Below are 60,948 nucleotides of genomic sequence, written 5' to 3'. Positions count from 1 at the left end.
TTCACAGATTTCTCTCCTCTACTGTACCCAGACAGAGGACCCTGCTTTCTGCAGCTTCCTGTCTCATAAAAGGCTCTACTGTTTCCCCCCTCTGTTTCCTCTGCTGCCACCCTGCCCCCTCCCTCAACACCCCAGTGGTACATTCCCTCCCTCTCCACCGGTGCATTCCTCACTGACTTCGCCCTCGTCGGGAGTCCCTCTGTCCGCCGGCTCCATGACTTTGGAGCCCGTCTTCTAGTGAACCTGAGAAATAAGTCGATATGTTTTCTGACCATATTAGACTTCACATCTGTAGATGTGACTTAACTGCTTATACTAAGGATCAGAAAATTTCCTCAGAAATTATTTATTTTTTAAATAAATGTAAGGAGTTATTCCATGGCACATTGTCACCTTTATTAATCCCCAACATTTGGTAAACAATAATGTTGTTCCACCTGGAAGGTTTAATTAAAATTTTACTCAGAAATATAGTTGTGATTGTTTAGGTTGCTCATGATGAAATAGATGCATCTCAGTTTAACACAAATGATGCTCAAACAAAATGTGAGCATCATTTCCAACACTTTCATATTTACAGTTTTTCTGCTAAGAACCAAACGTAATCCTAATCTGTTTAACATTTTTAAAAGTTGTACCAGTTTGGATCTCGGTTGGTCATGTTTTACTGTACTGCTCCAGGTGTGACGTTCAGGTAGGTCACCCTTGTTTACTTTGCAGTAAAGCTTTTCATGCGTACAGGATATGACTTGTGTTTCTGAAATATGCGAACCCTCAAAAAAGATGTTATCACACTGAAAGGCTGCATGGTTTACTCAAAAGCTCCAGTTATGGTTCATAATCAGTGGTGCATTCACAGACGTGTAAATTAACAGTCAGTGAAAGCAGCGACCACCCAACAGTGGTTTTCATAGTTTCATGTTTTCCTTTTTCGCCCAAAATCCAGAGATTTATCCAGAAACTGAACAAAACTGAGCATCTCATAGAGACCTATTTCCAAGTTTTTGTGTTTTATGTTTATTTTTGTGTTGGTTTTTCCTTTAATATTAGTTGTTTTTTCTCTTCTTTCAGATATGAATATATATCCAAAGATCTGAAAAGAGCTGGTACGTTACATCTGATTCTGTTTTTACTTTTTATTTTTTCATTGCTCAAATGTCACTATGACAGATTTTATTGAATGTTTTTGTCTAAATTGAATAGATTTTGATTTACACTAGAAGGTAGTGACAATTAGTTGTAGATAATAACATTACCTCTATAAAATTATTGTTTCCCCAACATTTAGCTGTAATTATTTAAACATTTTATAGTCAAAATCTTTACCTTTTATCAATTTGAAGAGCTCAGTTCAGCAGCTGGCATGAAGAAAGCCTCTCAAACTTCACTGCCTGCTTTGCTTCCTCCATGGTTTCTATGTAATCATCAGGTTCACTGATGTGTCACTTCAACACCAAACGGACTCACCTGACCTTCACCTCGACCCCACAGTGTCTGCTAACGAGTCTGGGTTACAGCCGGGCTTCGCTGCCCTTTGTTCCTTCACCGTTCAACCAACCAAATATTTGTGATGCTTCACATTCTTGGTGTGTCTCCTTTTTCATCCCTTACAATTATAAAAACCACTAAAAAAAAAGCCTGATTCTCATTCTGAGTCAAGTCGTTTAGTAGATGTGCTTGTAGTTTAGTGAAATCTGTCTCACTTTTATTCCCACACAGCTTGTGTTCAGATTAAAACTCCAGTAAATTCCCTTTAGACCTGCATGTTTAGTGCTGTTTTTATGGTGATAATTTTATATAACTTTGTACAGTGATTGTAAAAATGGAATGTGGATTTTGAATATATAATTTTAGACTGGATTTTCAACTAACCTGCTCAGGGACTGCAGACAAAAACTAGTTTAAGCTAAATCTGATGCCAGCAATCTATTATTAATGGATTTTTGCGGGGGGGGTTGCAAATTGTCCCTGTTGAATAAACTAATAAACTAAACTAAACTTATTTTTGCAACATTTTTGTTTCATTTGAAAAAGAAACAACAAGTCCTGAACTTTGGTAGCTCCATGGATTAAGATCTTAGTCTGATTAAATTAAGATTATGTCTCATTAGCACTGTTTGCTTACATGTCCTGCTTTTCTAGCACTGGATTTTCTTTTCAGATCAGTAAAACATTTATTCTTTTCACCTCCAACACAAACCTAATTACGTACTAAAAAGTAGCTTATACTATAACCAACGATTAACTCACCAAACAAGCATAAAACATATTTTTACTTATAATATGGGAAAACATCTTGTTATAGTTGAAAAAACTGCCAGCTGAACATTTTTAAAATCATTAATAAGGAAGCATTGACTTAAATAAAGCTCCTATATCTCACTTAAAAGTTACTTCTAAGTTAGTTTTATCTTATTTCAAATGTGCTGAGACATTTGCACTAGAAACTAAAGAAAAAACTTGTTTAGATTTTGTGTTTTTGCAGTGTACATGTTGAGTTGAGTTGCTCTAGAAAAGCTGAAACATTTTGATTCTCCTGTTTTCATCCTTTTTAAGTGACGTTTCTGCTGAGGTCAGGAATTCTGTGGTGTCACCAAGTCAACGGGTTCCACCTTATGTTTTAGTTAGCAGGTCATCCATCCATCCATCCATCCATCCATCCATCCATCCATCCACCTTCTGCCCCCACACCTGTTTTATTCTGGAATCTCCATGTGTAAACACCTTTTGGCCCCTCCCCCATCCTCCCAGCTCCCGTCAGCCCTTTGCTTCAGTCCAAGCTCTCCTTCTTCATCAATGGCCCTCATTCATTCCCTCTCACCCTCTGCATGCCTGTGCGCCCCCCTACCACCAACTCCCTGCCCCCCCTCCTACAACCCCGTCTCTCTATTCATTCCTGTGATTTTTCCTGCCTGTACCTTTCCACGGCCCTGGAAGTCCCCCCCTCCCAGGCTGCAGTTTCCCCATGTGAGTCCTATCTCTCCTCCATCTCGTTTCTTTTCAGAGATTTGAGTGTTCAGATGCAGATATCTGGGTGGTTCCAACATCTCTGCCAAAATGTACTGACATCAAGAAAAAAAGAGCCATCTGTCAGCTCCTTGTTTTTAGATTTTCATCTTTTGTGTCTCAAGCTTCAGGTGAAACCCAGACCTGCTGTATGTGCTGGAAAATTTCACTCTCTGGCTCTGTGCAGCACTAAGTCCTTCTAACTGCCTTTTATTATCCCAGCCATTATTATAAGCCACCTGGGTAAATTACCTTCTAGAACTGGGTAATTGTGCTAAATTGAGCGAGTCTTGGAGTTCACCTACTGCTATATTTAAGGTGAAGGAAGCTGCCTGGACTCCAGAAAAAGAACAGCATTTGTGTAGAAAGCCAGAGATCAAATAAAAGCTGTATGAGGGACACAGATGGCATTCAGGGCATCCAACATTCAAACTGCTAGTTTACTTAAACAAAATATATGTTGTGCTATATATATACATATATGTATATAAAGCCAATTCTTTCTGCCTCATACATTTTGTTGTGCAGCTGACGGACACTCACCCCACTCAGGAAAACACACCCACTTGCTCTACCTCCCTCTGCCCAGTTGTCGCCCCCTCTCCTCCCTCCTCCTGTCTATTTGGAGGTATGTGGTTAGCAGGGTGTGTGCGCAGCTCACTTTTAAAATCACTGACCCTTTCTCTGCCTAAATTCCCGTCTTTATCTCCCTCAGCACACCTTCTGCATCTTTACCACTCTGAGCGCTGTGTGTATTCATCACACAGGGACATGCACACTCTTTGGCCACTCTGTCTGCACCGACTGTATCAGTCCACTCCCTTTGCGCTCCGTTTCCTCCCAGGCGAGCCCCAGCTCTGATCTATTTCAGTGTGTTGTGGCTAGCAGGGTGTGTGTGCGTTTGTGGCCCTGCCCTGTAAAATACAGACTTTTCAAGGAAGTCAGCTGTATAATATGGTTGCTTTATTGTAATTATAAGGTTCTTCTTTTGGAAATAGCACACAGAGAGAGAGCTGCCCACAGGCACTTGCTGAGTCCATCTTGCCGAGATGATACCATCTCTCTGCAGACACTCTGCTCTCGCTCTCGTCCATCCTTGAGGAGTCTCCTGCTCCCAGTGACCCAGATGTTGCCCCACCGGGGCGCTCTGCCAGCTGCACACTAATCACCCTTTGATATTACATCGTGTGATGCATCGGGTCGGTCTGGATGTCTGTGAGAATTCGTTTTAATGGGAGGCTTCGTCTGATGCAGGTTTTCTTCAAGGAAACTCTGTGGTCTCTGGGTTCTCCCAGCCTTTAAATATCATCCTGACTAATTAAAAGGCTTCATTAATTTGCACGCAGCTGACATTGAAACTTAATTTTACAGCTGAAGCCAGAATCTGTAGCCCAGATTTAACAAATGAGGACACCTGTATTTTGAAACCAAGCAGCTCCAGCTTTTAAAACATCCCACAAGACTGTTTTCAGATGATGAAGTCATGCCACAGTGGAGATTAACGTGTTTTCCTCATTTTCTGGAGTTTATGATGGTTCCATAATGTTGGTGGTCAGCAGTTTTTATGCAGATGCTAAACTGTTGCGAAGGACATTCTGCTTTATGCAGGATATGGTAAAGGGTGGAAACATGTTGGAGGAAAGAGACTGAATCAGAACTGACAAAGCCTTTAAGGCTAATTGTTTTTATTCTGCTGACTGTGACAGTAAAAACACTGTAACACCTTAATATTGAGATAAAGTAAATAAATTCAGTGATCAATCAAAAGACATTTTATTACCACCCAGAACCTAAAGCAACAACCTGTCAGACAATGACGTTCATTATTTACACAACTCTGTGATTTGACTGGGATACACTGGAATTAACTGGATTTTTTTTAGTTACTGGAGATGACCTGGACCAGTTTGTCTTGTAAAGTTTCTTCAAATTACAGCTTTTGTGAACTGACATCACAGAAAATTGTGTGTTCCATGTGTTTTAGTGCCAGATCTTAGACTTTCTACCGTTAAGTTAAGTAAAGTAACAATATGCAAGTTGGAATGTGGAACCACATGCACTTGGCTAATGGTAAACTTCCTTTTAACAGAGTTCGTCAGAGTAAGAAATTCACTGGAAGAATAAGATCAGAGGAAATCTTTACTTCCTGCCACATTTCACTTTCTATTTTCACCCAAAGTATTCCTACCCAATCTGCATCAAGCAACACTCAGTCTACAGCACGATTTAATCAAATAGGATTTTTTTGTGATATCACTTCAATCAACCTCACAATGGCGCTTTTATTTCCTGTCTGAAAAGACTAGAGGAATTTTTAATCTGCAGCATTTGTTGATTCTTGACTTCCTGGTCAGTAAACAAAGTTTCTACCATGTTCTCGGTTAAACTGCAGCTGATCTAAAGTACCGTTTTGATGGCAAATTTACTGCCAGAGACTGCACACACACACACACACACGCACACACACACACACACACGCACACACACTTAACATGCGAAATCCAGAACAAGCATAAACCACAGATGTCTCCTGGGGTGTCTCCTTTTACAGCTTGTGGTGTCTTCTTTCAGAGCAAATTGAGGCTAGAACCAAACAGGCTGTCCTCAAAAAGAAACACTCAGTCCAGTGTGTCCAGAAAACCAAAAAAACAAAACTGTCACTTGGGGGGAGGGACTGCAGGTCTTCTGATTTCTTGTAAATACTGTTAAAAAGAAAATAGCATCTGATTAAGAATGCTCTGTCTGTGAAAGAAAAACAACTCTTACCCCTGGAAACAATGCTAAAAGGCATTTTTTGGCTCTGCAATTTTTATTTCTATACATTTCTGGTGCATTAGGTGCACAAATATTTGATTTACAGCAGAAAAAATCTGAAGACTTTAGTGTAGTCCACATTTCTGTTTATTTGCTCAAATTCAAACCACCCTGTCCAGTTCAGTGCAGCAACAAAATGAAGAATTGTGTTAAATTTTCAACCATTTTTTTCTCTTTATTTCAGTTCTTCATCTTGTGCATGGAAGAGGCACCGGATAATGAAAACACCCTGTTGACAGGAAGAGTTCTCCAGCAGAACCACAGTCATTAAATGCAGTGATCTATGACCAAATATTTAACAAACTACATCCAACACTTTCTACAAATCCATAAATTATGACTGCAGCTTCCCTGACCTCATAAAAACAATCCAACACTCCTCTTGGTTTCTTCCATTAGCAGAAAGAAATTTTAATTGTTTTATATTATAATGTAACCAGAATAATGCTTCTGCAGAGAGGATTTTCTGATTTGGTTTTTGTGCCCTTTTTACTCTCCCACTGTTAAGTCCAGTTTATACTCATTCTGTTTCGGTCTTTACAGTTTTTCTATTGTTGCTAAGCCCCCAGACTGAATTATAGTCAGGGAGTTATCTTGGAAAGTACCACAGATTGCAAACACACCCCTCAGAAAATAAAAAGCAAATGGGGAAAGAAATGAGAAGGTGGTGAGAAGGAGTGAGTGGTATAGAGCATCAAGGCATAATTATGGTTAATTACGGCTTTCTGGATGTGAAGTCTGCAGTCAAAGAAAGTGACTAAACATGGGCTTTGTGGAGGCAGAGACGTTTAAAAGCCAGACATCAGGGCACGGAGAGGGACTTTGAACATACATGGTTCTTTTAAGTGTTTACAGCAGGTATAGATTTAAAAGACACTTTTAAAGGAATGTGTCTTTAGATTGAAGTTTACAGCGCAATAGTCTGATACTTATAACAATCAGTTACCTGGCAGCTTGTTATTTCTGCTCATTTATCTTTCAATTTATTTCCATGTATGACTGCTGCACACATTCTGCACACAGAGGGAATATTGTCGGCATGAGAGCAAATCAGATCCAGTGCAATAACATTAGATTTATTTTCCTAAAGCAGTCGTGTCCAGGTGTTATTTCTGAAAAAAATGCTTTTTGTTGAGCAATTTATTACTAGAAAACACAAAAATCACCCTGAGGGAAACAATCAGCTGCCGTTGTGTTGTCTTCTGCAGTCAGAAGAGATTGTGTTATCTGTTCTGCAGGAACACAAAGAGATGGTTCACAATATTTATCTGAGCTATCAACCAAACCTGGTACAAGGATGTAGCTCCTCCATCTGCTTATCCACTGTTTAAATACTCTTTAGGAAAGATATGCATTACTGCTTATAGGTGAGATTATAAATATAATCTATTGCCTACTAACGCTACGAATAATGATCATTATTATTATTATTGTTATTATTATTATGCATTTGTTTAGATGGTCTTATCATAATAATAATAAGAATTACAGAAAACACATTAAAAATCCAAATTAAAAAATTGCTTAAAACAAAACTTAAAAACAACATTTGAGGAAAAGAAAGAAAAGTATCAGAATTGCATATAAATTCTGACAGTCGATTAAATGTCCTGTGTTACAATGAACATTTTTATTAGAATCTAAATAAAACATTTCGCCAAGATAACAGCATTGTTTATGTCATAAAATTAATTAGATGATGAACTAGATCTATAAGATATCAGGACTGCAGCTATGATTTCTAATCATTCTCCTCATTTTTTTAATCCCTAAACCTGAGCTGATATTTTATTACAATGTCCAGTAGATATTTTGTGGTTTTGATGGAAGGGGCGTGGCTAATTGTGCGGACAGACGTCTGATTGGTTGGCTCACCACTCAGTCAAATCTGCTCCTCATGTCGCTCCAGCTAACAGCAGAAGTTTATCCTGTTGGTTTAAGCTGGAAAAAAAACGAAGTTAAGGAGAATTAAAATAAATTTCACAATATGTTTTAATACATAAAGTTGTTCCACTGTCTGTTTTAACTTCTTGTCATCATTAAACTCCGAATCCGCATAAGAAATACAGCATAATTGTGCTGGTCAGCTGAATATTTGTACGTCTCATTGATACTTTCTTATATCTACATGCGCCTCGCGCGCATTTACGCACGCCCTCTCTCACCTTCCTCTGCTTCTGTACCATTCTCTCTCTCTCTCTCTCCTATTCCATTTGAGCACACGCACGCACACGCACTTTCACTCTTCTTGTGAGAAAGTAAAGAAGGGGCGAGGGAAGGAGAGAGAAGGGGGAGAGAGAGAGTGATTCCAGGTCTCTCTCGTCTACTCTCTCCACTTTGGGTACTCGTACCCAATCTGACTCAATGGGGTTTTAGCACTAAGGGGTTAAACATTACAATTATATTTATTAACCCCAAACCCCGTTCTGTGTTTAGGTTTTTTTATGCATTAACTTGAACATTGGTATCTCATCGAGGAAAGTCTCCTGGAGAAAGGTGAAGACGTCTCCAGAGGCGTGCCTTTTTGTCTGCTGCCTCACGGAAGGTTCAGTCGGGCTCCGCTCCACGGCTGGCTTTCTGTGACAGGATAACATCCACCTCATCCTGCATTTACAGCTCAGTCAGGCCGCCAAACCCCCGCAACGCTATGGATATTCGAGACTGTCCCTTCCGGAAGAAGCGGAGACCGTGGCGCATCGGCTTCCCATCCTTCGCCCTGCTGACTGTGGCGCTCACCCTGTGCCAGACCACCGTGGCTCGGGCAGGTAAGACAGAGACTCTTAATATTGTCAGTGATGTATGTCGCGCTTTTCATCAAAACCTGAGCGTGTCCCTCAGTCACATCTTTCTACATTTCAACCCCTGAACTTCATTCTTGTCATATTTCACTGGATTAACTGCGTAATGAATACCCGCTTCATCCATTATCGGATACTGGCGCACCTGACATGCAGCTCTGCGGACCCCCTAAAGAATGTGGTAAACAATACCCCGTTACGGTGGGCCCCACAGTATCCAAATATGTAAACCTCTTTGGTATTTGTTGCGCAGAGTCCGACAGTTTTAAGTCGTGAAGTTTATGCTTTGTGTACGAACAGGTCAAATTCCCAAATCCTCCCAGGGAGATTCCTGTTCTGCTGCTGCGCTCATGATTGGACCAGGCTCCTGTTTATTTGTTAAATTTAATAGTTTTATGAACAAATCCTGTAAAATTAGTCAGTTTTCAGGATAGATTTTATGTAACATTTAAAATATTGGAAAACTAAAAAAGGCACAAATACTGTTTTCTGGTTACTGTGCGAAGTTTTTTTCCCTAATATACTGAAGATGTCAGCTTTAAATATTTGAACAGTTATTATACATGTAAGGATTATTAATAATGTTTAGGAAATTATTATTATGTGGTGTCTAAGGTATATTTAATTGAAAGTCAGATAAATCATATAAAATTTGTATACATCAATAAAACTTTAATTTAATTTGATTATTCCTGACATAATTTCCTCAAGTTTCTCAGTCAGAGTGAGTTTGTAGCCTGATGCTGGCAGGTGTTGTCCCCCTGAATCCTGCGGACACTTTGTTCAAATATCTCCCAAGCAAGAGTTTTAAATTGTTTCAAACTTTTTATCTGGATTTATTTTCCTATCTTATCTTCTTATTGCATTTCTTAATTATCGGGACGCATTTTCTTACAGGGAGACGTTTACTTTACTGTTGCACGTCTTCCACAAAAGAGCTTCGGTCAGAATGGTGCAAACAGAGGATTGCTTCCTGAACTTTATGTTCAGAAATTATTTTTGTAATGCAAGTAAATATGTTGATTCTGTGTCATGATGAAGGCTGCCAACTGGACCCTGCCTTGTTGGCTGGACGTTGCCAGTTCAGCCTGTTCACCAGTCCTTCCATTACTGCCTGTGGTTGTTTAAGGAGGAGGGATTTCATTCCCACAGGCTCAGATAATTTTGGTTTTGATTACATTGAAACATCAGTAAATATTTGATCAATATAGAAGCTATGTATTTATTTTATACAAACTAGCCGGATCCATTAGAAGTTTGCAGTTTAGGATCTTGTGTTATGAGTTAATTTTTGTGCAGATTTCAGATTCTCTCCTGTCTCTTCATTCCTGATAGATTACAGATTAGTTGGTCCTGGAATGATCTGTATGCAGAGCAGTTCCCTGATTCACCACTAGTCGTCTTTGGGTTCTTTTTTAGACAGAGAACCCAGTTATTCACCTGAGTCTGCATCCAATCTAAGAGCTCATTTTAATCCATTTCAGCAGATCGTTTGGCTGAATCTGTAGACTATTTAGTACAAAAAGTAGATTTTAAACCTCAAAGTGGGGTTTGTTTTCACCTCTTGCTATTTTTAGAAAGCTCAGATTCAGTGATTAAATAGGTCTTGTTATTGTTTAGGTAGTTTGGAAAGTTTTTTTTTAAACCTGCTTTCTTTGGCCGGGTTTTCAGTCAGAGATCGCAAGATTGGCCCTTCTGGTCTCCCTTGTGTGTTTTGGAGGCAGAAGCCTGAGACATTTTTACTTTTTATGAATAGCTTGCTATGCTGCGGAGCACCTCGGTGGCAGGGGTTTGGGACTGAAAGCTTATAGTGTCTGCAGGTCTATGTGTGCTTTGTACAGTTCTGTTTGTGCATATGTAAGCTATGGATGTTTTCTCTCAGCTCAGGGTGTGGAAATGTATGCTTCATGAGTGAATGTGCCTCTGTGTGCCTCCGAGTCACGCTGGCTGCGTTTTTCATCTTAAAGGCTCCTTGTAGAAGGGAAGGAATAAAGGAGTATTTAAGGTATTTAGACCTTCCTGCTACCTGTTAGAGTGTTTTTGATCCTGGACAAAAGCTCACATGTTGTGTGAGCTCATTGTGGTGCAGCAGCAGATGTGGGTGTAAATTATGACAGCGCCCCACCCAGGCAGTGAAAGCCCTTTTTAGAGAAAAAAAAAAGTGGTCAGAAACTCACATGTTTATTCATTCTTCTCTGGGAGAAAGAAGAAAATGAGGAGGAGGGACGGACCAGTTACAACCATCATCCAGAGAGCAGCGGAACCAGAGAGCTATGAAAGCCGGGTTTTGTTCTAATGAGGAGAAATTCGGAGGGCAATATTTGCTTGACATGGATGTTCCTCAGCCTCATTTCAAAGCAGAAGGCTCCTCAAAGGGCAGCCTGTCTCAGTCTGACTAAACATAACGCAACTCAGCCCTCCTCTCCTTCGTATTCTCTGTGCCGCTGCTGATGAATGGAGCTACTATATCTGGAGGCAGAGCGGGGCTTTGACAGCTCATTCTGGGACTGTGTGGAAGTGTCCGGTATTCTAGGTTTCTCCTGGTGACATGTGACCAAAACTGACATTTTAACCTTGTCCCTTTCATTTTCCACTGCTTCATCATCATTTCCCATGGAATCCTGCTCCTTTCATGGTTCACATCGGCCCATCCTTCAGTTTCCTTAACCATGACCTGGATGTTAACTGGCTTGTTCCAATTTGCAAGCCCTAATTTTGTTCCCTGAGTCACAGTTTCTGACCTTTTGGCAATGTGGCACTTCAAATGGTCGTCTGGCAGTCAGAAAGGACTCATGCATTCCCACAGGTTTAATCTAAACCCTGGCTAGACCCAATAAACATTTGACTGCTTGCAACACAAACTTAATTAGGATTAAAGGGGTTTTCTTTTATAATCCTAAACAGTCACTTATTCATCCTTGACAAATATTTGCAATAGATATTATTTTTATACAGAAATTGTAATAATCACAGTACAATGGAAGCCAGTAGTTTATTTAATGCCAAATGATAAAGTGTGATTTATTTCAGAGAGCCTAGAGGATTACATCTAGTACTTTGCAGAAATCTCTTAACAGAGCAAATATGTGGCAACAGTGGAAGCTACATTTGGTTAGATTGTTAAAAATAAAGTAATAAACCAACATCTGTAGCCTACAGATGTTGACACAACAAGTCTGTTTTTGCCTGTTTTTGCCTGTTTTAAGACTCCAAACAGCCCATTTCTAAAACCTTTTCCAACCCAGATTTTATTAAAACACTTTGCCCTGGATTTAGTTTTCCAGACACTCATTTTCCTTTCTTTTCTTCAGATTTTACCAGGACTGAAAAACATCCACTTTACCTAAACTATACATTTATAATAAAGGTTGTATTTTGGTTGGTGGGTTAAAACAGGGTTGGAAGTTCATGGCAAACAGCCTGTTTTAATGTGATAATTAGTGTCAAGGAGTCTACGCACTTTATCAAAAATATAACATGTAATCATTTGCATGTCTGAACTCTGGTTAAGTTCATTTATCATAATAATTTATTTTCACATTGGATAGCTTTTTCTAATTTATTTTAAGACATAATAAAAGTTTCTTACTTTCTGTACTCTTTAAACATGTTTTTGGTTACAGAACCACCACTTTGCTCTCCATCATTTTCTCAATAATTCAGCAGACTCAGATAGTATCTGTAGCTAAAGCTGAGATATGATTTAACACCTCTCAGGCCTCAGCTGTAAACCATGACATCGCCTCAAAATGTAAACTTTTAAAGGCATCTTTTAGACAAAACCGCATTAAAAACACAGACTTGAAGGAAGACAGGGAGCAGAAGATAGCTGTTCTGTGTTCCTTTGGTTTTATAGGTGATGATTTGGTGGTTTGTCTGACTGGATTCCTCCAAGACGTTGTGTTTCAGCAGAAGATGTACAACGACGGCAGGCGAGCGTGCCAACTTTATAATGACAGACTGTCTGCATAAGTTGCTATTCCCAGTCGCTGCTATTTTTCTGTTTCAAGGAAGTCAATGTAGGAGGGCGCAGAGCCCAGCTGCACTTTTACATCAAATCTTAATGTACATCGTTTTTCCAGACATCTCCTCAGTCTGCTGTGTTTTCAGACTTTCACAGAAAGAGCTGCTCTTCATGATGCAGAGCTGCAGGGAAGCACTTGAAATTAATTACCTACTTCTGGTGTTCAAATACAGAAACTTTTGACTATAAACTAACATTTAGAGGAAACAACATTTCTCTGAGTTTCTCTTGAAAGGATTATGTGTTGGTCTCAGTTTGCTTCCAGTGGGAACTGTGTGAGAAACGAACTCCGTGTACCAAACAGTTGGTTCAAACTTGTTTAAAATAAACCTAAAGTCAAAAAAACACTTTATATTAGTGCTAACTTGTGTTGTTTCTTTTTAACTTTAAGATTTAGAGATAAACTGTGATGATATTTTGTTTGTCAGAACAAGATCTTTGGAATAAAACAGAAAGTATTTATGGCTTTCCGTATCTGTTTTCCAGTTCGATCCACAATTTACACATTACATTTTTACTCCATATGCCATTGTTTTAGATTAAATTATTCTGAAATAATGTGGCGTCTACAAGTAAACAGGTGCATCATCGTGTTAACACAACATGTCCCAACTGCTGAAGCTCAGGTCTCTTGTTGTGGTGAATAAAACCTCAGAAAGGTCACAGTACTGCTGATGTGGAAAACATCTAACTGTGAGCATGATCACCATAAAGTGAAGCCTTTTCATGTATTCTAATTGTATTTCATAAAAGTCAGGATTTGTCTTAAACTGGCAGCTCATGTGAACATATCAGTTGCTTCACTAATTAATTTTTAGAGCATTGGATGAGAGAGAATCAGACCTATAAATGTTAATTGCTTCCAAACTTTGGGAACTTTTAGTTTCTGCTTTGATTCAAAACATTTTTTTTTCTTTTTTGTAATTTTTATCAGAAATGACAGATTTTTGTCATATTTATTTAATAAAAACCTGTGTCTTTGTTTCTAACTTCTTCTAAGGTGAAATAGTTCAACCTTTCTCTGTATCATAAACAGTTTCATTGTGTTTGACACTTAAACTAAGAGTTTCACGTATTTGCAGTAAATGCAGACATAACTGAGCTGCTTTTTCTGCTTATCATTTATCATAATCACCATCATCAGTGTAGTTTCTAATTTGGGTCTTTGCTAAATATGCGGTCCATATGATGGTACAGTGCAGGGAACCAGTCATTCTCTCCCCTGGTCAGGGCATCCTGGTCCCATCCTGGCATTGTGGTGTCAGGATCCACCCTCAGATCCAAACTGAGCCTGCGGCCTGCAGTCCAGAAACCACACAAGAGTCCAGCATGGCATCATCAGTGGAGCAAATGCAAACTGGCAGAAGCCACATAAAGGCTGCCAGAAAACTGCAGTACAGTATAAATTGGCTCTTCAGGGGCAGATTTATCATTTAATATATGAGGAAGAGGCAAGAGCTTAAAAATATAGAATAAACAGCAAGAAGAGGAGCAAAAGATAAACCCTAAATATGAATCTGGGCTGAAAGATGGAAAACATGACCGGCTAATTTTAGATGTCATGGATGCTTCAATGTTTCTTTTTAATTTGTCCATTTTACAAGAAACATTTTCACACATTTTTATGTAATAAACACATAAAAAAGGCAGATGCATTGCCTTTGCAGCTGAGTTTGTTTTCAGTTCATTAGTTGTTCTGTAACATTTACTGTCATTTATCTGCTTTCTGGTTTGCACATTTCCCCTAATTTCCTCCTTTTTTGATCAGAGCCACATCAATTTTACACAAATCCAAAGTACATTAGGGTTTTTAGTGGATTTCCTTAGTTTTTTTTTTCTGTTTGAATGTTTTTCTCTTCCCACTCTGCAGAAAACATTGTTTAAAGTCTGCAAATCCACACGACAAACCCAAACCTCGACTTTAAACCAATAACCTAAATTTTAAAAGTTTTCTCTTTGTCTTGCATGGAAACTCATTATACATGTTACTGTCTTGGTACTCAAGACATTATAAATAAATCATAACTACAGAGGCTCATGTTGAAAATTATAACCTGCAGTTTGAGCGCTGCATACTTCCTAGCGTTGTGGTTTTCTGGGTGGACGGAGGGGCAGCTGGTGCCTCAGGAACAAGTGGAATTGAATTTAAAATTATTCCTTAAATTTTGTCTTCAACATGAGAATCTTTATCCCTGCTTTTTAACTTTACAGTCTGAATTTACTCCCTTTTCTCATATGAGCGTCTGTGAAGCTGAGAAGTGCTGAGACAGAGAGCAAAGATACATTTGCTTGTGTGTGTTGATGTGTTGTAAATATAACACATTTCACTTGCTCAGGGTGTCTAACAAAGCGGTTGTTGTGTAAAGGTGAGAGGTTAGGGGTCAGTGTGTCGGCTGGAGTGTGTGTCTGGTATTTGTCAAAGCTGTGCAAGGAAAGGAAAAGGAACACACACACACACACACACACACACACCAACACACCCACACAAGTAGAGAGGTATGCCAGTACACAGTGATCACACATAAAACCTGCAGAGCGTCCGAGTCCCATTGGGGGTGAAGACATTGTCCCTTTGGGTTAGCTTTCAGCATTTCCCTGATAATTTAGGTTTTGTTCTAGTAAATGTGTTCAGCTGGAAGCGACACGTTCACCATGTCAGTTTCTAATTTCTGATGTTGTTGAGGATCTTGCGTGCTTCACAAGGGCAAGTCTAATTGTGTAACTTTCTTTCAGAAACAAAGCTCTTCGACATTATGTTCATACAAGATCAAATCTACACAGCACCTGCTTTGTATTGTAAAAATAAGAGCTCTATGTTTTCTAAAATACTGAACATATCCAGATAGTTTCTAAACCTTTTGCTTTAGTGCTGATTATTTGATTATTTGTCTCTGCAGTCAGCTGCTTTCTGTGAATATGTAAACACTTTTGATGAGTAATTGCAGGATTCTGCTCAGTTTCCACAGGCTTGGATTGTCGTCTCTAATTGTCTACTCTGTTAATTATATTTATTTCAGCTCCATCTAGTGGCGGTTAGCAGTAACTACAGCTCTCTGAACATCAAGAACATTTTAGAGTATGTGTGTTTCTTCTGTTGGTTGTAATTGAGCTTAATTTGGGCTCTGAGTGTTGAGTTGTTTCAGGTTCTGCGTCACTGACAGGATTACAGTGTTGAAGAGAAACGACTGTTTCATTCTGGGTCACATGTTGAGAGATTAAACCACCCTATAACACAGGTTCTACTGTACACATACTACATGTGAGTTTACTACACTTTAAGTGTGTTGGTAATTATGTCCACAAGACCTCTGAGGAGCAAATGGCCATTAGTAGCTATATGAGCTTTATCTGATGTGGAGTTGTGATTTATGTTCTTCTGTGACTCTGCTGTGTGGGACCTTGTATGTTCAACCATGTCAAAAAGGATGAGGGGAAAAGTCATAACTAGAAGGGACACCCTGGTCTTCCAGTTTGATGGTCCTGAATTATTTTTACATCCCACCTGAAAACTTCTTAACAGTCAACTTAAAACTTAATGAAGTTTATGGAATAGCCATTTGTTCTCCAACTGAATGTGTATTTTTAAATCCTAGATTTTCCACCTTTTACTTTGCCTTGGGAAAACAAGCTTAGCTGACATTTACACTGTTATGTGAATTACTGGGTGTGTACCAGACAAGAAAGTCCTGCGAATGTTTTAAAACTAAATAATGACATGTGAATGCAGCGCTTTGTAATTTGAAAGTGCTTTTAATGTCAAGGGGTTAGCGTTAAATGAGAACAGTGTGATTCAGGTGTCCCGTTTTGTAATTTTCTTGGCGAAAATAGTTGCTTCTGTTAATCCTCAGGAAAATCCCTTGTCGGTTGGTGTACCTACAAGCTACTGTAATCTTCACATCCAGTTCTGGTTATATGACTGTTCTCATGCGCCTGAGTCCTGTTTCCTGTCTTAATGACAGCAGCGTAATTGGGTCACACCTGCTGATGGTCGAAGCCATCTGTGAGTCTTCATGCTAAAAGATACTAAAGGATCAGAAAGAGGGAGAAAACAGAAAGCGGTGAAGGAAAGTTTGTGCCCTTCATGTGTTTTCCCAGCTTGTCTAGTTTCGTTTGTGCCACCCCTCATGTCGTGAGGTGTGTGTGTGCAGCGCGGTTCGCCGCCTGCACTGTGAGCACCTCTGCTGCTTTGTGTGTTATTCTTTTTTCAGGGTGTGTTTTTGTCATGATTGTGGTCCTTCGGGCAGGAAGGGCCCCCGGCTGCAGACTTGAGCTGGGCTGGGAACGGGGGAACAGAGCGCCGCATTGTACTGGACGTACTGGGGGAGCTCAGGGTGCAATCTGATCCAGTATCCTGCCATCACAGAACCACACTGTCTACTGTCACTGACTGACCCCCCCAAAACACACACTGCCTTGGCATGAGCTTTCCTTCCCAACCACTTCCTCTTTTTGCTTTCCCTACTTTTATTTCAGCAAAGTGTTCCCTGATAATAATAATTATTATTTTTATCTTTAAAGTTTGAGAATAAATTGTGGCTTAATGGACTCAGAAGCTTAAATTTCTGGTTATGAAGGAGTTCTCAGATCATAGATCTCATTATTATTATTATTATTATTATTATTATTATTATTATTATTATTATTATTATTATTATTATTATTATTATTATTATTATTATTATTATTATTATTATTATTATTATTATTATTATTATTATTATTATTATTGTTGTTGTTGTTGTTGTTGTTGTTGTTGTTGTTGTTGTTGTTGTTGTTGTTGTTGTTGTTGTCAGAAATCCAAGAAGAAAGTTTATTTAAACTTCTCTCATGTTTTGCAATGGTCTCTAGTATTAATTTAATTTCTGTTTTAAATTCTTGGACCTTCTGTTGCCTCCCTCCTCCAAAGATCTGCCACCAAGCTGATTTTCTGAGAAGGTTTCTGTGTAGGACAGCACAGCCTCATCCAGTACCTCTTATCCACCCCTCTGCCTTCACCTGCTGCTCCTCCCTGTTGCTTCCTGTTACTCTCCTCATTTTCCCTTCTCTCTCTGATGAACAGTGACATTAATAGGCTGTGGTCTGGACACCCAGATGTAATATGAATGCAACGTTTGGCCAGTCTGAATAAACATGACCTTCTGTGGGATTATATGACAAACTGTTAACTCTGGGTGTCACCACTGCTAGGAACAAAAACAACAAAATGTCACATTTGGTACCAGGGGATGGTTTTGAAAGTACTGGACTAAGGCATTAACAGACTCTTTAAAAGTATTTTTATCCTAGTATTTATTTCTGTTACTGATGTGTTTGAAGATCCATTTTGTTAAAAGATCATTGAATTTGTGCCAATTTGAGATGTTTTCTTAAAAAATCAGCTGTTATTTGTTGTTGGAGCTTTCAAACTTTGATTACCAGAAGAATTTACTGAACTGAACATATTTTACTTTCAGTTTAGAAGATTTATTTTGTCTTTCTTTGGGTTTGTTCATTTACTTTTCACCAAATATAACAAAGTAAAAGTTTTTCACCTGACTGGCACACGGGGCTCGTTAAACGTGGCTTCTCTGCAGTTTGACTTTGCTCGATGTATTCAGCATCGGTGTTTCTCGTTATCGTTACGCTGTTAAACGCTTCATTATGCTTTTCAAACACTCCAAACTGGGTACTTTTACATGATCTAAACATAGATATTTTTGCTTTTTAAATTCTCCCAAAGCATGGTTCACTGACTTTACAAGTTTCTTATGGAAAACACTAAATTACAGCCGCCTATAAATTATTTTTTATTGTCTGTGAACAATAAAACTGACTCACTGGTCACTGGAACACAAGTTGAGGGAGCCTGATGACTAAATCTGGGAAAATGTGAAGCACTAGTTCCAGCTGCAAAGCTGCATCACCAAAGAACTTAACAAATGACTTATTTTTTTTATTTTAGGCATTCTTAAGGTTTTTGTTTTGTTTTGGAACCACAGCAAAAAAACAATAAAACAAAAAAAACATTGGTCTGCATGTTTGCATTGTTAAAGAAATTAATAGTGAATACTATTTTGAATGAACAAATAAAAAACTACCTTTGATTTTTAATATGCAACATAATCTACACACAGGGTCATGCAGTCTCACACACACACACACCCACACACACACACACACACACTCATGTCTAAGAACAACTTATAGAGATCTATAGCTGAATGTTTTTGGAGTCCGTTTGTTTCTTTTAATCTCAGTTTTGCATAATGTCAAAGTGCTTTTCAGCAAAATGAGAAAGTCAACAAAATAAACCAAAGTGTGGAGAAACCAGCAGGCTGCGCTTGGTGTCTGAAAGTGATGACAGGATGTTAGATTGACTGTTCACTCTGTTTCTTACATCTGAATGAATATAATATATTAAAATGTTTTCTGCTTATGTTGAATGTGTATGAATCTCCCCATTAGGTGTGAAGTTAAAACTGTTAGATGTCAGATGAATATTCATCTGACTCTACAGTGTCACATCAGCAGCCGCTTGTTCCAGTTGCTTGAAGAATGTGAGCAGAAAAGAGTTCTGTCTGGTTCTACTGTAAACTGAGCTTTGCTAACCCAACCAGCGCTGGTTCATATGTATATATACATCTTGGCCTGCTGCCCTCCTGCTCCAACAGAGCAGCCCTTTCTTTTTACAGTACATATACAGTAGTAGACATGTTGAGGGCCTTCTCAACCTTATCTGATATCATAATTGTGCTGCAAGAACATTTAAGATCACTTTCAAGCAAGGGTGTAACTTTGTGTTGCAAGCTGGTGGGAACGAGGAGTTCTGATGGACCCAGTTACTGGAAGACCTTTTATTTTCTACAGCTAAGAATGAAGCCAAAACTCACAAGTGAATGCCAGACAGTCTTATTCAATAAAATGATATTGAATCAGGCTTGTCAGATTAATACCTGCTAAAACAACTTTTTAGCAGGTATTAAACATAGCTACTACGAAATATAAAAATGTTAAAATGGACGTAATCTAATTAATCTATATAATGTCTTTCACTTGGTGATGGAATTACTAACAAAGAAACTTTTCAGTCATATTCTAATTTATGGAATTAGTCTGTATTTACTGAATATATTTACTTTAATATAGCAAATAATAAAGGGGAAAAAATTTATTTGGGACTGGTTGGGGCATCTGGTGAGGATAGTGACCATCAACGTTACTGGATTCTATAAAATGTAGCTTAAAGCTGAGATGCTGATGTTTGGATGTAATTATATATATTCTCTGTGCATATAAACCTATAAATAGTTTATTTTCTGTCAGTTCTGAAACTGACAGAAACTTTATCTCTTTAAGCTTTATGAAATATTTCATCCTATTTGATGATTAATCTGAATATCGCCACGTTCTACGAATGTATGTATAGTTGGCGATTTATATATATTCTCACGATGGTTGATTAGTTAACTGCTCTTCTGATCATCTGTCAGGATGTGTTAGTTGAACTCTGAACTGTGCAGCAACAGCACATGTTAAGATCTTTGTGTGGACATGTCCACACCGGTCCTTCGGGAAGTTAAGCTTATGCTTTCAAGATCAGTTTGACTCAAACCTAAATCAGTAGAACTACAAAAATAATCTGTTTTAGACGATAGAGGTACAATTAGTGGCTTGATAAACAACTTGCAGTATCATTTTAATAAACACACTTCTGTCCCTGACTATGGCTATAGAGAGATATTATTTCTGCTGCTTAAGAAAATCCCTCAGCAATCCCAAAGCGATAAATTGAACGTCTTTCTTTATTTCTCTTCCTCGTTAGATCCAGTGGACGTGTTGCGTGCTCTGCAGGTTCCCTCTCTCCCTGAGGGTGTGAAGAAAGTCCCAGGCTTCTGCACAACCCGTCGCTCCAGCAGCCCTGATCATGCTTACCGTATCACCAAGAAGGCCCAGATCTCAGCCCCCACTAAGCAGCTCTTCTCAGGTAAGCTTTGGGTTGACAGGATGTTTAATTTTATAAAAAAGGAACCACTGTAATAATTTCCCCTAAACCCTATAAATAATCAAAATGTAAATATTCAGAGACATGGTTAATGTTTTGCACATTTCTTAATGTAGCAGGAATAAAGGCTTGACTGGGACACCTCTGCTAATCAAACATTAATTGTTTAACTTATTTGTTGGTAATTTGTCACTGTTTTGTCAGAAACATTGAGTCACTGATCTATGTACATTATCCTGGCCATATATTTTGAAAAAATTATAAGAAAAAATTAATTAAATTAAAATATAAACAAGTAAAACACACTTTTTTATCAAAGTTAACTAAACTTATTTTCAGTTGTTATTGGAACCTCAGTAAATGCATTTTTTTAATTGTTTGGGATAAAATAGGAAATAGCCCAAATGATTTTGTGATTTTATTCCCCACCTTTTTAGCAACAATATTCACGCTGATGTAAGTACATCATATCCATGGCAACTGCAAACTATGTTGATTTTCACCCTCAATTAGCTTGAGTTAAACTCTTCAATAATGACGAAATTTGGGTACACATACCTTTGTTAGCAACATTTTTATTTACTTATTTATTTTTTTAAGTCGTTCTTTTGGCTTAATACGAGTGACTATATTGGTCGCTAATTGTTGCTATCGCAGTGGAGCAAACCGTGGAAAATTGTTCACTACAGTTTGCTTTGCCTCAATATGTTTCAAACTCTTATTGTTAGTTTTACAGGAGTTGGTCTGTGCCCTTTATGCTGCATGACTTCTGGTATAATTATGTGTTGGAGTTAAGTCAGTTTTGTGGAAAGATTTCAACACGTTACTTTAAGATTTTGCCTGACGTTATGAAAACAGAAAGTACCACTTATGTGGTTATGAAGAAATCCGTGAAGCTGATTTTTAGCTTTGGTCCAGCTTAGCATTCTTTCTCTGGCTGTCGCCACCTGTTATTAAGAGCTCATATCTTGATGCCAGCTTCACATTCTGATCTGTGTTGATCCTGAGGTGCCTCTCCCCTGATTTTAATTTTAAGATTTATGTCAACATGATCTGCTTCTGATTTCTTGCATTTCTCTTAGCTTTTGTGCATCTTTTCCGTTTAAGGTCGTTTCCCAGAGAACTTCTCCATCATGACTCTGATCAAGCCCCAGGCTGGTCTGCAGGCTTTCCTCCTCTCCATCTACAGTGAGCAGGGGATCCAGCAGTTGGGCATCGAACTGGGACGCTCACCTGTTTTCCTGTATGAGGACCAGCATGGCAAACCAGCTCCTGAGGATTACCCACTCTTCAGAGGCATCAACCTGGCTGATGGCAAGTCAGTAACCAGCAGCAACCAGTTTGTGACTGGTTGAAATTATGTTATTTTAATTATTTGTGATTTTAGAAATAGTATATTTGTTGATGTTTGTTGGACATTGTGCATAATAAAGGGGATGTCTTAGTTTAGTATATAATTATGACTTTGGTGTCATGTTTTTGCTATTCCTCCTACTCGTCTGCAGGTGGCATCGGATCGCGTTCTCTGTTTCAAAGAAAAATGTGACACTGCTGCTGGACTGTAAGAAGAAGATGACCCGTCCTCTGGCCCGAGGAAATAATGCTGAGGTTGACACCAACGGCATCACCGTGTTTGGAGCTCGTCTGCTTGATGAAGAAGTTTTCCAGGTTTGGATATTAAGTATTAGGAAATCATTTGTTCACCACAAATTAAATTCTTTGAAATGGCTTTGAATTAGGATGCATGAAATTATTATATAGCTACTTATGTCCACTTTTTATCCACAGGGAGACATCCAGCAGCTGTTAATTGCCTCCAACCCTCAGGCAGCATATGACTTTTGTGAACACTACAGCCCTGACTGTGACTCCCCTCTGCCCAAAACCCAAGCTCAGGACCCCAACACATACGTGAGTAACACCGCTGAACTGGTACATAGTCTAACCTCTGTTAAACTCACAAACACACATTGTCTCACCTCTTAAAGTCACACATTCTAATAATTGTAACTTAGAAGACTATGAGTTAGCATCACAAGTGAGAAGCATCTGTAGCTCCAGGAAATCTGGCCCAATCAGAATCTGTGGACTGATTTTTTTTTCCTCACACGTTCTGCCATTTGTAGAAAAATCTTAAGTGATCCTTATATTGAACTAAATAAGAGCTTCTAATTAATTTTAATAATAATGATAATAATAATAATAATAATAATAATAATAATAATAATAATAATAATAATAATAATAATAATAATAATAATAATAATAATAATTTGCTGCAATTTGGGGCTTATGTAAACAAGAAGAAAGATACTTTATTTTGGGGGGGAAAATTGCAAAAGACAAAACAGAAATAGCCATTTTCATAGGTGTATTTTAACAGATATTTTTGTTACCAGTACTTTTGTCGCTTTTCCTCTGTCACAGACGTTTAGTCATTTTTCTAATATTCACAATTCTCACAATACATTTTTAACATCTATCTTTCTTTCACCATGTAGTTTATGATTATATTTGTGTATTAGGAATATCAGAGCATATGCAAATATGGTCAAATAGTAAAATCAACAGCCTCAGTCTCCTGAAATCTAAGTCTGCAGGTTCAGATTGGGTCACCTGATAATGCCATCAAAGTTCTGCTCCCCCTTTCTGTCTTCCTCATGCATCCTTGTCATCATCAACTGTTTGTATCTATCCGACTTCTCCCTCACCTCCACAATCTGTGTCCCAGGAGGATTTAGAAAAGCTAAGAGATTTTATTTTACTCTCAAATCTGCTCCTCTAATCATTTACTCCTTCTTAATCACAATATATACTTTACTGTTTTCCGCTCTACTGCAATGGAACGCAGAAAGGTAGGGGAAAGAGGATGATACAGTAAAACATCAGTGTCTCCATGTTTTTTTTCTTATGGATTGAAATAAAGAGATCATTAACAGAACATGAATATTTAATTCTGATTGGTTCTGTGGTTAAATTGTGACATAGGATTGTGGCTAAAGGTCGGCTTAGGGTGGAACCTGTTTGCTTACTGAGACTGGATGTGCACAACAGATTGCAGGCTTTGGTTAGTCGCTTTCCAGTGTTTCCAGTGACATTCCTTCAACACCAGCACAGATTTAATGAATCAAATAGTTTCACCTGCATGCATCCATCCAAAGTACCAAATCTGTGAGCTTGCATGCCTGATCTCACTCAGTGTAAATTATTAGTTGCTGCACAGAGCTCTAAACTTGTCATGTTGATGTTGTTGGGATGACTGCTTCTTGAATGAATATAACTCACTATGGTTACATTCATTTGACTTCACCACTGCTTATGATTGTCTCATTCATCTGGGTTGGTTATTTATTAACATTTATTACATATGAAGACTCAGATGAACTGAGAAATGAAAGCTTTGCTTTTTGTCAGTACCTCCTTGCTCTCTGTTGCAGTCTTTCAACATTGTATTTATGGCTTTTTGCTGTTCTTGTTCTTTGGTTCCATAACTCCTCCTTACTTCCCTGTGAAAATCTATACTTCCCCTCTTGATGAATTTCTCTTGCTTTCATGTATCTTCCTGTCCCATTCCATCTCATCCCTTCTATCTTTCTTCCAATCTTTCAATCCCTCCATCTTTCTCAGTACTTTGATGAGGAGCAGGATGACCATGAATACCCCTATTATTATGAGGAAAAACAGGCTTTCCCTCCTCCTCTGCATCCCTCTCTTCCCTGCCTGGGGACCCAATCAACAGGTAAATTGGGAGCAAGAAGAGGGAAAACAGGTGTAATGGAATGAAAAAGGGAGCGTGAAATGTTAATACATTAATATTACAATCCATGATTTAAATATGATTTAAATTTATTCTATAAATTGTATAAAGTTTTTGTGTTTTATTCTTTAGCAAGTCAGGGGTCTTTTATCTGTTATCACGCCGTACCTCCTTTATTTTACTTCACATTTTCCTTTCTTAATAATCAAGATTTACCTCCTAAACGTCCACTCCATATCTGCCATTTGTCTTACTCAGGGTTATGTTTGTTTCCTGTCAGATTTTGTCTCAATTCAATAAAATGTTGTCATTTATGTATGTATGTATGTTCACATGTGGCCAAGTGGCGGCACTGAGGAAGTGTAGGTATTCTTGTTTTGGCATACACACATGTAATTTGTTTTCTCGATTATAAATTGTGAAGTTGGATAATTTCTAACATAAACATAACATAAAACGTAGCAGAATCTACAAAAACAAATTAGACATGCAAACATTTATTATTAAAGCTTCTGGATCTGTTGATGGTACTAAATTAATTGCATTGGACTGAGTTTATGTACATATGACTAAGATTTTTTTTTAAAGCCTAAGTAATTTCATCTAACTATTTTCTTATAATGTTATGATTTATGATATTCAGTTGTCACAGAGAAAGAAGTGCTTACAGTAGTTTTGTGGTCTTTTAAGATGAACTTCAACAGTTGGCAGCAAACTGTCCGTTATTTAACCTTTTCATTGTTTTAACACTTGCATGATCACTTAATTGTTCTGAAAAGTTAAGATTGTTGCATGTTTCTGTCTTTTTGTAATATGTGTTCAATATATTTTTGTCAGTACATACAATTAATTTACTGCATGGTAATACAGTTGACGTTTGCAGTATATCCATAAAAGCCATGCATGGATGCCACAGTTTGTATCAAAATGTGTTCAGATTCTATGCTTATATCAACCCTGAAGGTCTGTTTCTTCTCATGTATCATTTTACTGTTATTTTAGAATAATCTTATTTGCATGCATTTACTGTAGCACTTGTGAGATAAGAGTTGATCTATGCATGGTACTTTTTTATTTTTTGGGGTTTAATTTGACTGACATGTTTTTGCATGCCCAGATAATATTAAACTGTTGTCCTTTGCATGGCTTAACACCTGGAAATTACCTGATTTTCCAGTTGGACCTCATTGTACATTAGTGCAGCTCTGCAACAGGTTAGTGCATTAGTGATGAGTATGATTGTATGTGTGTTTGTGGGATTGTTTCCACAGTGTGTGAGTTAAAACAGCTGGCTTTAGCTGACCGTTCACACCCTCAGTGCCTCTACTAAACCACAACCTCCAGTTCCTTAGAGAGCAAAGATGCTGCTTTGTCATTTGATATTGGGAATGGCATTACTGGAGAAAACAGCTAAATTAAATCATACAATTTTGGATCAACATACCAACATTTCTTAAATGCCTCTTGAGAATTCACTGCTAACTGATTTATTAATGTTATCTTAGATCTAGACTTCTGCTGTATCCAGTAATGCCTGCACAGTCTCAGTAAATCATCCAGACCTTAGCCATCTTTATGTCACTGTTTGTCAAAACACCCACTCTTGTCTTTTTGTCTCTTTCTGTCAATCCTTTGTTTGTGCTTTTCATTTTTCTCCCAACCCCTCTGTGTATCTGTGTCATCTTTTACCCTCCCTCCCTTTCTTTGTCAATTTGCACTTCTACATTATAAATACTCTTCTACAAACAATTTTACTGGATATTAGAAGAAAGCACTCGATGGAAAAGCAGCTCCATCTAAACCCCTTCTTGTAAAAGTTAAACCCACTCCACCTAAGTCAGCCAAGACTGGATCATACAAAGTGGTTGTCAAGCCACCTATCCCCACCAAAGCTTCTAAATCCCCTACAACTAAATCACCCAAAGCAAAACCTACTGCAGCCGAGGTCCTCTTGTCTAAGATCAAGCCAACTACAGCAAGTAAATCTAAACCCACATCTGCTCCTGCTAAGAATGGAAATGTCAAATCAACTGCTCAGAAGAAACCAAATACTGGCACTAAAGCCAATGGTAATGGTAATGGAAAGACATCTGCAGAAAAATCTAATGGTAACAGTAAAGCTCAAACCCATACTAATGGAAATGGCAAAGGGACCGGAAAGGCCTCTGTTGTGTCTAAGGTGAATGGAAATGGCAATGGCAAAGCTACAACAGAGAAGAAACCTGTTGGAAATGGCAAAGCTACTTCTGAAGTTAAAGTTAATGGCAATGCTGGGAATAAAGTCAATGATGCAGCTAAAGCAAACGGCAAGTCTAGTAAAGAGGCTACAAAAATTAAAACCACTAACAAACCAAAGACTGTGGCCAGTGGAGCTACTTTAACCTCCAAGCCAAAAGCTACTAAAGCACCCAAACCCACAAAAACAGCTCCAACAAAAATGGCAAAACCTGCTGCCACCAGGGGTTCAGTAGGAAAGAGTAAAGATTTGGCCAACAAGGTTCCTCTGGTCAAACCGACTATCGGCAAACCTCAGAAGGTTTCCAATCCAACAAAAGCAACTTCTCCATCTCCAGCCATCCGACCCACTTCGTCTAAACCTACCAAACCCAGGATGATAGACAACGATGTGAAATCCCAACACAGGCCTTTCCCACCATTTGGCAAGGCTCCGCTGAGTGGATCTGAAGTTAAGAAAGTTACCAACGGTTTTCAACAGGTACAACATGAAGGTTCATGTTTGGCTTGAAATGTCCACAGATTTCTGCTCCACTCTTTCATTCTCTTTGCTAGCATTTTCCATCTCCTGGGACCTACAGCAAAATTGCAGATGTCATTGCAGATTTTGATGTAAATCCTCAAGCTAGCTGTCTGAATGGAAGTTAGTTCATAAGAACATGCTGCCTTCTTGTATTTGCACATATCATATGTTCCTCACAATCTTTGCAACCTCTCCATATGATATGATCCTGCGGCGCACATTGAAGCATGGCTAAAAACAGTTTATCTGTTCTTTACTTCATGCTGAGACAGAATCCTAAGCCCCAGACCTCGTTTTCCATGGAAACACTTAAAGTAAGAATCAAGTATTTATCATGGTACAGAAAGTGGGAATCGACATTTATTATTACTACACTTAAAACACTTGCAGCAGAGCAAACCTCCACCTGTCGCTTTGTCACTGTATGGCAATTTGTTTTAGTAGCCTGTCTTTCTGATTTCTATCTCTTTGTCTTTTGTTGACTTTATATGACATATAAGTAAAACAGTTTCACAGAACGCGTGACAAAAGTCCAGCTCTGTAAGGCTGTTATGTCACTTTGTCTAAGTTTTCTTATCTTGGTTGAATCTACAGACTGAAGCATCAAGCTATGATATTTCCATCTCATGGGATGGAGAGATGCTCTCAGTGTTGCTTCCAATAAGAGCAAACTTCACACTTTTTGAACCTTGGCTTGTGAACTATAAAAAGCAAAACCAGTTCAAGAATTGCATGAAAAGAAGTTTCAGTAAAGTCTCAATGACACTGCAAACTGTGAAAATTTATAGTCATTGATATGTTGACGCTACCTGAAACTTCTTTTCTAAAAATGGATCTTTATAAGATTAAAAATGTGTGTCGCCAGTGAAACAAAAATGCCCACTGGTGACCACAGTTTTACAGTTTCCAGTTTCTGGCTCAAGCAGACTGAACTAACCCTGCTCTCCCAATCAATTCTGCTTATTTCCTCTCTGCTCACAACTTCCTGTCAAACAGGATGTAGACACTGAATATTCTGAGGCTGGCCACACCGCTACAGACACCGATTATTACTATGAGGAGATGGTTCCACAGCCAGACGGTGAGGTGATTGGACAAGAAGAGATACCTGTTCAGGTAAAAAGAAAATGACTCTTAATCACACATGTCAGATAAAACCAGATATATAGATAGATCTTCCATTATGAATTTGTTTTAAATATTTGTAGATTAAATTCAAATTTGTCAAGTGAGATCCAACAGCTAGGAAGTAAATATGTTTGATTTGTACCACAGAATAAAACCGGTTTAGCAGCTGTATGTTGGTGAGCCCAGTCCTTGTAGATTAATATTATAGTGTAAGTTCTTTCCTCTTGTTTACATATTTCTAACCACTCATTACTGTGCTGTTGGCACTGATGCCACAAAGCAACATGTGAGAGAAAACTCCTTTTGAGAGAGACTCTCCCACATTCATCTCCTTTAGCATCAAACATGTTTATGTGGCTCTCTTTCTCCTTAACAGCAAGATTCTGATGTTGTTCTCATGTCAAGATACCTACTTTAATATCTAAGTCATCCTGAAATAAGAACAAAAATCTTGTGGAAAGAAGCTCCACATAAGAATGTTTGATGTGTGTTTTTACCACAGTGACACAAGGAGATGAATAAAATGCATTTTTATATGAAAGAAAAGGCCAGTACAGTTGCCACTCAGGGTTCCTTAATGGTGCTTTTGTGTATTTTGTAAAAATAGTTTTTTAGTTCTTATGTGTTCATGTAGAAAATCAAAGTTCATTTTTTACTTATTTGTGTTATATGATTTTATTGACTTTGTCAAAATTTTGTGCTGAAATCTGTTGCAACTTTGAAGAAACCTTTGGTATGGTAAGGAATGCTGTTTGAAACACTATAGTATGAGTTACAAGCAAATATTTCTGTATTCCCACTGGATTAAAAACCCTTGTAACAGAGTTGGTAAGTACACATGTAACATTTTTGCTTTGCATAGAGTAGCACGTAGCAGAAGCTTGTTTTCGCAAAGTTTGTCATTATCAGTTTGTGTTCAGAAAGGTAAAAATGAAGGTCTGCAGCACAGACTGTACCAAACTCTTACAAAAATAAATTTATTTACAAATCATCAAACAGAAGCTGGTAATGAGATGCTCTGCTGAAAACCTACTGAGAAAACTAAAACAGAAGATTTAGAGTGGCAAGATAAATGTCCTTCATCGTTTATGGAAAAAAGCAAACTGAATCAAGGACTGATGAAGTTTCTAGGAAATGCCACATTGTTTTATTTTAACTCAAACTTATAACAGTTGCACAAGGTAAGTTATATTTAATCTGTTCCCTTTTCTGGTACACCTCCTTATTTCTACCCTCTTTTTTCTGCTACACTTACATTTTCCATTCTACACATCTCCCATCTCACTTCCCTTTCTTGTACCTTTATCTTCTCTTGGCTCTTTCTGTCCTGTTTTTCCATCCATCCTTTGGGGCTGTAAAAACGCTTCACAGCCCCAGGTAGAACCAGCCCTGGACGGAGAGGAGTTAGATGCCACAAAGACAGGCGGTGTGGGAGAAGAAGTCTTCACTGAGGAGTATGTGACTGGAGACGTGGGCATGAAGGAATATGATTATTCCTACAAAGACTACAGTGACCCAGTACCAGAGACCGGAGAGGCTGATGGCTACATTGGGCCCGCCTTGTCCGCTGTGACCGATGAGGGAGGCGTGAGTATTTTTGCTTTTGAAGCAAAAAATTGTTTTAACCAATCAGGAAGTTCTGGTCTTTGTTAAATTGTATTCAATGTCTTCTCAATAATTTGTTTGAGTTTGCTAAGTGTATTTTTTAATTTAACCCAAACCAACACAGTCCAGATAAATTTCTTATCTGGACATGGTGATGTCACTAAATTAGAAAACATTTTATTTAAAAGATTTCAAAGATATCCAGGCAAAACTCAGTCAACCAAAGAGAAATATATTGAATGCAATTCAAGACCTTGAAGTTACACTGTTGGTTGAAAATGCTTTTATTTTTAAAGTTAAAGGAAGCAGTAAATCAATGCTGTGGCTAATGCTCATGTAGAGGCTGCTAAACATAATCAGTAACCAGAACATTATCATCTGAAAGGTCATTCGTTTTCAGTGTATGGCTTTACTGTAGTGGTGGTAAGCTTCTTTTTTTATTAAAACTTTATGATAGTTAAGGACCAGGACTGTGGAGATCCACATCGGTAATCTAAGAAAAAAAAAAAAGATTCACACAAGAAAAACACATTTTCATTGTATTACATTTATTCTAATGCTTTAACAGGATTGTGGGAAATTGTTGGCTATTAGTGTTGACTTTTCTTTGTTTTATATGTGGAAGTAGCTCCGTAATGACTGTGTTGTGTTCCTGGATACTTGTGTGTTTTCCTCAGGCCGGCATCAGCGGCCAGAAAGGAGAGAAGGGAGAACCAGCTGTTTTGGAGCCTGTGAGTCTTTGTTGTGTTTTGTGTTCGCACAATGTTCAGAATTATGACAGCTGATTTAAAATATTTAAACGTTTTTAATCGAGCCAATAGGGCATCTTCATACTAAAGAAATGTAACTGCCAATATAAAACAGTAAAAGTAATTTTTTAAATTGATTAATTTTCAACCACTTATCAGTTTCTACTCTAATAAATATTGAAGCTTCTTTGGTTAATTAAAGTCTCAACAATTTTGGCTAAATTTCTTATATATCAGTTAAGGTACTAAATATTAAAAATGATAAACACATTTTTATTCATAATTTAGTTACTAACAGTTTTTTTCTGACTCCAGTACATCTGTAGGTATTATTAGAAGGATACTGATTTCTGCAAAGTGTAAACTATAACATCCTTTAGTCTTCAGTTTTTTATTGACATTTTTTATTTAATTGTTTTGCAGGGAATGCTGATTGAAGGTCCTCCAGGGCCTGAAGGACCTGCTGTAAGTAGTACATTGTCTGCTTTTTTGGTTGTTTAATTGATTAGATTGCATTATTATATCTTGTCTCTGTTTTTCAGGGGCTTCCAGGACCTTCTGGTCCTTCTGGACCCCCCGGCTCAGTGGGTGACCCTGGTGAGAGGGTGAGATTGTTTTTAATAGTGCAGAATTGTGATTAATAAGTGAGGAAATAGTTTTAGTGTTTCTTCCCTATTATCTTTGTTTAATGCTCCTTTTTGTCCTGCAGGGTCCTCCTGGTAGGGCGGGACTGCCTGGTGCCGATGGAGTTCCTGGACCTCCTGGAACCTCAGTCATGCTGCCTGTAAAATATCTTTACTTATTAATACTTTAGGCATAATTTCTATTTCTAATAATGTTTAAGGTGTTGCAGTGTTTCTACTCACTGGTAGCTGTAATTTTGTTTAGCCTACTTTATAAAAGGTGATGGATGTTTTATTTTTTATATCACAACAACAACTAATTAAATATAAACCTTTAGATTTATTCTGTATTTATGCTTCAAACAGTTTCTCACTTCTGGGAATGTTTCTGCTCTGTTAAAGTTAATGTTCACTAACAGTTTTGTTTTGTGTTATAATGATGTAGTTACTGTTGGTGGTTCAGCAAACAGATCTGACTTTCAGTTTTAAACAAACTTTTATATTTTCTTTTTGCAGTTCCGCTTTGGACAGAGTGGAGGAGATAAAGGTCCGGTTGTTTCTGCACAGGAAGCCCAGGCAGCAGCCATCTTGTCTCAGGCCAGGGTTAGTTCTGATTCTCTTTTAATTTTTCCACAAGTTTTTTTAATAAATAGTGATGATTTGCAGTTATCCATTTAGCTCCATGGTAGCCTGTGTCATTGATATTGCTGTGTTCTTTCTTATTGGTTGACATGAGATGTTTTTTATTTAATTTAGTCAAACGCACCAACTGTAAAGAGATGACAAATTAAATTAGAAAATGAAAAAAAACATAAAAATATTGTCAAAAGAAACTAATACATAAGTAACAAATTGAACTTTATTTTACAAAATCAAATATCAGTGCAGTAAAAATGTAAAGTTGTTGTTATGGTTTTGTTTTATTTGTTTTACTTAAACAAAATCATAGTAAATAGCTGCATGTTCCTATCATTGTTGAGGTTAAGATGTTATTATTATTTTTGTTTTGTGTAGATGGCTCTGAAGGGACCGCCTGGACCGATGGGATTCACTGGACGCCCAGGACCCCTGGTGGGTTAACAGCAACCAGTTACAGATCTGTTTGTTTCATGGCTGTTCTTTCATAAGCCTCTTTGTTCATTAAATCGCCGTTATCATTTTAGGGTGTTTTTTTGCATCATCATTAACGCCTGAGGAATTAGAAAACAGTTTGCTTTGATTATCTTGTTTTTCCTCAGGGAAATCCAGGAAGTCCAGGTTTGAAAGGAGAGAGTGGAGACCCTGGTTCTCAGGTAAATCACTCATTTCATCACATCGGTGAGTTCAGCCTACATGGATGTAAAACATCACTGCCATCTTTGTTTAGGGCCCCAGGGGTCCCCAGGGTTTGCTGGGTCCTCCAGGAAAATCTGGAAGAAGAGTGAGTAAAATAACTGTTTTTAAAGCTATTTGAAATATTTTGTCTATAAAAATTTTAATCCTTTGCAAAATTATTTGTACTTTTGGAAGTCCAGGATAGTTTTTTGAAAGTCTCAGAACAGAACCTCTTCATTTGACTCTATTTCATTTGTGTTTGTACAAGTATCACCCTGAAAAGCCAGAGCTGGATGTTATAAAACAGTGTTTTCCGTATCCTGTTGACAGGGTCGTGCTGGTGCTGATGGAGCCAGGGGAATGCCAGGAGAGACTGGAACCAAGGTAAAGTATTATTCATTAATTTGCAATAATTAGCATCATCAAATTGAACACAATTTGCCAGAACTCCCAAAACTGGCAGAACAGTCTCAGCTTTATGGATCAAATATTTTGAAATAAAACAAGTTTCCTAAAAATGTTTGTTTTTGTTTCAGGGTGATCGTGGTTTTGATGGCCTTCCTGGTTTGCCTGGTGATAAAGGGCACAGAGTAAGTTAAACATTAGTGAAACATTAGTAATAATATCAATTTATTTGTAGCTTTCATTCAACACCTGTAGAATGTCCAAAGTCTTCATCTGAAATATTCTGTCTTTAGGGTGACCCGGGTCCAATGGGACTGCAAGGATCTCCTGGAGAGGATGGAGAGAGGGTGTGTAATAAAAACAAAAACATGAAATTTATTAGAAAGTATTTTTTACATTTTGTTACTTCACATCTTTTAGATATCATCTACTCACTGACTCTGTTTCTGTAGGGAGACGATGGAGACGTTGGACCTAGGGGTCTCCCAGGTGAACCCGTGAGTGTTTCCATGACAACCAAGGAGATTTAACATCTCTGTGTTTTGAGATTTTGTGTTGTGCATGTAAATATATAAAAACTATTCAGTTTCTCACAAAAATATTCCTGGTATTTTTGGTTGAACTGGAGGATGATTTTACATAAAACTTGTTCTTGTAGCATGAAAGTCTTCAGATGTTTAGATGGATTCTTATTGGTTGTTCTTCGTCTTTCTGCAGGGACCTCGTGGTTTGCTTGGCCCTAAAGGTCCTCCAGGAATCTCTGGACCTCCTGTGAGTAAAATCAGTTTAAACTACTAATCTGTCTTATTTTAACCTCATTAAGTTATTAATGTCTGACCACAACAACCTCAGATCCTCAGGAACAAAATTACTAAATGAATCCTCAATATGTTTATCCGTGTAATTTATAATAGTTATGGGAAAGTCACAACTACCAGTTAGAAACCCACTTGATTTTTTCTACATATGTATTCTAACAGTTTGAGATTTTTTATTTTATAATTACCTTAATGCAACATAATAATTATGCCAGCTATTTAGCTTTATTTGCTAATTTCGTTCAGTTGGTGTCCATGATTAATGGTGTTTGCATAATCTCTTTCCAGGGTGTAAGAGGAAATGATGGACCTCATGGTCCCAAAGGAAACTTGGTCAGTAACCATTTAATCAATTATATTTTCTTGTAATCTGTGTATGTATCTTGTAATCTGGTAGTTGCACAAGAAAATCTATCTAAAATGAGTTATCAATCTCATTTCTTCATTATGTGTCTCTTGGTCATCATTTATCGTCTTGTTCTGTCATTAAGGGTCCACAAGGTGAGCCAGGACCTCCAGGTCAGCAGGGAACTCCAGGAACTCAGGTGAGAAACCGTCGGCTGTCTCTCTGTGTGTCAACTAACTGAAATAATTATGTGCTGAAGTTTTTATCCTCCAGACTGAGATGCATTTAAAGCTGCGTCTCCATAAATTTTAATTCCTTCATTCTCAAAATATGTGAGAACGCCACATTGTTTTATGTTTATGAAAATATATTATAGTTAGTTATTTTTTTAATACTAAAACTTCTGAGTCCTGTTCGTTCCAGTATTAAGGTTCCCTAAAAACATAAGAGTCGGTCAAACGGGCAAAAATTATGTTCCAGACAGGATCTCACCAAGACCTTTACCTGGACTGAATACAGAAACACTTAAACTTTTTCACTTTCTGCAATGTAACAACCACAAACTTTAACATGTTTTCATAAATTTTTGTGACAGAGTAAGAAAATAGGAGATGTTTTTTCCATTCTTTTCCACATGAATGTTTGAAAAGTGTTGCATGCATAAACATTTTTAACCCTTCACTCCTTTGACTTAAAAAAAATACCATATTAGCAAATAGAGACCAGCTGTGTGTAATTTAGTGTCAATAAAAGTGCAGATCTTCTGTGACGGACTCAGAGATCTGATAGAAAACATCATTGATCAACCAGCATCATGAAGGCCAGAAAACACAGCAGAGAGTCAAGGAGGAACCTCTGGAAAAGATTAAAACAGGATTATTTGATAAAACAGCAATGAACTTTGATCTCTGTTCAATTTATTATCTGAAAATGGAAAGAATATGGCACAACTGTGAGCTTACTAAGACATGAAGAAGGTTTGGCATTAATTGAAAATTGATGTTAACAGAAACTTAATCCAATCTGAAAGCTTTTTTAGAAACAGGAAGGAGTAAACATTTCTTAAGATGCAAAAAGATATAATAGAGTTGTAATTCTGAAATATCCACAAAGAATTGAAGACCCTCTGAGTTGTACAGCAGTTAAATATTGTGCAGCTTCAATGTGTAATTGTTGTTTTTATGTCACCAGTTATCAATCATGTTAATCAGGTTTTTGCCGCTTAGATGCTGAATTCTTCATGTCTGCATCTCAGTGTTATAAGTTCTAGATTTGTTTTATATATAGATATTCTTGGAGTGTACATCTACAATATGTTTTATTATTTCAGCAAAATAAACTCTGTTTTTCTTTGCAGGGAATGCCAGGACCGCAGGGGGCGATCGGACCACCAGGAGAGAAAGTAAGGAGCCAGAAGCACCACAGATTTTTACATCTATTTCAGACTTTATGATGCATCTTTAACCAGATTTGGCCATTATTTTAGTAGAGAAAATGGATGGATAGCATCATAAAGCCTTCATTTTCCAGATGTAACTACTTGTTTAAATGATATCTCAAAAGAACCGAGAATAATCCTTTCATATTTTATAATCTCTAGATTTTATTAAAATGTTATATTATTAATATATGAAATACTTTTGAAATGCAACCTTTCCTGAGTCCTCACCTATTAGCAATTGGTACCACCTTCAACCCTGAAAAGGATAAAGTGTCTATATTAAAAACATTGATGGTTTAATGGCTTTTACTTATAATTTTAGATTTTTACCATCTTAACTTTCTCTCTAGGGCCCCACTGGAAAACCAGGTTTGCCTGGAATGCCAGGAGCTGACGGCCCTCCTGTAAGTTCGTTTTGATTAATTATTTTATTTTTAGATTATATAAATACAGCCAACACTAAGGCTGAGGATCTATTTCATTTATTCTCAGGGTCACCCAGGAAAGGAGGGGCCTTCTGGCACTAAAGGAAATCAGGTTGGTTTCAGAGTTCTGAATATATTTTTATAAAACACATTTTAAAGTTCACAGAGTTACAGAAAGAAGGTCTGAAAATAACAAATATTAATTTGTGTAATATGCTTTCAACTCTTTGTCTTCAGGGTCCCAACGGTCCTCAGGGAGCGATTGGTTACCCTGGACCTCGTGGCATTAAGGTCAGTTTATTTTATTCAGAATTTACCAAAACTAATGTAAAATTTAATTGTTTTTACTGAACCTTTGCTAAGTTTTAATTGAATTCACTTTTGGAGATCTTTTGCATTGCAATGTAGAATAAATTGAGTCAATTCAAAGGATTTTATTTGTCAGCTGTTATTTTCTGTCTCACTGCACTGATAAAATGATCCTCTGGTTGCAGGGAGCTCAAGGAATCCGGGGCCTAAAGGGTCACAAAGGAGAGAAGGTGTGTCCTTGATTAATGGTTTAATGCCACCAACAGTATCACAGAAACATTATGACATTCATCCATAGATGACTAACAATAATACAAAACAAAAGACAGCTTGTCCTTTATTGTTATGTGTTTTTATCCTCAGGGTGAAGACGGATTCCCAGGAATTAAGGGAGATTTTGGTGTCAAGGGAGAAAGGGTAAAATAAATTATACATCATAGATGGCTGGATTAATCTTTAATAAATTAACTATTTATCGTCTTCATTGTACTGATCAGTTTTATGGTTTATTGTTGTTTTCTTTATATATACTGAAGGCGTTGTTTTGTGTCCTGTTGGTAGGGTGAGATTGGAGTACCTGGACCTAGAGGAGAGGACGGTCCTGAGGGGCCAAAGGGTCGTGTTGGACCCCCTGGTGAGCTTGGAACAATTGGCCTCGCTGGGGAGAAGGTATGAATCTTTCATTCATCTTTAATTTTATATCTATTTAAAGTGGCATCCATATTTAAAGAGATGTTTTGAAACAATGTTGTTTAAACCACAACACATGCAGAATGTTTATCTTGAGGATGAAACTCTATCGTCCATCAGGCAACTTTAAAAAGTAACAGAAAAACATGGCAGACTCTCTAGTTTCACTGAAGTTTCCTGTTTGAGAACCTTAAAATTTCTCTGTCAGCTGCTGTGACAGTGAAAAAATAAAGTGGACCAAACCAAAGATTTACATCAACATTTTCAGACCTTTACTTAATTTCTCACCTTAAACAACTTCCAATGTTCCACCACTGGTACTGGAGAACTTTCTGCCATGGTCCAAATGTCTGCAGCATTCAGCCAGACAAAATGCTGCACAGCAGAAGACATGCAGGATGTCTGAGAAAAACATTTTGTGGATATGTTACCCATTACTTCTCATAGAGTATAATTCTGTCTAATCTTCTTGTAATTTTGGTCAGGTCTCTTTGCATCAAACCGATCTCAGTGACTTGACATACCATTTTTAAATTCTTAAGATTACGCTTCTAATTTTTCTGGTCAACAATTGTAAGAAGGATTTGATCACTTTCAACAAAGAAATGAACAGTGATCATTGAGAAGAGCATTTAGAAAATTGTAAATAAAAGTAGATTTTTTTCCCAGAAATTGATACCTTTTACTTTTTTTTTGTTTTTTTGAGGGATTTAAACTTGGTGTACCTGGACTTCCTGGATATCCTGCTGGTCAAGAAACAAACTGGGAATCAAGGTAAAAATAAAAATAACAGTTTACTAAATTATTTTCTTTCATATCACTGCCAATAATTTATATATTTCTTTACTTTTATTATGCTTTAATGTCAGACAATATCAGATGTTATTAGCAGCTACATTAATATTATAATTAAACTGCACAAATCAATTTTTTGCTCTGCAAATTGTGTTTCATGCTCTTTAAGTATCTAATTCAATATTTTGTTTGTTAAATCAGGGAGTTACTGGAAAACAAGGACCAAGAGGACAAAGAGGACCAACGGTAATTTTAATTAATTTAGTTATCCAGTTTATAAAAGCTGCACAGGTCAGTAATTTTGTCAGCAAAGGGTGCAAAACTTTAACTGAATTAGGGCCAAAACAATAAGTTTTTAACTGTTTTACATTTGATCTCACAGCTTCACTTTTAGATGGATCTCTTGGATTCCTGGATTAAACATTTAACCTCCAGGGGTCAGTAAAGAAAATATGTTTCTGTAGGGTGTATTATTATTATTTATGTAGCAATATGATTATCATGTATGACTATTATTTATTTATACCAGAATATTTGGTATATCATTTATCATTATATCATTTTTTATATTTAAATTATTATTTTTTGTTTCCATACTCTTTTTAAGTATTATTTCAAGTTTTTTAATTGTTAAATCAGGGAGTTACTGGAAAACAGGGACCAAGAGGACAAAGAGGACCAACGGTAATTTTAATTAATTTAGTTATTCAGTTTTTTTATCTCAACTCTTCAACTTTATTTAATTATATTCTGTTCTGTTTATTAATATTATTTTATTTTAAAAATACCTAGCCCAAACCATAGCATTTGATTAGGATGTCTATTTATTTATTTATGTGCTCTAAATGCTCTGGACACAATATTAGACTGAATATTTTGTTTTCTGTGTGTATTTGTTTAATTATCTGTGTTTTAATTAGGGAACATCTGGAAGCGAGGCCCTCCTGGTCCTCCTGGAGAGAGGTGAGTGCTAATTAATATTTCCATTCACTACAGAAAACCCTCCTCTGATTGTTATCTGCCAACACAAACCTGTAGAAGACATTCAGCCATTGTCATCATATCTTTTCTTAACGATTTTCATATTCTGTGTTCCCACCAGGGCTTGCCTGGACCTCAGGGAGCAAGGCTTGCCCCAAAGGACCTCCTGTAAGAAAATGTTTTAATGAAATGGTTTTGTAGCTTCTAGTGATGTTAATTATTTTATTACTTATTATTAATAATAACATTACAGGGACCACCAGGAAAAGATGGACTGCCTGGACATCCTGTAAGAGAGGAGAATGTTTTATATGAAATGGTTAGTTTTATATATTTGTCATAAAACATTTCCAGATGTGTGAAGTGACATTTGAGGATCTTCTCACTGTTAGAAACTCTGAATGTTTGTACATAAACATACATAAACAGAGCAAAGTTCTCAGTTTATTTGCAGGTGTTAAATCATTTGCAATGATTTTATTCTTTATAAACAATTTGAATTAAATAGAATTTGAGGAAGTTTTGGATTAAACCAATAATCTTGAGTTTGCTTCAATTAATCTTAATTGTGTGTCTTAACAAACATTGTTTAGAGATCCTATTTTATTGGAATCTAAACCAGCAGCACAGATTATCTGTTCATTCAGTTTCTCTTCTGCAGGGTTTCCAAGGTAAAATGGGTCCACCCGGACCGCCTGGAGTTGTTGGACCTCAGGTGAGCTGAAGTTTCATCTTGTTGAACTTTTATCTCTGTTTTTTGTTGTAATTTCATTTTCTTTAATAATTTTCTCCTTCTGTTCTTTCCACCCCCGACCTTTTAGGGTCCGTCAGGAGAAACTGGCCCCATGGGTGAGCGGGGCCACCCTGGCCCCCCTGGTCCACCTGGAGAGCAGGGGCTCCCTGGTCAGTCAGGGAAAGAGGGCACTAAGGGCGACCCCGGGCCCCCAGGAGGTCCTGGAAAAGACGGGCCCCCAGGTCTGAGAGGTTTCCCCGGAGAGAGAGGACTTCCTGGAACCCCTGTAAGTACAATCAATAGAAATACAGAAAACAGGTGTTGCCAAATTTTTAAAAGATCATCAAGTATCTAATTAAATATGTATGAAATGCACCACTAGTAAAACAAGAACTGGGGCACAGTCTCCATATGCAGCCACATGCAGACAACAAAACATACGCAGCTCAAACCCACCGGCTGCCTGTTTTCCAAATGGGTTTGTGGTCTCAGTCACTCACTCTGTGTCTTTTAGTTGAGCCTGAGCCGTTACTGAATCTTAATTCTCATTTTAAATTGAATTAGACATGGCAGATATGCAACATATCTCAATGTGAACACGTACAGCACGTTATTGTTTCTCATTTTTGCAAAAAGTATGTGCAAAAGTATTTATCATTCTGCAGTACTATATATCAACTCACAGTCAATATCTAAATGTCAATGACTGTAATATTGAAATCTCTATTAACTAATTGGATGCTAGTTTTGGGAGGATTTTACATTCCTACTCATGATTCTTGCATTAAAATCTGCATTTGTCCAGTTGGATGGACTCTAACTACCCCAGACAGCCACAACATGTTAATGCTTTATGTTGTTGTGATGCTAAAGCTCACAGGAAATGAAGGGATGTAAAAGAAAGAAAAGAGTTTGCAGAATATAAATTAGTCTTAATCTATCCATTCATCCATCTATTGTCCTCTGCATGTCCAGGTTCGGGTCGCAGTTTAATCATCATCACAATATTCTGGAATAATGTTGGGTTTTTTAAATTGTGCAGCTCTACTAATCAGTTTATTAATGAAATGCTGCTTTTTGCCCAAACCTCCCTGCTACACCTGAGGAGATGCATTGATGGTTTTAAAAGGTTGCAATGCAGAAAAATCTGTTTTAATAGCTAATTTATTGTAAGTTGTACAAAGTTAAGTGTTGAAGTTTAGCTGCTGCTGTTTTCAAACAGGGTTCACTTAGTGAGAAAATGCAAAGTTGAATCTGAGCCAAAGCTGGTTTCAAGAGGATCAGTTCTTATTAAAATAATCTCATTATCAGAAATGAGATTTCCTTTTTACAGAAAGTGTGTAGTGAAAAACTGATTTGTTCCTCCTGATGTTTATTTCCAGGGTGGAGGAGGACTGAAAGGAGGAGAAGGACCTGCTGGGCCTCCTGGACCTGCTGTATGTTCTTTAACCATCTCAGATGTTTATATCAATATTTAAAAAATATAAACTCCTATTTCCTATTTAAGTTTTAAGTTTAATTTTGGCATAAATCTTTTTCAGTGTTTGAATTTTTTAATGCATCTAAACATTGCAGCTCTCGTTTAGGAAGCATCTACTGTGATTTAATCTGTTTCTTGAACTTTTCTAGGGTTCTCCTGGTGAGAGGGGCCCAGCTGGAACTGCCGGACCTGTGGGGCCTCCGGGCCGACCCGGTCCTCAGGGGCCTCCTGGACCAGCTGGAGAGAAAGGAGTCCCAGTGAGTGGTCTAGACGTTTTTGTATCTGGAGTTGACAGTGGGAATAATAACTAATCTAATTCCTAAAACATTGTGCAGCTGTAGGAAAACTGACCCAAACTTATTGTTTTTTTATCTTAACTTCTGTTAAGGGAGAAAAAGGACCTATTGGTCCAGCGGGTCGAGACGGAGTTCAAGGACCGGTGGGTCTGCCAGGTCCTGCTGGATCACCTGGAGTACCTGGAGAGGATGGTGATAAGGTCCGAAACTCAAAATTCATTTTATTAAAGATTGGCCTTCCTACACATGCTTACTAAGTTCTGGGATTGGTTTATACTGGTAACTGATGATTAAATTTATATCAGGCTTTATGCAGAGTGACAACATTTAACAAATTCTTTAGACATGCTAATCTGGATAATTAGAGAAACCTGCATGTTCTAAAGAAATTAGTTGAAACAGAATTATAAATACAACTCTAGAAAAATAAAATAGATTAAATTCTAAAGGTGTGAGTCAGATATTGGGCTTTTGTTTCCTATAATGAAATAAAATAATGTGCTTTTGTTTCAGGGTGAGGTTGGAGAACACGGTCAGAAAGGAGCCAAGGGAGGAAAAGGAGAGCATGTGAGTAAAAACAATAAAACTTTCATATTTAATTTTAGTGGTAATGGTCACAGTGAAATGTTTCATGTCTCTCTTTATTTCATTTTTCTATGTTGTTGTTTGTCAGGGTCCTCCTGGCCCACCTGGTCCAATGGGTCCAGTCGGTCAGCCTGGTCCTGCTGTGAGTTCAAAGTTTCATTTATTTATTCCAGATTTTTTAAACATGATGTTTCTGGATTTGATTGTTGGTTGAACATGTTCTTATCTCCACGTCTTTATTTGTGCTGCAGGGTGCAGATGGGGAACTGGGCCCCAGGGGCCAGCAGGGGCCGTTTGGCACTAAAGGTGATGATGGGACTCGAGGATTTCCAGGAGCTCCAGGACCAATCGGACTGCAGGTAGAAACAAAACTAAAAGGATGATTTTCTTGGCTCCTTCTCCCAGAATATAAGATTTTTCAGAAACTATCCAAGCTGCATTTCTTTGTTTCTGAAGTTTTTCCGTTGAGTTTCTTGGCTGAAGAGTTTTTATTTAACATCATGTTCTGTTCTGCAGGGACTTCCTGGGCCACCGGGTGAGAAGGGAGAAACTGGCGATGTTGGACCTCTGGTGAGTTTCACAAAATACTAATTATGTTAAAAAAAACATGTGATGTGACTTCTTCTTTAAAATAAAATCATAATCAAAAATAAAAACAAAAGCCTCTTCCTGTCTCCAGGGGCCTCCAGGACCTCCTGGACCTCGCGGCCCTGCTGGTCCCAACGGAGCCGACGTGAGTCTCCAGAACTTTTCTTTTTGTTGCTACAAACGTACAAACGTTTAAAACTAAAGTAAAACAAGTAAAAGAACAAACAGCTTTGGGTTTAGTTCCAGCTACATGAACCAGCTCAGGCTGCTGGAGATTTATAAAAAAAACTTTTTTACTTTTCATAAAGTAAATGTTCATATAATGATTTACTGTCAGTTTGTTGAGTAAAACAAAAATATATTTTAGTTTCTTCTGTTACTAGTCAAACATGACGGTTATTAGGATGTAAATGTGTCTTTATAAGGTTACCTTTGTCTAATTAAATACATTTTTCTTTGTGTTTCAGGGTCCTCAAGGTCCTCCTGGTGGTTTAGGCAATCCTGGACCTCTTGGAGAGAAGGTCCAGTGTTTTTGGAAAAAAATAATGATTTTAATAAAGCAACAGTTTTAAAATGTTCTATTTTTTTCTCTGCAGGGAGAACCTGGTGAAGCTGGACCTCCTGGTGTTGGAGGAGAGCCTGGAAAGAAGGTGAGAACCTGCATCCAACTAGATCTTTAAAAAGTTTGGGTGTTTAGAAACAGGTGCAAACTTGATGGGACGTGCAACGCTGATATACAAAGCAGGTGCAACCAAGATTACATCAGTAAAATGAGCAGGACATATACTGATCATTTGACATTTGAAAAAACTGGGAGGAGGATTTGCAAATGTGTTGACTGCAATGTGATTTATTAAACCAGAATCCGATTGAGTGATGTTTTTGTGTCTATGTGCAGCATAGACAAATAGTGATGCAAAAATGTCTGTGGTCTCTGTGGTGAGCAGGAGGCATAGATACAACAGAAGGCGCCGCTCCTCCTTGGAGCTCCAGTTTCCAAGCTTCAGAGTTTCCACCTTACAGATCAGCCCTCCTCCACAACTCTGTCCTCAGCTCCTTCAGACTAGCCAGCAGCAATTAGCAAATCCCTGTTGGGTTGCATCTCTACTGAGCTCATTATAGGAGCGACTCCTCAGTGCAGCACTGATAAAAAGGTTGTTGAGGTTAATAGAGGAGCCGTGTTGTTCTGACTTTCTGAAGGAAGAGTTTCAGAAAGAGAAGGAGTTTTTAAAGAGAAGCTCAATTTCAAAATGTTAAATTATAACGTCAAATTTAGCATTTTTATAAGAGCTAAAGGTAACATATTTACTTGCTTGTGCCTGGAAAATACATAATTCTGCCCCTTTAATATCAGGCCCTTGGTGTGTTAATCAACAGTCACTGTTGTCTCTGATTGGTCAGCCGTGTCTGCATGTTAATGAAGAGTTGTGTTGTCGTTGACAGGGGCCTCGTGGAGAGCGTGGAGAAAAAGGAGAGGCTGGACAACCTGGAACTGCTGGACCTGCAGGAGGAAGAGGACGACCCGGAGACGACGGACCCAAAGGAAACCCAGTAGGACACACACAATGAGACACACACACACAGGTGAATAAATTAAAACATTCTAATCTTAAACTGTCATTTGTTTTTCCAACTAATTTCAGGGTCCTGTTGGTTTCCCTGGTGACCCCGGACCCCCTGGTGAGGTCGGACCCAGAGTGAGTGTCTTTTAGGATTCTTAATGCATCTTTTCTTTTTATTTCAAATCTTCTTTATAGACCCAGTTTAGTACCACTGCTCTATACTGGCTTTAATAAGCCAGTATAGAGCAATTTAGGAAACATTTTAATGTTTTCCTAAAATAGCATAAAATCTGTTTCTGACTTTGTTTTCAGGGTCAAGATGGGGCCAAAGGTGAGCGAGGAGAGGACGGTGAACAGGGAGAGTCGGTCAGTAAAAATATGAAACAGTTCAGATTTTAGGATGAAACATTTTAATCTTTTCGTTTCTGAATGTTATTGTTTTGTTTCTCTGTCACAGGGTTCCCCGGGACCTCCTGGAGAGAATGGACCTCCTGGTCCGCCAGGAAAGAGGGTAAGAACATCTTCAACGTTTTACGGTTCACTGCTGCTGATGAGCTGATCGATAAGGGCTGCAAACAAGCAGCTAAAATTTATCTCTACTCTGCGTTTGATGAAGAGTTTATAGAAAAATCTCTTAATGTTAAAAGATGAAACATTTTGTTTTATTTCTTTGTGTTTTACCTGTCAGGGTCCTGCTGGAACAAGAGGAGCAGAAGGACGACAAGGAGAGAAAGGAACCAAAGTGAGTGTGTTTTCCAGATGGTCATCATGACGTCTCAGTTTAAACATGATCACTGCTTGACTTTACGGCCATTTACAATTCTAGATAATCCACAAATATTTGGTTCTACTTGGGACAAAACAAACAGGAAAATAAACAAATTCAGACTTTGATTATGTCTCTGTTCTTCATCACACCAGAGAAATAATGAACTTTATCATTAAATTAGATGTTTGCCTTCCTCTGATGTCAGTCATGCAATAATCTCCACTCTGGGTCACACTTTTAAGGAAACCATCATGTCTAACCTCCTATCTATGAGTTATGGAGTAACTCAGCAAAATGTTGACAATAATTATTATTGTTCACAGGGAGACCCCGGTGCCGTTGGACCTCCTGGAAAAACTGGACCTGTTGGTCCTCAGGGTCAACCAGGAAAACCAGGAACAGAAGGTCTGAGAGGTCTGCCAGGATCAGTGGTCAGTTCTTTTTATTTTTATTGTTTTATATCTGGAAATGCAGCAACGATGCAACATTTTAAAGACTATTTGGGGTCGTCGCTGAATGTGTTTGTGTTTCAGGGAGAGCAAGGAGCTCCAGGAGCTGCTGGACAGAAAGGACCGCCTGGACCGATGGTACGACAACAGCTGCCTTTCTATTACAAATGTCTGCAAAACGTTGTTAATAACCTGCTAATGTCAAAAAAACACAATCTTACAATTGTGGTGTTTTCATTAAATAAGAAACGCAACTAAAACCACTTCCTGTTGACTCCTTCATCATTTCCAGCAGTAGTAACATCCTGTTGTTGATCACATGACTTGTGTGATACAAAGTGTTTTTATTGCAGTTTTGCAAAAAACACAAATTTCAATACTTCCAAAAAACCACTGTAGTCCATCACAAAAACTTTTTATCCATTTTTTTTAAACTGGTTTGTTTCCAATAAGCAACTTTTTTTTTGTAATTCCAATTTGCGCAACGGAAACGCCGCTTGTGGAAATACCCTTCCATGTTTTGCTCTGTTTAGCAGTAAAGCTCGTTCCCTCTGGTATCTTCTCCAATCCTCCATCTCTCCTTCATTTTGTCATCTGATCTTTGTTTCTCCTGCAGGGACCTCCGGGTCTGCCTGGTCTGCGTGGAGAACCCGGAGCGAAGGGAGAGAAGGGCCACCAGGGTCTCATTGGTCTGATTGGACCTCCAGGCGAGCAGGGAGAGAAGGGAGACCGAGGTCTGTCTGGGCCGCAGGGGTCCACTGGACCCAAAGGAGAGCCGGTAGGTTTAATATCTACACATAATGAAAATAAATAAAAAACCTTTAATAATTTTAGACACATTCTGTGTAATGACAGGGTATGGCTGGAGGCACCGGACCTCTCGGCCCAGCTGGTCCTCCTGGTCTTCCTGTGAGTTTTAACACGGCATCATTTAGATTGTGTGTCACTTTTAATAAAAATTAAGATTTTTGCCATTTTCAGGGACCCCAAGGTGTCAAAGGAGCAAAGGGTGCAACAGTAAGTTATAAATATTTTTTAAATAATAATCTAAATAAATAAATGTGAATACATCGAGAATAATTCTGATTCCGACAACCTTCAGGGAGGATCTGGTCCAAAAGGAGAAAAGGGAGTACAGGGACCTCCTGGAGAGCCTGTGAGTTTTACTTCCTGTTCTGTTTAATAAACTTCAAAAACATTTTAACATGAAAATCAACTGTTTCCTGGTCAGTTTGTGGATTAAAGTGTAAATCTTAATCCAGGGTCCACCAGGCGACGTCATTCAGCCGATCCCCATCCAGAGGAGTCCCAAGTCCAAACGCTCCATTGATGCCAGTCAGCTGCTGCCGGAGTTCGACCCGGAGATGCCGGCGTCGGACACGGCCGGCGCAGAGTTCCTGATGGGCAGCGAGGGCATGGAGGAGATCTTCGGCTCTCTGAATTCACTGTGGCGCGAGATCGAGACGATGCGCTTCCCTGTTGGCACACAGGACAGCCCGGCCCGCACCTGCCAGGACCTCCACCTCAGCCAGCCAGAACTCAAGGATGGTACAGAACAAAGTCCAAATATTCACCTGCAGCCTCATTTTCCAGCAGATCTGAGTCATGTTTGATGCTATTCCTCAAAATTTTAAATTACTAATTTATAAAGTCAATTTAATCTGTAAACTTTGACACTTAATATAATATTATTGAATAAAAGTAAAGAATAAACATATTTATCTGTAATTTTCTGTTCCTTCTGCAGGAGAATACTGGATTGATCCCAACCAGGGCTGCTCCAGAGATTCCTTCAAGGTCTTCTGTAATTTCACTAGTGGAGAAACGTGTCTGCACCCCAGAAAAGGCATCGACACGGTCAGTCTAGAAACATTACAAAAACTTTATTTTGAATCTCAGATCTCACAGGTGCAAAGTTAGTAATCAGATTATATTTCCAGTTGGAAAAAACTTTCAAAATCTCCACCATAACGGATTTAAACTTATTTTAGGCAACGCGATTAATCTGCATCATGTAATATCAGCACTTTGAACTTTTTAACATTGATAGCTCTACTATGTTTACTTAAAGTTTTGAGAAACTGGGTGTCAAACTCTTGTTTTCTCTTACCAGGTTGCCATGAAAACCTCAAACTAGACTTATTAAATTAATGCTCCGCCTTTCGTTTCTGACTGCAGGTAAAGATGAACACCTGGGCCAGAGAGACTCCAGGCTCTTGGTACAGTCAGTTTGCCTCTGGCAGTAAGGTTAGTAAACCATAAAGTTTTTAACTTTTTATTTATTTTCTCCACATGACTGAACTCAGTTTCAGCATTTCTCTTCTCTCTCTTCATCCGCTCAGTTCTCCTACGTGGACTCCAACGGTGCGCCCATAGCTGTGGTCCAGCTGGGCTTCCTGCGTCTCCTGAGCGTCCAGGCCCGTCAGAACCTAACATACCACTGCCACCGCTCAGTGGCCTGGGCCGACCGAAGTGCCAAGAACAACCACAAGAGGGCGCTGCACTTCAGAGGCGCCAACGACGAGGAGCTGAGCTACGAGAACAACCCTTACATCAAAGCGCTGATCGACGGCTGCTCTGTGAGTCCAGCGCTGATTCTGGTCCAAATGGGGAGAAAATGATGAAACGGTCCATAAAACAGAACCAAATTACAGAAACATTCAGCAACCTAACTAACCTCCATCTGGAGGAGTGTTCAGACAAGAGCTGAAACAATTAATCAGATTAATCGTGATAAGTTGATTATTAAAATAGTTGTCAACTTATTTAGTAATTGATTAATCATTAAGTGGAATATACAGCATATTAACTCTAAAACATGCAATCTGACTAAATAACAGTATAGTCAGAGCAGCAATTAAGCAAAAACACTTAGAACATAAAAAATCTTCTTTGTCTGTAAATCGTTTCCACCCAGAACTGCTATTTTTTCACTCTTTGCATCCAATTATTAATCAGTTGATCCAAAATTAATCACCAGATCAGATCAATGTTAAGTAAAGCAGAAAACTGTTTTAGCTGCAGATTCATCCTTTGCTACAAATGATCAAATGTTCACTAAAAGAAAAGTTTTTATTGCATTTTAGGAAATAAAATGTTCTTTTCTAAAAAAATTACTTATTTATTCATTTATTTGCATTTTTAAAGTATTCTTAATAGTGGATAAAATAAGATGAAGTGCTTAAATGCAAAACGTGTACATTGTGGTAATGTTTTTATGTGAATAAAATAATCAATTACTAAAATAATCATTAGTTGCAGACAACATTCTTCTTTATTCTCCTTTATGTGGATCAGCTCAGACATGCAGCATTAACAAGTTAAACTCATCCAAGCTGATAAAATGTTTAAAGTTGGACTTGTTCTCTCCTGCAGTATCGTAAAGGCTTTGACAGGACAGTCCTGGAGATCAACACGCCGCAGCTGGAGCATCTCCCTCTGCTGGACATCAAGGTGACAGACTTTGGGGAGAGCAACCAGCAGTTTGGCTTTGAACTGGGACCTGTCTGTTTCCAGGGCTAAACACACAAACACACACCACGCAGAACACACACCAACACTCCCACACACACACACGCACTTAAACATGCACACGTGATCAACATACATGCCCAGTAATTTGTAAATTAACTTGTAAATGACATTAAATACATAAAACCCACACAGAAACACACACTCACTCTCACTTATGCGCCTCGGGAAACATTTCCCCAGCGGCTAACGGACTTAAAAACACAAGAGAAGTGAAATTAAACTTGTGAAGAGGAGAACGACGACTGGGAGCGTGACGGCATAGAAGGAGGAAAAAACCAGGAGAGAACATTCCTTGGAATAAAACGTTATTTTCACGAGCAACAGGAAGGATCCGGCCTGAGATGGAAGATGGAGTCGGCGGCACGACGCCTGCAGCTCCCTGGTCTCCAGTCCCACCTCATTCCTCCCCCATCCCACTTCCTCCTCCCTCCACCCAGATCTCCTGCTCTACCTCCCCCACCTCCTTCTGAAAAGAGTCACATGCAAACTTCATCTCCAGGTTTATCGTGCAAAGCAACATGATTAACAGTCACTTTAAAAAACTGAAAAGTAGCACCTATCTTCCTATAAAATATTTTATTTACTTTGGTTTGCAGCTTTACTGTTATACAACAACTTGAATAAAAGTTATTGACGTTTTTGAAGTGCCTTGTTTTACCTCATGAATAAAATCTGAATTCAGGCTGAAACAGTGGAAACAAAACTCAGATTTGAACCAGAAACAAACATCGTTGCACATCTAAACTTTGGGTTATTTCTGGGTGGTAACTGGTTTTGTTTCTTCGTGTTAATCATGTTGCTTACATGTAAACTCATCCTGCTTCACATCAGGAGGAACCAAAGAGTTGATGTCACCAGATAAAAACAGGGGCCTCACCACATGATCTCTGCAGGGTCTTACTTATCTGATTCTTTATTATCTTCATCCTGAGCTTCTGTAACGTGAACTTTCTGCTCTGTAAAACATCATCGACACCCTGAGGTTTTACCTTTTGTTGCCTAACATGATTCCCTGCTTAAATGATTATTAAAATCTGTCTGAAGGTGCTTTTAAACTCAGCATTTTTGTTCGTTGGACAAACTGCTGCTGACATAAAATAACAGCTGATGCCTCCATCAGTGACGTTAAAGCCATTTTTATAAGCTGTGCTGAACATGAATATTTCTGGTGCCTTTGTAAAGAAAACAATCCAAAATGGCCTCAGCATGCATGTGCAGTGACTGTCTGTACGTAAACGCTCCCTTTTCATTTGTAGGAAAGATTTACTGAATTAAACTGTGTATCAAGGTGCTAATTATACAAAACTCCATTTTTAGTCTCTTTTCTATTTCACAAAGCGTTTTAGGAGGGAAATGTGCATTACAGTACATTTGTACAGAAATAGCAATATTTTATTGTATTTATTTAAAACAGGGTGCTTTGAGAATAAAATAAGAACTATTATTTCAGACAGATGTGTGTTTCAGTTGTATTTATTTTAAAGCGGCTCAACTGAAGCGATTGATTTGCATGTTATGATCTCAGTCAGCCGGAGCTTCTGTCCAAACCCTGAACAAACATCTGTTGTACAACCAAAGAATCTGTGGCCGCGACTTATTGTAATATCCCTTTTATAATGTTTTTATCAGCTGTACTGTGCCTTTAAATGTTGCTTCCACTATATTGATTAAATGGTGACTCTCCAGTTCTGTCACATTCCTGTTTCCTTGCTAGCAATAAAGTTTACAGAGTCCATTCCTGCAGCTCCTGCAATAAAAAAAAGACTAAAAACAATCAATTTCTGCATGAGACCACAGGGAGGGAGAGGGAGGCGGTGATGGGAGTGGATAAACATTTGTCAGCCATGATGGAGTGAAAAGTGATTTCTAAAATTATGGGGTGATTTCTGACTGGAGTTCTGGTTTGGTTTGTTTGTTTTTTGTTTTGTTTTAAATATAGCAGTAAAGCGAGGAGTGACGGCCAAAAGATGAAACCAAAACAATCTGTCCTTCTCCTTTGAGAACGACCTCAAATATTTGTTTTTGTTGTGTTGAAGACAAAAAAAAATATGGTGCTGAAAAGTTTTATTTTATAATGTCTGTAAGTAATTTTTTTAAAGTTGGTTTGGTTAATATATAATCTTTTTAAAAGGAGATGTTTGAGTCTTCGTTTTTCTTTCAACTAACGCTCTTATAGTGGCAGCTGCGGTTGCTGCAAATGACCAGCAGGTGGAATTTAATAATTTCTTGATATTTTTCTTGCAGATGAATATTTTTTAAGTTTTTACCTGAGCTTACAGAATTAAGAAGGATTTTTTCTAAATTGTTCTGGCTGGTTTTTAGTGTTACAATCCAGAACTTTATCTGATAAAAATAAAAAACTCTCCCAAAAACAATTTGTTCCAATTTCATCAGCTGAATGTATGAAAATTACATTAAACATAATTATCTTTTTTTCTTCTTTAAGCACCACTGTGCAGAATAAGACCAGAAAAAGCACAAAGTGAAGAAGCAGCAAAACTGTTATATAAGACCAGCAGGAAACATGGAGACAAATTGATCAAGATAATCAAGATAAATTTTTCAAGAAGTTTTGACTTAGTGTTCAGTAACGTTTGAACTGGTTCCTTTTCCATGGCCCTAAACTTACTTATTGATAAAAGGTATAGAGCGATGATTTAGTTTAAAAACATGAGATTTCTAACTTTATTTATATTGATTTGTTTTGCATAATAATTGACTTCTTTGATTTCACCAAGTTAAAGCTGAAGGTTACGGTGCAACAGCACCATCTAGTGGTCATCCCAAGCTTCTGCTTTTCTGAACTATTCAAAAATTTAAAACAAATTAAAATGATTAAACAATATTATCTAAATTATTTAGTGACACATTAAGGAAACAAAATGAAACTATTAAAACCCTTGAATGTAATAAAGAAATATCTTTGTATGTATCAAAATGACACATTTGTGAACATTTGAAAAACAAATGCATAAAAACCGCAAATTTAAATCACTTTACTGACGCTGAAGAAGTAAAACTACTTTGTGACCTTTGAGATTCTGTTTTATTTCTAAATCCTTATATGTTGGAGTGAAAACAACAAACCGTCAGCTTATTGTGTTCAGAAGCAACATGTTAAATTTTGAAAATTTGTTTTGAACAGATCAGAAAGTAAAGCCGTTTTAACGGCTCACCTGCAACATGTGAAGGTGAAGAGATCTCAGTTTCAGCTGCTGGAAGAACGACATCAGACCTGAGAGAATACAGAAACTGGGAGCTGCTGGTTGATAAGGTTAATGTGCATTTTATGATAAACATCTGGAACATCAATGATGGATACAGATGTGGAGTTTGAATCCTAGTTGTGCCCAAAAACAGGAAACAAAAAACAAAAAACAATTCCTGACTATATCAGGTTTTAAATAAAATCTTTAATGAAGAAATGCTTCAACATGGCATTCGGATGTTTATTGATACAAAAGTAGCTTCATAATTACAAATATTGTCCTATAAAGTCACATTTAAATAATTACTACATTAATTAACTATTTTAGGGAGGAAGCATCTTCTCTTCGGGATTCATGAACAGGTTGTTGTGTTTTAACCCATGAAAAGTCCACCTACAAAAGAAAAACACACATTTTACCTCCCGTCTGTTCAAAGTGAGATGTTTTGATTTATTTTAAATCCTGTAGAGAAGTTAACCTTGCCTACCTGTGACCTCGATGCTGGCTCCTGTGATGTAACGAGAATCATCTGAAGCCAGAAAGGCACAAACATCAGCGACCTCTGGAGGACAAAACAAGCAACAACAGATTCTGCCTCAAAGCTTCATCCAAAACCGTCACATTTTAACATGTCAGTGGTTAAAACTTGCAGGAAGAAACCAGACACTTGGAATAAATCCTGCAGATTAAAGATATGCAGTGATATGAAGCATCTGAACCAACCTGCAGGTTCACCCATTCTACCCAGAGGCACCAGGGACTTCATCTGAAACACAAAATAACAAAAAAATATCATTTTATAGAAGTAGGGGAGTTTCTCAGAGTGGACTTATAATTTTAATTAGTTTTACTGCAGGAAAAAAATAATGAAATATGAATAAATGAAACCTGGAACAGTCTAGAGGAGTCAATGAGACACAAGTTGTTAGTAAATATATTTACAACGGGGCCAGAGACGTGAAATTTATCATGTTAGAAGTCAGTATTCAACTGATAATTATTCAAAGAAATCAACACAGTGAATAAATAAATTTATGTGCAATAATGTGTAAAATGTATTAGTAGGATTATAATTCAGTCATATCAGCTGAAACTCATATTTTCTATTTTAGAAATGTCTGTAAGTGTCTGTGCTTTACCTTGACTAGGACCTTCTCTGGAACTTCGTCGGTCATGGGAGTGGTTATGAAACCAGGCAGCACGCAGTTACAACGAATCCCAAACCTGGAGGAGATAAAACAGTTCAGAGTTTTTATCTCTGGTTGTTCCTGCAGCAGCAGCAGCTCCTCTGACCGGCTCAGCTCTTTAGCAGCCGTCCTGGTTAAACCTTCGACTCCGGCTTTAGAGGCAGCGTAGTTCGCCTGGCCCAGGTTTCCCACCTGCACACATCAGAAAATCACATTTTAAATCAGAGCTCAGATTTTGGTCTAGTTTTTATGTCTTTATTTAGATGCTTAAAACTAAAAAAAAAAACTAAAAAGAAAAGATGGTGTCTGACTTTTCCTACGATGCTGCCCAGAGTAATGATGGATCCTTTAGGAGATCCACAGGCAACCAGAGCCTGAGCCACAGCCTGGGTCACCAAGAACGAACCCTGGAGAGGGAAAATACAGAAATATATTTAATCTGATCAGTCATTCAATATATATTCAATAACCTGACATAAACTAATTGATGTTTTTGTAGCAGTTTAGTCTCTACATTTTTTAACTTTTGAAATAAATTATACAGATTTATTGTTCATTAAGTGTAAACATCTGAGGAAACTTTACCTTATTTTATCAGATTGTTAAAATCATCCAAAGATGTTTTTTATGTCTGTTATCATTTAGTTTGTGATCTGACAGGTGTTTTACCTTCAGGTTGACCTGGATGACTCTGTCAAACTTCTCCTCCTCCAGGTTGAGCAGGAAGTCGTCCTGAGTGATGCCTGCAGAGTTCACACACACTGAGGGAGGCTGGAAGTAACGAGTCTGCAGAAAGAAAGACGGATTATTTAAAAACGAGAGAGATGAAAACACACAAAACAGGAACCAAGGACCAGCATTATGAAGCAGGATTAACAAAACCAGGTTTTCTTTGAGAGATCTGACTTAATTAACCCAGAATATTTAGACTCACACATGAATGGTTCTACAAAGCTCACAACTGCTCCATGTTTTCTATGAATCAGAAAATAAAAAAACATTTATGTCACTGAGTTTTATATTAATTTGTTCTTGACTTTCTTCAGAATAATTTAGTAAGGGAGCAATTACTTTTACACATAGATCCAGGTTGGTTTCATTAGCTTTTTGTTAAAGAATAAAATAAATATATTAAAAGTGCTTTCTTTTGTTCAAGTCTAGCATGGAAATTTTAATACACTGAAACTTTTACGAGTAACAAAAAAGTGAAAACATTAGAAACTATCTTGATAATATAGAAAATCTCAAACTTTGTCACTAATGGTGCTCCATAGTCAGAGCTCCATCTGATCCTCACACCTGGATCCTCGTCAGCAGCTTCGTCACGCTCTCCTTTGACGACACGTCCACTGCAGCCGCCATGTGACTCTGACCTTTGAGGTCACTCTGCAGATATCCCACCGTCTCATTGGCTGAATCCTCCTTGATGTCAGCGACCACCACTGAGGCGCCTTCAGAGGCCAGACGCTGAGACACGGCGCGGCCGATCCCGCTGCCTCCACCTGGGAACAGAGGAGCAGAAGGTCATGGAGGAACCTGAGCAGAGCAGACGGATGAAAACCAGAACACAGGAGCTGAGAGAGATGAGGGAGAAGATTTAGTTAACAGATTCTGCTCTCAGTGTCACATCATTCCTACTTTTAGGGTCAAACTGCACAATCCTCCTCTTTGAACCCAACACAAACAGAAAATGAGAATAATGCTATCTAATGTGCATCAGTTATATTCACTTATCATAGTGCTGTTTTTATTTTTAATTCTGTTTGGAGCATGTTTTTGAATCCACAAAAGTTTTAGAAATTCAATTAATATTTTTTTTTGAGATACACATTAAACTGGGCTAAAAGTTAAGGTCCCTTTTGACCGAATAAGAAGATTATATTCTGCTATTTAAATCCACATTCAGCAACTTTTTTTATGAATCATTTTTTTATTTTCACTTTCCATTTTCTGCAAACTGGAAAAAGAAAAGCGAAAACAAAAGGACACAAAATGAAGTTTAATTTACTTCAGAGCTGATTACGTCACCAATTGAGTTATTTGTACTCAAGCAAAAAACGAGCGATCATTGCTTAAAATAGCACTAAATATCCAACTTCAACTTAAGACTAAATTAGTTTTTTTATGTATGTTCAAATCTCTAAATTGTAATCATCCCTACATTTTGTACAGTAAAATAAAATTTTATTTAAACTGAAATCACAGACGGCATCTAATGTGTTTTTAATCGCTTCAAAATCCTTTCAGTGCTCCAAACTTTCACCGAGTTCGGAGTTCGTGTTTGGCTTTAGCAGATGCTAAAATATTAAAATATGCGCAACATTTTTATTTAAGGAATTACATAAAACAATCCGGAATATGCTTGAGTATTTAATATAGGAGCGGAGTTTCTAAATGTAGATTAAATGTCGACTAACCAGTGACCAGAGTCAACCTTGATATGAGCCTCATGGGCGCCGCCATGATGGTTTTCTGTTATTGTAGTTTTCTGTTTGACCGTCAGAGGGGGACAAATACCCGTCAGAGGTTGTAACGTTTATTCTATTTTTATTTTGACATCTTTTTGTATAAAAATCAAATCAAATTAAATCAAATCTTATTTGTATAGCACATTTCAGCAGCAAGGCATTTTAAAGTGCTTTACATCAAATCAAACACAGAAACACAATGCAACATATAAGGCCACAATAAGCTTTTAAATGCTAAATAAACAATCAAGTTTTTACTTTCAGTTAATAGAAAAGATATTTCACTGATAATATCTATATTATCAGTGAAATTATTTTAGAAATAAAAAAATATTTATAAATGAATTTTGATTTATTTAAATCAAATTTTTCAAAAATTGTATGTGTATTGGTTTCTTAGACCCTCTTCATTTTTAAAAACGCATCATAGAGTGTAAACACAAATCTAATGTGAAATATTCGCTTGCTAGCATTTTAATAACGGAAATACCGTTGACCGACGTCACCCTCATCAGTCTTTTATTTTGAAGCAGCAAACAGGAAGTAAGACTACTAGTTTTATGCCTCGCTGTGATCACAACAGGGCAGCAAAGATCCTAATCCATGAAATTCTCAAAGGAAAATGTTTGTTGAAAATGTGGTTACCAATTCAAACAGATGAGGTTAGCACACTGAACAAGAAGAGATCCGCTATGAATGTTTGATAAACACCAAAAACTGAGCCATCTTTACGCAATTAAATGTTTAAAATCACGTTATAGTTAACTTTAACGGCAATAAATCAAGACATATGCATCCAATTAAAATAAAGTAGTAAAATATTTTTTTATTTGTTTGTTACCAGAAACCAGCATAAACTGGTTACATTACCCTAGAAATGATCGCTATTATGTAGTATTTGTTGTTATCCTCTGTTACTTCTTTGTTGATTGGTATTTTATATTGTTTTATTTTATTTTCTGTGACCAGCTGTAGAAATGTTTAAACTCGACCAGTTTCGGTTGATTTTCTAGTTATATCCCCAAAAATTCATTTTGGACGCCTGATCTGAAATGATGCAATTCCTCTATGTGACCACAAGAGGGCGGCGAACTTTTATTGTTTCTGGAAATTTTGCATTTCAACTGTACATTTTAAAAATCAAACAAAACGTCTTATTTTTAATACAAATATAAACTAATGTTAAATCTCAATGAAAAAAAACAATGTATTAGAAGAACCAAAAAGAGTTTTTGTATATCAGTGTGTGGAATAGATTTATAGAATGGATTAAATGACGAACTTAAACAAAGTACAAATATAAACCATCTTAAAAACGGTTTAAAATGAGCTTATTTGGAAATACTTTGCATATGATGGACGTCTCAAAGACCAAAAATGCTATTGCTGATATTAAAAAATGTAAACAATTGTACATTTAAGGATGAGAATGTGAGGCTTACGTGTCAATCAATGTGAGAAGAGGTTAAGAGTTTATCTTGTGTGGAGATTTAAATGTTTGTAGATAATGAGAATGAGAGGAACATGAAATCATGAGATCTCATGTCTGTTCAAAATAAAAAAAAAATTCTGTCTGTTGTTAATCTTTGTCCTTACAACTAAAAACATTCAAAAATCTGCAGAATAATGTGAATCAAGACACATTGTAGTTTTAACTAACATTACAGCCGACATTGATTGCGTTTTGTAATTTATTCACTAGATGACGTCAAAGCTAAGAATTTTTCAGTTTATAAAATTCAATGTACTTTTTAAAGACAGATGCAACAAATCTTCTAATTAAGTACTAAGATAAAATGAAATCTGAAGTAGATGTGAAATAATGATCCAAACAGTGAAAGGATGATGTATTTATTTATTTACAGACGTTCAGAAGAAACAAGCAGAGGCATTAAAATTTCTGACAAACTTCAGAGCAAGACTGACATGTAGAGTTTTAAATCTCACAACTAGAGCCAAATAAAAAAAATTTAGACCATAAAGGAAAACCACACTCCAAGGTTTTGATTCTGTAAAATATGCACACCTTTATTATTCTGAATGTGGATATTTCAGAAGACTAAACCCTTTCAATAATATCCATATTTCTTCTAAATAACTTAAGACACTATTTCAATCTGAAACCAAACAGAAAACCAAAATGCAACGTATTATAAAATGCTCAGTGGAACTGTTGGCATAAACAATGCATGTTTACATCAACACCTCCTGACTTCCAGCACCTGATTTTATCACTCAAAGTGAACAAGGTCAAAGGTCGAGCTGCAAGACAGAAGAGATTTTAGAGATTCTACTGACAACAAGCCTGTTAGAGCTCTGATTAAATCTGTCCTTGTAACTGAAGTGAAGAAATGAAAAGGATCCAGAAGTTATTTGGGCACAGGTGAGTCGACAAGACACGTCCTCACAATTTATTAGCAGATTGGTCACAAAGAATAAAAAAGCAACATGTTTACAGAGAACTTGTAATACATGGAGAAAAACAAACATGGGAACAGAAATATTGAAACTATGACACGTTTTATTTTGTTTTCTGTACAGCGACCGGCTGACGGAGACGCAGCGAAGCCGTCAGCTCCTGTTGCATGCAGTCTGTTTTCTACTGAACCAAGGTGCTTCTGCGTGCAGAGCGAGTGCAGCGTCTGCTTCTAAACTATGAGGAACTTCACAAGGATGCACTTGTGGTGCCAGATCTCACACACACACACACACACACACACATCATACAGTCATACAAAAACTTAACTCCCCTCTTGTCACTCAAAAAAAAAAAAAAAAAAAAGTAAAAACTAAACAGCTCTGATCACGCCAGTTTAATCTTTTCCCAGAATGAGGGAATAAATAAGCTCCATAAAAGGCTTCTTTATAAAAGAAAAATAGATATTTATACATCTGTACATGTTTTCTATACAGCATAAAGACATGGAGCATGGTAAGAAGGGAAAAATAATCCAGAAAACTCAGATATTCTGGCTGTAGCACCCTAATCCCTCCATCGTATGCATCAATCTTTATCAGCAGGAGATGGAGCTTCCTGTCGCTCCGCCCGGAGCCAGCAGGACGCTCCAGTCGCTCTCCTCCGCTCACATTCATCTGCCGGGAAGTGTTCAGGGCTGCCGGACGGAGCCGAGCGCAGGGACAGCCCATCTCTGTCCGGACCCGGTGGGCCGGCCTCGACCCGTCCTCCGTTACATCTCAGTCCGCTCGGAGGGGAGGAGGACACCAGGGCGCCGCCGCCGGACCCTTTTTGTTTGGAAACGATCTGAGCGACTCGGATTCAACCGGAATCCGATTCACTTGTGTCGGAGGATGAGGAAGAGGAGGAGGATGAAGAGGAATCCGAGGAGGAGCTGCTGGCGCTGAGGCGAGACGGCTGAGCGTGAACGTCTGACGCAGGTTTATCATCTGGAGAAAAAAATATCAAAGATTAACAAAGAAGAAAGAAATGATCTGTTCCAAGTAAAGGTGAGCAACATGGACTCAATTTTATCACAATATTTTGTGGTATTATTGTGATAATGACAAAATAAGATGAAAATGATAAAAAATATATATTGCGTTTTTTTCAGGAAATGCTGTTGCTATGACTGCCTGGCACAGTAACCATAGCAACAGAAACAGATATCGATCTTGAAAAACAATCTCATTCCAAATAAGCTTCAAAACGTAATTTACTTTAAAAAAAGTTTGATTTATGTCATTCAACTTCATTTAATCACATTTATCAAACAGAAGCAAAAAGAATATTTCTTATCTGTTTTATTTACAGTCAATAAGTGAAATTTATCAAGACAACAATAAAACAAAACTCATAAAATATCTCACTATAAATGCCCAGCCATAGTTCCAAAATTGTTATTAATTTTTTCTGTCATCTCCAAAGACACAAAACGATAAATAAAGTTTAACTTACTTTTGGTCTTTGACGGTTTCTTCCCGGAGTTGAGCTGACCGCTGACGTCCATCAGTCGTCTCTCCAGCTCCACCTGCTTCTCCATCGCCAGCTCCTCCCGCGTCTTTCCAGCGCTGTTCTTTTTACTCGCTGCACAAAGACCAGAAATATTAGAAACATTAGGGCTGAAACCATCGATCAACTAATTTAGTAATCAATTAATCGTTTGCTGGAGTACACAAACTCTAAAAAAAAAGACCTTTTGCTGAACAAACATATTCAGTCATTAACTGCACAAAAAAACCCAACACATTTTACATTTACGATTGAAAACGTTTTGTCTTTAAATGTGTTCTGACAAATTCAAGTGCTTAGAATTGGCAGCCAGATCAAAATGTCTTCTCACCGTACGGCTTGCGAGGTTTCTTCCTCAGACACGTCATGACGTATCGCTCCAGCTCTCTGAGCGTCGACGGCTTCAGCGTCTCGAAGTCGATCTCGATCTCCTCGGGGTTGGTGTCCCTCAGCGACGGCTCTCTGGACTGGATGATGTAGACGACGCGGCCCAGCTTCTCGCCCGGCAGCTTGTTGATGTCCAGGCTCAGCTGCCGCTTCTCGTCGTACGACATGGGAACCGTGTCCTCCTCCTCATCAGAGTCAAAATGGCTGACCAGAGGGTCGTGCATCGGCTGGGACACGCTGAACATCATGTTGGGCTTTTTGGATCTGATGGAGCAGAAAGTCAGATGGAGGTTTGTAACAATACAGCATTCAGTTTAAACTCTGTCCACCAGGTGGCAGTACTCACTTGCTCTTGTTGTTTTTCTTGCTCTGTGTCTTCTTCGCTGGTATGACAGGACAGCTGATGCCTTTGTTGCTCTTTGTCGTCTTCGTCTTGGACACTTTTGGGGTTTTGGGCGGTTTCACAGAGACGATCTCCTCATCCATCCTCCGATGTTTTTCTACTTTCTTCTTCTTTTTCTTGTCCTTCTTTTCCTTCTTCTTCTTGGGTTTGACGATGGGACCCTGAGAGAGAGCGGTGAGCTGCTCATGTACAGCCTTCAGCTGGAAAACACAAAACAATTCAACATCAGGGCCAGGAACAGATTTTAATTTGTATGGTAACAACCCCATCCATCTCCTTTATAGGTTTTGTTATGGTTGTATAAACGGTGCAGAACCTTCTGGACCAGAACCAACCTGCTCCTGCAGCTCAGCCAGCCGGTTGGCCCGCTCCTCCTCGGAGTCGGAGCTCAGGCTGCTGTCGCTCTCCTCGCTGTCGCTGCTGAACTCGCTCTCAGATGAGGAAGACGAGGAGGAAGAGGAGGAAGACGAGGATGTGGGAGGTGCTGGAGGCTCGTCGGGCATCTTAGCGAAGCAGAACTCAAACACATCCTAAAAGACGGGAAGAAAACGGTCAGTCAGTCGA

General features: G+C 37.9%; 3 protein-coding genes across 4 annotated transcripts in view; 1 reads left to right on the top strand and 2 right to left on the bottom strand.

The window, feature by feature from the left end:
* The first annotated feature begins 1,308 nt into the window (after nt 1–1,308).
* Nucleotides 1,309–50,310, top strand: LOC122844034 (collagen alpha-2(XI) chain-like). The gene is made up of 62 exons (XM_044139238.1): nt 1,309–1,586; nt 8,437–8,585; nt 20,444–20,605; nt 21,731–21,941; nt 22,129–22,291; nt 22,412–22,534; nt 24,251–24,317; nt 26,357–26,392; nt 28,121–28,254; nt 29,638–29,853; nt 30,549–30,602; nt 31,044–31,085; nt 31,163–31,225; nt 31,330–31,404; nt 31,760–31,846; nt 32,258–32,314; nt 32,482–32,535; nt 32,610–32,663; nt 32,888–32,941; nt 33,094–33,147; nt 33,256–33,309; nt 33,415–33,459; nt 33,680–33,733; nt 34,069–34,113; nt 34,272–34,325; nt 35,484–35,528; nt 35,918–35,971; nt 36,060–36,104; nt 36,230–36,283; nt 36,487–36,531; nt 36,665–36,718; nt 36,863–36,970; nt 38,707–38,749; nt 38,889–38,935; nt 39,390–39,482; nt 39,589–39,786; nt 40,883–40,936; nt 41,130–41,237; nt 41,369–41,476; nt 41,790–41,843; nt 41,950–42,003; nt 42,113–42,220; nt 42,378–42,431; nt 42,541–42,594; nt 42,917–42,970; nt 43,046–43,099; nt 43,893–44,000; nt 44,093–44,146; nt 44,324–44,377; nt 44,469–44,522; nt 44,700–44,753; nt 45,104–45,211; nt 45,314–45,367; nt 45,846–46,007; nt 46,085–46,138; nt 46,211–46,246; nt 46,332–46,385; nt 46,492–46,777; nt 46,977–47,086; nt 47,408–47,476; nt 47,572–47,808; nt 48,605–50,310. The coding sequence occupies exons 1-62, from the start codon at nt 1,438–1,440 to the stop codon at nt 48,749–48,751; spliced, it is 5,385 nt and encodes a 1,794-aa protein (XP_043995173.1). The 5' UTR covers nt 1,309–1,437; the 3' UTR covers nt 48,752–50,310.
* Nucleotides 50,311–52,162: 1,852 nt separating this feature from the next.
* On the bottom strand, nt 52,163–55,654 carry LOC122843209 (estradiol 17-beta-dehydrogenase 8-like). Its single transcript, XM_044137807.1, has 9 exons — nt 55,577–55,654; nt 54,459–54,661; nt 53,829–53,945; nt 53,471–53,566; nt 53,266–53,351; nt 53,112–53,196; nt 52,696–52,738; nt 52,460–52,534; nt 52,163–52,365 (listed from the first exon to the last, which is right to left on the bottom strand). The coding sequence occupies exons 1-9, from the start codon at nt 55,620–55,622 to the stop codon at nt 52,346–52,348; spliced, it is 771 nt and encodes a 256-aa protein (XP_043993742.1). The 5' UTR covers nt 55,623–55,654; the 3' UTR covers nt 52,163–52,345.
* Nucleotides 55,655–57,996: 2,342 nt separating this feature from the next.
* LOC122843196 (bromodomain-containing protein 2-like) overlaps nt 57,997–60,948 on the bottom strand; it is a 10,517-nt gene continuing 7,565 nt past the window's right edge. For both annotated transcript variants that reach the window (XM_044137790.1, XM_044137791.1), the window contains exons 8-12: nt 60,720–60,914; nt 60,328–60,584; nt 59,926–60,245; nt 59,541–59,669; nt 57,997–59,032 (exon numbers count right to left, since the gene is read on the bottom strand). In XM_044137790.1, coding sequence (XP_043993725.1) covers nt 58,905–59,032; nt 59,541–59,669; nt 59,926–60,245; nt 60,328–60,584; nt 60,720–60,914 — 1,029 coding nt within the window. In that variant the 3' untranslated portion in view covers nt 57,997–58,904. The remainder of the gene's footprint in view (nt 59,033–59,540; nt 59,670–59,925; nt 60,246–60,327; nt 60,585–60,719; nt 60,915–60,948) is intronic.

The sequence above is a fragment of the Gambusia affinis genome, linkage group LG14 (genome assembly GCF_019740435.1).
Source record: "Gambusia affinis linkage group LG14, SWU_Gaff_1.0, whole genome shotgun sequence".
Taxonomy (NCBI): Eukaryota; Metazoa; Chordata; class Actinopteri; order Cyprinodontiformes; family Poeciliidae; genus Gambusia; species Gambusia affinis.
Note: the sequence above shows the minus strand (reverse complement) of the source record. Positions and strands in the feature narration are given on the sequence as shown.

Excerpts from the sequence above, each read along its gene's own strand:
- LOC122844034 (XM_044139238.1), top strand. The coding sequence starts at position 1,438 with ATGTGTCACTTCAACACCAAACGGACTCACCTGACCTTCACCTCGACC. Across the intron at positions 31,847-32,257 it reads CCATCTTGTCTCAGGCCAGG|ATGGCTCTGAAGGGACCGCC; the intron begins GTTAGTTCTGAT and ends TGTTTTGTGTAG. Across the intron at positions 32,664-32,887 it reads CAGGAAAATCTGGAAGAAGA|GGTCGTGCTGGTGCTGATGG; the intron begins GTGAGTAAAATA and ends TCCTGTTGACAG.
- LOC122843209 (XM_044137807.1), bottom strand. The coding sequence starts at position 55,622 with ATGGCGGCGCCCATGAGGCTCATATCAAGGTTGACTCTGGTCACTG. Across the intron at positions 54,662-55,576 it reads AAGGTTGACTCTGGTCACTG|GTGGAGGCAGCGGGATCGGC; the intron begins GTTAGTCGACAT and ends CTCTGTTCCCAG. Across the intron at positions 52,535-52,695 it reads TAGAATGGGTGAACCTGCAG|AGGTCGCTGATGTTTGTGCC; the intron begins GTTGGTTCAGAT and ends TTTGTCCTCCAG.